This window comes from Mustelus asterias, chromosome 9, assembly GCF_964213995.1.
Source record: "Mustelus asterias chromosome 9, sMusAst1.hap1.1, whole genome shotgun sequence".
Classification (NCBI taxonomy): Eukaryota; Metazoa; Chordata; class Chondrichthyes; order Carcharhiniformes; family Triakidae; genus Mustelus; species Mustelus asterias.
This window is the reverse complement of record NC_135809.1, coordinates 65,579,335-65,651,423: the sequence shown is the minus strand read 5'-3', so window position 1 is coordinate 65,651,423 and position 72,089 is coordinate 65,579,335. Positions and strand designations below refer to the sequence as shown.

The window sequence follows — 72,089 nt, the reverse complement described above, 5'->3', positions numbered from 1 at the left end:
AATTCCCTCCCCTCCCCCACCCCACCCCACCCGCCCTAGGGCCCTGTATGGGGGTTTCAGATTCCTTACTCACTACACAGACGTGGGCCCAGGTGCCAGGCAAGCATGCGGAGCTCAGATAGGAGTCAGACTAGTTTGCAGCAGGGTATCATCATAATGGTGCTTATCGAGTCATCATCATGCTCCTCCCTGCCAAAAAACTCGCTAACACAGAGTACCCAGGCCCACCATTCTGGTGTGACAATGTTGCAGGAGGTAGAATTAATTTTGGGGGATGGGGGGGGCGGGTGAGAGGGGTGGAATGGAACCCACAGACACAAACCCCTAGTGAATGAACCGTTTGGTGATCAGGGCCTCCCTTGCCACCCTCACATGCATCATTTGGGTTGCCAGCCCTCCAGCGCCTGGGTGGTGTTCCTCGGCATGCACTTCCTCTTCTTCCTCCTCCTCCTCCTCTTCTTCCTCCTGTTCCTGCTGGTCAGTCTCCACATCCTCCTCCAATATGTCACCTCTCTGTAGAGCCAGATTGTGCAAGGCACAGCAGACAGCCACTATGCGGGGTTGTATTGGAGGGCCCCAGAACCGCATCTTGAGGAGCCCAATGCGCCTCTCTACTGTCGCGCAGGTGGCTACATGGGCTTCATTATAGCGGGTCTCCGCCTCAGTCACAGGCCTCCGTACAGGCGTCATCAGCCATGTACGAAGCGGGTAACCCACGTCACCCACGAACAATCCCCGCAGCCTGGGCTCCTCCTCAAATGCCTCCGGGATGTCCAAGCTCCTGACAATGAAACTGCCGTGCACACTGCCTGGGTGTCTTACGCAGACATGAATAAGGTTCATGTTGTAGTCACACACTAGCTGAACATTCAGGGAGTGGAACCGCTTTCTGCTGCTGAATCTCTGCGGATTCTGTAGGGGAGCCTTGAGGGCGATGTGTGTGCAGTCGATGGCCCCCTGTACATTAGGCATCCCCGCAATGGCTGTGAACCCTGCAGCCCAGGCTTCCTGATGGGCCTGGTCCAGGTTAAATTTGATGTACTGCCCAGCCCGGGCATACAGGACTTCTGTGACCTGCTTGACACAGGTGTGCACGGCTGACTGGGAAATGCCACAGACATCTCCACTAGGGGTCTGGAAGGAGCCAGTCACATAAAAGTTCAGAGCGGTTATCAATTATAGCGCCCCCTCCAATTCCCCCAGCCACACGCTCCCCACAATCACAGCTCCTTGCAAAGTTGAGAGGCTGCAGCAGTGCAATTTGCAAGGGCTTTGTGCACATCCTTCAGCTGGAAGTGAGCTGAGTGCGCTAGGATCCAGCAGCACCGCAAGACCCGAGGTCAGTGTTGAGACCCGGGTCTGTGCTGCAAGTCAGACATTGGAGACCCTGCTGAGCAACAGCCCCCCCACCCTCCCCACACACTCACAGAGCCGCCACCGATCCGAGAAAGAAAATGGCTGCAACAACAGGACACCCGTGAGCAGCAGAGAGCCATCGGACGCTATGAACTTACCTCGTCACTAACCCTCATTGATGGAGCGCCCGAATCGGACTTTTATGGAGCATGTCTGTTTCATGTCGATTCAGGATTGGCGAACGCGATGGTAAAGAGGGAAGTGTTGGTAAAGTTGGGCGTGCAGCCCATTAATTCAATTTCAATACATTCAAATGCATTTAAATGACCATCGAGCCTGTTTTGGGCATGGTCCCGATCACGGCCATTTTTGGGCCTTGGTAAAGGGGGAACTGGCGTGGAGACGGGTGCAGATCGCATTACTCGCCTCACGCCCGACTTTATCGAGTTTTTGTGCCCGAAAATGGGCACAATGCGATGATAAAATCGGGCCCAAAGAGTCATGGTAGAAGGCTGATCGAGTGAATAGAAGGCCAGTGTCCAGTGAGGTACCACAAAGTTCAGTGCTGGAACCCTTATTGCTATATACATAAATTATATAAATGCAAATGTGGGGGGAATGATAAGCAAGCTCGTAGATGACACCACGATTGGTGGGGTGGTTAATTGTGAAGAAGATTGTAGATTACAGGAAGGTATAGATGTGTTGGTCAGATAGGCAGAGCAGTGGCAGATGGTATTTAACCCTGATATGTGCGAGATGATGCATTTGGAAGAAGTACCAAGACAAGGGAGTATTTAATAAATGGCAGGACACTAGGAAGTTGGAAAATGGGATGAGCACGACTTTAGTGGTAGTTATTGTCGGTGCAGATTCTATGGGCCAAAGGGTCTTTTCTGCACTGTGTGACTCTATGACTCTATGTGGTGTGGTGGGGGGTCTTGCCCAGCATACAAGCTGGACATCAATGTTGTGACCACTTAGTTCAGCGCTGCCAACTTCACCATCAGCACAGGTCCATGTCCTCACCGGCCAACTGAATGGCTCTCTCCTCAAAGTCTGTGAGAACCTTGAGTTCTGGCATTCCTCCATGCATCTGAGATCACTCCCTCTTGTGAGCCAGATGGAGAGTGTATGTAGGACACATGCCAGGGCAGAAGATAAGGATGCCTGACATGTATGGATGTTGAGTGGGGCCAGTGAGATGATGAGGACATGAACCACAGGGGCAATGTAGATGAGTGCAGGAGATTTATTGATGGCGTCCCTTGAGGTAGCATTGAACGAGATCCCTGCTGATGTATGATGGGTCTGTGAGTATGTGAATTGTAAGTGATAAGAAAAGTGACTTACTCTGGCAGAACAGAGATCATTCATCCTTTCGTGGCACTGGATGTCTGAGCTCTTCTGTAAGGCGTTAGCACTGATCATACCTCCCATACTAGATTGGTGACCTTCCTTGTGGCTCTTCACCCAGAGTGTGGGTGGGTAGAGTCCAACAGGCACTCGAGGGAGGCAACAATGGAATGAGTGCCGAACGTTTCTTGGGTCTGGCAGCCATACCTTCCCAGTGGCTTTGGAAGTGAGCTAGCTGTGTGTAGATGCAACCTTGAAATTTGGGATGGATCATTAAAGCGCTGAGGTGATGGTGGAGTGGGCTAATCAGAGGTCACCCACCAGTGATACGGTATGAAACTTGTGTCTACAATTCTTTCCTCCAAGTGCCACACAATACAGCAAAAAAAGCCTCCATTACTGTCGGCAAGATGAACGCCACTTTCCCTGCAGACTTTGCCAATTTTGGATTCTTTTCCAAAAGGGATGAAAATACAGCTCAAATAAAATATGGAATTAATGCAAAGTATTGGTCCTAGATAGGTTTTGGGGTTGGACAGAGAGAAGACATATCCCCTTTCCTTCGTGCTCTGCCACTTTTCTTTCAGCTCACGTCCAACCCTTGTTGCCCCCTGTGGTGCCTTGCCCTTACCTTGTGGCTTGTTGTTTTCTTGTCTGCTGGGCCTGTTACTTTTTTTAATATATTATTATTCATAGAATCCCTACAGTGCAGAAGGAGGCCATTCGGCCCATTACGTCTACACCAACCACAATCCCACCCAGGCCCTATTCCCATAATTTACCCCGCTAATCCCTCTGACTCTGGGTCAATTTAGCATGGCCAATCAACCTAACCCGCGCACCTTTGGACCGTGGGAGGAAACCGGAGCGCCCGGAGGAAACCCATGCAGACACGGGGAGAATGTGCAAACTCCACACAGACAGTGAACCAAGGTCGGAAATGAACCCGAATCCCTGGCCCTGTGAGGCAACAGTGCTAACCACTGTGCCACTGTGCTGTCCATAGATGAGTGATTTCACATCTTTGGCTTACATGTCCGCCTTCTCACAATGCTGTCTATCATGATTCTCCTTTATTTGTTTGCTTTCTGTCCTCGGGGTTGATCTCCTGTGCCGCCTCCTTGTTCCATACCTTCTCCTTCTTGTTGTGGTTCCCTTGTATCCTTCTCCTGCTCTGTCGGCTCCCTCATTGGCATTTGTTTGGGAAAAGTCTGGGATGGGAGGGGGGTTGTTTTGGGGATGTTTGATTCACCTTTGGGTCTGTTTGCTTTCGCCGGTGTTTGTGTTCAGGGGACCTAGCAGTTAGTGACCCGTTAAAGGGAAAGACTCTTAGTACGGTAGAGGATCAGAAGGACCTTGGGGTCCGGGTCCAGAGGACTCTGAAATCGGCCCCGCAGGTGGAGGAGGTGGTTAAGAAGGCGTATGGTGTGCTGGCCTTTATCAATCGAGGGATTGAGTTTAGGAGTCCGGGGATAATGATGCAGCTATATAAGACCCTCGTCAGGCCCCACTTGGAGTACTGTGCTCAGTTCTGGTCGCCTCATTACAGGAAGGATGTGGAAAAGATTGAAAGGGTGCAGAGGAGATTTACAAGGATGTTGCCTGGATCGAGTGGCATGCCTAATGAGGATAGGCTGAGGGAGCTCGGTCTTTTCTCCTTGGAGAGACGTAGGATGAGAGGAGACCTAATAGAGGTATATAAGATGTTGAGAGGCATAGATCGGGTGGACTCTCAGAGGCTTTTCCCCAGGGTGGAAATGGCTGCTACGAGAGGACACAGGTTTAAGGTCCTGGGGGGTAGGTACAGGGGAAATGTTAGGGGGAAGTTTTTCACACAGAGGGTGGTGGGCGAGTGGAATCGGCTGCCGTCAGTGGTGGTGGAGGCAAACTCAATAGGGTCTTTTAAGAGACTCCTGGATGAGTACAGGGACTTAATAGGATGGAGGGTTATAGGTAGGCCTAAAAGGTAGGGATATGTTTGGCACAACTTGTGGGGCCAAAGGGCCTGTTTGTGCTGTAGTTTTTCTATGTTTCTATGTTTCTATGTTCTATGTTAGTATGTGGTTCCCTCTCGGCATGTGACTTATGTTTGTTATGGCTTCCCAGTTGTGTTATGTTTCTTTATTCCTTCCAGTGGTGTTTGCTTGGGTGTGTTATTGGTTTCTGTTTGTTATTTATCATTCATGTGTTCTGGGTAGTTGCCCTGTTATGTCCTTATCTATCTCTGCTCTTGTGTGGTTTGTGTGCTTCTGTGTCTTAGGTTTACCTTTAAGGTTTTCATTCACCCCTTCTCTGCTCGTTTTCTTTCTGCTGTGGTCCAATGAACATTTGTGTGTAGTCCCATAATAGTTAGGGCTTCAATGCCACGTTGCATGAAATGTCTGTTTATGGTCTTGTTTTTCTTTTCTGTCCTAATCCCACTGAGGTGTCCAGAGTCTTTCCCTTAGTGTGTTGCCCGTTTCCCCTCTGTATATTATCTTGCATGTTTTACATTGCATTGGTCGCATTTGATTTTTGACTTTAGTGCTATATTGGTGTTGGTGTGCTGGTTCTTTATTTCCTCTGGTGTTACCAGGCGTTACCAGGTTCGAACAAGACTTCTTCACCGCACAGGACCTTCAACCGATGCTATGCACGAGATACATCGATGACATTTTCTTCCTTTGGAGTCATGGTGAACAATCACTGAAACAACTCTATGATGACATCAACAAGTTCCATCCCACCATCATACTCACCATGGACTACTCTCCGGAATCGGTTGCATTCTTGGACACACGCATCTCCATTAAGGACGGTCACCTCAGCACCTCACTATACCGCAAGCCCACGGATAACCTCACGATGCTCCACTTCTCCAGCTTCCACCCTGATGCGCGACAATCAGGCACGAGGAACAAGGCTTCAGCTATTGAAGGCTTTTATTAGCAAACAATGGAACTAACTAACACGAGTACACCAGTTCAGACTGGAGGGGTCCCGCCTGAGCAGAGGGTCTTATACCTCTCCCCAGGAGGCGGGGCCCGACCGGGATGTGCCATAACAGGTAAACACCCTAACCCAACAACATTATACAACCCCCACAGTGGCAACACCCTAACCCAACAGTAACATAGGAATAACCCACAGTGGTAACCAACGATGGTTCACCACATTCACCCCTCCTTTAAAAACAAAGGCCGGCGGGGTGCGAAAACAGGTCACATATATACAAAATTCACAAGTCCAGACGGTCTGGAGGACCGCACCGTCGCTGTGATCTCCTCAACACCGGTTGCGACACCGGAGCAGGTGCTTGCGGTGGCGTTCTCTCCAAAACAGCGTCCGGCTGTCCCCTCGAGGACTCCCGGGCCGGTTGACCGTGGTGAGGCGATGGTGCAGGGGATCCTGGAACCTTCTGTGGTGGCGCCGATCTCCGAGTCTCAGGCAAGCTGTACATGGGAGTATAACTGTTATGCACTGGTCCCGGTGCTGACCGCGCCACGTCTGGGGAAGAAATAAGTGATAGGGGATTCGTGACAGTGGGTATGGGAGCGACAGGAGTTGCTACGTCCCCTGCGGGCGCCAGGTCTCGAATCGAGACTGTGTCCTCTCGCCCGTCAGGATATGCCACATAGGCATACTGAGGGTTGGCGTGGAGGAGTTGGACCGGTTCGACCAAGGGGTCGGACCTGCGGGCCCTCACATGTCGCCGCAGAAGGACGGGTCCTGGGTACGTCAACCAGGCTGGTAAGGAGATCCCCGAGGACGACTTCCGAGGGAATGAGAACATCCTCTCGTGGGGAGTAGCATTGGTTGCCGTACACAGGAGGGAGCGAATGGAATGAAGCGCATTTGGAAGGACCTCCTGCCAACGGGAGACTGGAAGGCCCCTGGATTTCAGCGCCAGTAGGACAGCCTTCCAGACTGTAGCATTCTCCCTCTCCACCTGTCCGTTACCCCTAGGGTTGTAGCTCGTGGTTCTACTAGAGGCAATCCCGTATGAGAGCAGGAATTGCCTCAAGTCGTTACTCATGAACGACGAGCCCCTGTCGCTATGTATGTAGCAGGGGTACCCGAACAGGGTAAAAAGATCACTGAATGCCTTAATCACTGTGGCAGTCGACGTGTCCGCACAGGGGACAACAAACGGGAACCGGGAGTATTCATCTATTATTTTGAGAAAATAGACATTCCGGTCCGTTGAGGGAAGGGGGCCCTTAAAATCCACACTCAGCCTCTCAAAGGGGCGAGTGGCCTTGACCAATTGTGCCCGGTCCGGTCGATAAAAGTGCGGTTTGCATTCCGCGCAAATCCGACAGCTTCTTGTCACTGACCTGACATCCTCCACCGAGTAGGGCAGGTTGCGGGCTTTTACGAAGTGGTAGAGTCGGGTGACTCCAGGATGGCACAGGTCATTGTGGAGGGCCTTCAAGCGGTCCTCCTGCATGATGGCGCATGTTCCGCGCGAGAGGGCATCCGAGGGCTCATTGAGCTTCCCTGGACGATACATAATATCGTAATTATAGGTGGAGAGCTCAATTCTCCACCGCAAGATCTTATCATTCTTGATCTTGCCCCTCTGCGTGTTACTGAACATAAACACCACGGATCGTTGATCCGTGATCAGGGAGAACTGCTTCCCCGCCAGGTAATGGCGCCAGTGTCTGATGGCCTCCACAATGGCCTGAGCCTCCTTCTCCACCGCTGAGTGCCGAATTTCGGGGCCTTGAAGGGTGCGGGAAAAAAACGCGACGGGCCTGCCTGCCTGGTTTAGTGTGGCGGCCAGGGCGAAATCAGATGCATCACTTTCCACCTGAAAAGGGATGGATTCATCCACCGCGTGCATCGTGGCTTTCGCAATGTCGCTTTTCAAAGCCTTGAAGGCCAATTGGGCCTCCGGCGTGAGTGGGAAGGTCGTAGACTTGATGAGCGGACGGGCTTTGTCCGCGTAGATGGGGACCCACTGCGCATAATACGAAAAGAAACCGAGGCATCTCCTCAGTGCTTTAGTGCTAGCGGGCAAGGGAAGTTCAGTAAGGGGGCGCATACGGTCTGGATCAGGGCCAATGACCCCGTTTTCCACCACGTATCCAAGGATAGCTAACCTGCGCGTACGGAATACGCACTTCTCCCTGTTATAGGTCAGATTCAGGCGAGATGCAGTGCGCAGAAAGTTCTGGAGATTCGTGTCATGGTCCTGCTGGTCATGGCCGCAGATGGTGACGTTATCCAGGTACGGGAAGGTAGCCCGCAACCCGTTCTGGTCCACCATTCGGTCCATAGCACGCTGGAAGACCGAGACCCCATTGGTGACACCAAATGGAACCCTAAGAAACTGGTATAGACGACCATCCGCCTCAAAAGCCGTGTATTGTCGGTCCTCTGGGCGGATGGGGAGTTGATGGTAGGCGGACTTAAGGTCTATGGTAGAGAACACCCGGTACTGCGCAATCTGATTGACCATATCAGATATGCGCGGGAGAGGATACGCATCCAGCTGCGTATAACGGTTAATGGTCTGACTGTAGTCGATGACCATCTGAGGTTTGTTCCCGCTTTTAACCACCACGACCTGCGCTCTCCACGGACTAGCACTGGCCTGTATGATCCCTTCTTTGAGGAGCCGCTGAACCTCAGATCTGATAAAGATCCGGTCTTCAGCGCTGTAACGCCTACTCTTAGTAGCGATGGGCTTGCAGCCTGGTACCAGATTCTTAAATAAAGAAGGTGTGGTGATTTTTAGTGTGGAGAGATTGCATGCTGCAATTTGGAGGCTGCGGCTGATTCCCTACTGCCAGTGAAGGGAGTGGCCCACCGTACTGTAGGATCACACTCTTCATGTGGACCATAAAGTTTAGTCCGAGGAGAATTGGCGCACAAAGGTGCGGTAACACAAGGAGCCTGTATCGCTCGTAAATTGTGCCCTGCACCTCTAGGGTTACCACACAACGTCCTTGGATCGGTACAGACCGGGACCGTGATGCCATGGAAATTGTCTGTTTGGCAGGTAGAACCCGGAGTCCACACCTTTTTGCAGTGTCAGGGTGAATAAAACTCTCGGTGCTCCCACTGTCAAACAGACAATACACAGTACGACCATTTACCTTGATGTTCATCATGGAATTGTCAAGCCTGTGATGCTTTGTCTGGTCCAGGGAGATCGACGCCACCGTTGGCCCTTGGGCGTCACTGCATGCAGCCGAGGTTGATACTGAGGACCTCTGCTGGTCGCTCCTAGTCGTCGTTGACCATGATGGCCGCCCCCATGAATCGCACGTGGGTGAGGGCGCCAAGCGTAGCGACTCCTGGTGGTCTTCCTCCTCCTCCATCAGCCATGATGGCGCCGTCCTGGATTCGCACGTGGTCGGACCTCGTGGGTACTGCGACGCCGAAGGAGATTGTCTCCGCTCTGGAGGGTCACAGGCTGCACTGCCGTTTTTGGGCTTCGACCTGCAAACTTTAGCATAGTGCCCCTTTTTACCACACTGGCTGCAGATCGCCGTTTTTGCAGGACACTGTTGACGTGGATGCTTGGCTCCGCCGCAAAAATAGCATCGCTGGCCGCCTGGAGCTGCCGCCGTCGTCGGATCGATATGGGAGCGCGAGCCCGTGGGGCGAGGAGGGATTTGAGCTTGCTCTTGCCACGTTGTCTCCACGTGGTCTTCGGGGTACAGAGCCAAGCTTTTCGACGCTGCCTCCAGCATCTCAGCCATCTCCATCGCTTGGGTCAAGTTGAGGTTCCCTTTCTCTAATAGCTTAAGCCGGATGTACGAGGCCCCTACCCCTGCTACAAACGCACCTCGGGCGAGGTCGTACATATATTGCTCTGCCGACACATCTTTGCAGTCGCAACCCCTGGCAAGCTGCAAGAGCTCATTGGCGTAGTCCTCCATGGTTTCGCCCGACTGCCGACGTCGTGTAGCGAGGAGGTAACGAGCGTGGATCTCGTTGGGTGGTCTCGTGTATCGTTTCTTCAAGAGCTCGATGGCCCTCGGGTAAGTGGTGGCCGCACGAATCGCAAGATAGATCGTGTCGCTTACCCTCGCGTGGAGGACCTGGAGTTTGTCGTCATCTGTAGTAACAGCTGCAGAGGCTGCCAGGTAGTCTTCGAAACACTTCCACCAGTGGTCGAAGGTGTTAGCGGCACCGACCGCACGTGGGTCCAGCGCCAGACGCTCTGGTTTTAATATTTGTTCCATACTCCCTTTACTGTTGAGAGTTTTATGTTTGCTAATAAAATTGATGCGCGACAATCAAGCACGAGGAACAAGGCTTCAGCTATTGAAGGCTTTTATTAGCAAACAATGGAACTAACTAACACGAGTACACCAATTCAGACTGGAGGGGTCCCGCCGGAGCAGAGGGTCTTATACCTCTCCCCAGGAGGCGGGGCCCGACCGGGATGTGCCATAACAACATCTACCACAGGTAAACACCCTAACCCAACAACATTATACAACCCCCACAGTGGCAACACCCTAACCCAACAGTAACATAGGAATAACCCACAGTGGTAACCAACGATGGTTCACCACACACCCTAAACACGTTAAAGAAGCCATCTCCTACGGACAAGCCCTCCGTATACACAGGATCTGCTCGGATGAGGAGGATCGCAACACACACCTCCAGACGCTGAAAGATGCCCTCATAAGAACAGGATTATGGCGCTCGACTCATCGATCGACAGTTCCAACGCGCCACAGCGAAAAACCGCACCGACCTCCTCAGAAGACAAACACGGGACACGGTGGACAGAGTACCCTTCGTCGTCCAGTACTTCCCCGGAGCGGAGAAGCTACGGCATCTCCTCCGGAGCCTTCAACATGTCATTGATGAAGACAAACATCTCACCAAGGCCATCCCCACACCCCTACTTCTTGCCTTCAAACAACTGCACAACCTCAAACAGACCATTGTCCACAGCAAACTACCCAGCCTTCAGGAGAACAGTGACCATGACACCACACAACCCTGCCACAGCAACCTCTGCAAGACGTGCCGGATCATCGACACAGATGCCATCATCTCATGTGAGAACACCATCTACCAGGTACATGGTACATACTCTTGCAACTCGGCCAACGTTGTCTACCTGATACGCTGCAGGAAAGGATGTCCCGAGGCATGGTACATTGGGGAAACCATGCAGATGCCAGGACAACAGATGAACACTGCTCGACAATCACCAGGCAAGACTGTTCTCTTCCTGTTGGGGAGCACTTCAGCGGTCACGGGCATTCAGCCTCTGATCTTCGGGTAAGCGTTCTCCAAGGTGGCCTTCACGACACACGACAGCGCAGAGTCGCTGAGCAGAAACTGATAGCCAAGTTCCGCACACATGAGGACGGCCTAAACCGGGATCTTGGGTTTATGTCACACTATCAGTAACCCCCACAGCTTGCCTCCTGGACTTGCAGAATCTCACTGGCTGTCCTGTCTGGAGACAATACACATCTCTTTAACCTGTGCTTAATGCTCCCTCCACTCACATTGTCTGTATTGTTAAGACCTGGTTGGCTGTAGAGATTCACATTCTAATCAGTATTCTGTAACTTGATTTTGTGTCTCTGTATGCCCTGTTTGAGATGTGGAGATGCCGGCGTTGGACTGGGGTAAACACAGTAAGAAGTTTAACAACACCAGGTTAAAGTCCAACAGGTTTATTTGGTAGCAAAAGCCACAAGCTTTCGGAGCCTTAAGCTCCTTCTTCAGGTGAGTGGGAATTCTGTTCACAAACAAGGCATATAAAGACACAAACTCAATTTACAGTCGCTGAGCAGAAACTGATAGCCAAGTTCCGCACACATGAGGACGGCCTCAACCGGGATATTGGGTTCATGTCACATTGTCAGTAACCCCCACAGCTTGCCTGGGCTTGCAGAGTCTCACTGGCTGTCCTGCCTGGAGACAATTCACACCTCTTTAACCTGTCTTAATGCTCCCTCCACTCACATTGTTTGTACCTTTAAGACTTGATTAGCTGTAAGTATTCGCATTCCAACCATTATTCTGTAAATTGACGACCCAAAGATCAAAGCCAAAGGCTCTGCAATCTCCTCTCTAGCCTCCCAGAGAATCCTAGGATAAATCCCATCTTGGTGTACCCTCTCCATTTAAGTGCTTGTTGCCTTTTCAAAGTCTGTTTGTTAGCTGCATATCATAGAATCATAGAATCATAGAAACCCTACAGTGCAGAAGGAGGCCATTCGGCCCATCGAGTCTGCACCGACCACAATCCCACCCAGGCCCTACCCCCACATATTTACCCGCTAATCCCTCTAACTACACATCTCAGGGACAATTTTTAACCTGACCAATCAACCTAACCCGCACATCTTTGGACTGTGGGAGGAAACCGGAGCACCCGGAGGAAACCCACGCAGACACGAGGAGAATGTGCAAACTCCACACAGACAGTGACCCGAGCCGGGAATCGAACCCTATGTGGTAGAAACAGGATAGTTGTGATTTTACTAAGCCCCTAAATATATGTCGTAGGTGATGGCTGTGTGTATGTAGGAGTGCATGTGTGTCTGTGGGCTTAAAGAATAGTGGCCAGTTTGCAGGTGTTTGCATTATCATGGTGATTTAAAACTGTCATGTCGAGGAAGTCTATTTGGTCCTTATGTATTGTTGTTTTGATTTTAATTGACGGATGGTGGTTGTTTAGTGTGTTGGTGAAGTCCTTCATTTCCGCCTCGGTGCATGTCCAAATTCCCCAGATATCGTCCAGGTATCTGTAGTAATGTAATGGTGTTTTTGGGGCATTTCTTAAATGCACTGTTCTCCCATTCTGCCATGCAGATTTTTGCATATGTTGATGCAAATTTTCTGTCTTGTCTGGAGACAATACACATCTCTTTACCCTGTGCTTAACGCTCTCTCCACTCACATTGTTTGTACCTTTAAGACTTAATTACCTGTAAAGACTCGCATTCCAACCATTATTTTGTAAATTGAGTTTGTGTCTTTATATGCCCTGTTTGTGAACAGAACTCCCACTTACCTGACGAAGGAGCAGCGCTCCGAAAGCTTGTGGCTTTTGTTACCAAATAAACCTGTTGGACTTTAACCTGGTGTTGTGAGACTTCTTACTGCAAATTTTCTACCCATGGCTGTCCCCTTGACCTGCAGGTAGTACTTGTCATTAAATTCAAAGTCATTCCTAGTCAGTCCCAGGTGCAGTAATTGAGGGTCTGCATCCCTGGGAGAACATTCTGAAAGCTTTTCTTACTGCTCCAATTCCCCTATCTGTTTCTATGTTTCTGTATAGGCTCTCAACGTCCATCGTGAAGAAGAGGCTGTTTGACTGGATTGTCAGAGAGTTTACTATTTGTACAAAGTGGTAGGTGTCTTTGATGTAGCTTGGGTGTTTCCTTGATATTGGGTTCAGGAAGTAGTCAATATATTCTGCTATATTGTAAGACTTAATGCCATGCGTCTCCATGCTGATTTTGTCCTGGGGGGGGTGGTTTCCATGTAGATCTTGGTGTGAATGGGGGCCTTTCCGAATCTCCCCCTTCAAAGTAGTCTACTAATTTTATTTTTCTGTAGAAGTCTTCAAGATCTCCCTCCATTTGGCTGGGTTTCATGTTTGCTGTGGGTACACAGTAAAGTCCCTTCTCTTAGGTCTTCTTTGTGTTTCTGTCAGTGGAAGATAGTGCTCAGGTTTATGACTGTATTGCCCCACTTAGGGGATGTGTTATCTCTGGTTGCATGCTCCTCTCCGCTCGGGCATCTGTGTGCTTTAGTTTAAAGCCTTCAACCATTTTGAGATCATGTGCTGTCCAATGTATGTTATCCTGTCCCAACCTAAAGAGTTTATTGCTGAGTGTTAGTATGTGGTCCTGCGCATTAATGAATTTATTTATCTCTAGTATAGTTGGTTGCTTCCTCCTCTTTAGGAAGGTCCCTGCTGTAATTCAAGGTTACCAGTAAAATACGGGCATTGGGGAATTTTTCTCGGGCCGTTCTTAGGAGTATTTGTAGCTGTTTTGTTGCTGTTGGGCACTTTTGGCTCCTGTTGTTAATCCCTATTGATATGATGAGTGTTTTCACCTGTGGTTGGGGATGTAGTTTTTCCAGGATTGCCTGGGCATGTGTGAATTTTGCCCCCGGGAAGTTGTCTATTTGTGTTGCTCCATTGGGGCAGTAGTCAATACTGCTCAGGTTTGACTATTATGGATTTTATTGGTGTGAGGGTCCAGACCCTGTTTTTTAGGTGTGTGTTTGGATGTTTTGTTATTACTGCGTTGTGCGTTCTGAGCATTCTTGTTTGGCTGTGTGTTGGTGTTCCCTCTATGTGCTGTCCCTGTGGGGTGGGGTGGAGAATCCTATGTATTTTCCCTCTATCCCTTTATTGTTTGTTACCCCTTTGTCCTTCGCCTGCTGGGGTGGGCTGGTGTGGTTTATTTCTGTCGTTCCCCCTCCCCGTCCCTTCCCTGGGCGTCTTCCTGGGAGAGTGTTGGGCTGCTGCTTTCCCCGGGGTTGTGTTATTCTGTTTTTCTATGTGTCTAGAAACCTCCGTGCCTGTTTTTAGATTTGGAGTTGGGGTGTTGTATTTTGCATTATACTCCTGTCCCTGCCCGTACCTGTAAAGACTCGCATTCCAACCATTCTTCACATTCCAAGCTGTAATTATCTTGCAATTGTGTCCTTGCCTATATATACCCATGTTTGTGAACCTATGTCCACTCACCTGATGAAGGAGCAGTACTCTGAAAGCTCGTGATTCCAAATAAACCTGTTGGACTTTAACCTGGTGTCGTGAGACTTCTTACTGTGCCCACCCCAGTCTAACACCAGAATTTCCACCTTATAAACACCAAGATTGGCAGGATGGGTTAATAGTGAAGAAGAAGAAGGTCATAGGTTACAGGAAGATATAGATAGGTTGGTCAGATGGTATATAGCACTGATAAGTGCAAAGTGATGCACTTTGGAAGAAGTATCAAGACAAGGGAGTATTTAATGAATGGCAGGACACTAGGAAGCTCAGAAGAACAGGTGGATCTTGGGGCACTTACTCACAGATCGCTGAAGGTGGCAGAGCAGGTGAATAGGGTAGATAAGAAGGCATATGGGCCACTTGCTTTTATCAGTTATGTATAGAATATAAGAACAAGGAAGTTGTGTTGCAGCTGTACATAACATTGGTTAGGTCACAACTGGAGTACTGTGTGCAGTATAGAATGTGATAGCATTAGAGGAGGTACAGAGGAGATTCACCAGGATGTTGCCTGGGATGGAAAATTTGAGCTATAAGGAGAGACTGGATAGTCTTGGATTGTTTTCTTTAGAGCAGAGAAGGGAGGGCATGGTTCAGGTTTTTTTTAAAATTTAAAGTTTATCAGTGTCACAAGTAAGTTTACATTAACACTGTAATGAAATTACTGTGAAAATACCCTAGTCACCACACTCCCTGTGCCTGTTCGGGTATACTGTGAGTGAATTTAGCATGGCCAATCCACCTAACCAGCACGTCTTTCTTACTGTGGGAGGAAGCCGGAGCACCTGGAGGAAACCCACGCACACACGGGGAGAATGTGCAGACTGCACAGACAGTAACCCAAGCCAGGAATTGAACCCGGGTCCCAGACGCTGTGAGGCAGCAGTGCTAACCACTGTGCCACCATGGTGTCCAAGATTAGGAGGGGTATGGACAGGGTGAATATGAAGCAGGAGTAAATGACGAGGAGTCATAGTTAGGATGATATGCAGGAGATTCAGAGTGGATTGGAGAAAAGAATCACTCAGAGAATGATGAAAATCTGGAATGTACTGCCTTGGAAGTGGTGGAGGCCGGTAACCTTATAACCTTTAAAAATATTTGGATGAGCTCTTGAAATATTCAAGAATATGGGACAAGTGCTGGAAAATGGGATTAGCGCGACTTTAGTGATAGTTATTGTCGGTGCAGACTGATGAACCAAAGGGACTTTTCCGCACTGTACGACTCTATGACATTAATAAATCAAAGAACAGATCCACCATCAGTGATGACCAACTTGCAGCAGTGTTCCGCATTGCAACAACTGAGAGGGCACCTCACTTCATCTCCCTTGTTGATACCCAAAAGAGACTTTCCTCTTCACATTGAGTAAGTGTATGTTTTTTATAAACAGATATGCAGCCACAAGACCATACCAAAATTCTTATGTGCCCTCTTCCCCACAAAAATTATTGCCTTCACTGCTCCAGACCCGCAACAATGTAGTTAACTTTTAACTGACCTATGCAATGGCCAAGCAAGCAAGCCACTCAGTTCAAAGAATTAGGGATGGGCAACAAATGATGGCCTTGCCAACAGTATCTACATCCCATGAAAGAATAAAGAAAAAAAAATCATATCATGGCTGAACTTTTTGATGGTCAACTTGCCAATCTAAAGTGGTAGGAGCAAGAACAACCCCTGATTAGTCAAGCTTCATGCACAATGGCACCCCCTTCAAGCCATAGCATCTGGCTTCAGGCTAGCGGCCTCCAGGAAACTAAGTTCTGGAAACAGACATATATAAGCATCACCTGCCTCGTGCACCACAGGTATGAAAAGAGAATGAAGAAGAGTTGAAAAGTAGAGGGTTGACTTCACTAAGCTCATATTGAACTTTGGCTACAGCCACTTGGAATTCTGATTGCCATTTTATAAAAAGAGCAGAGAGACACTGGAGAGGGTGTAGTAAATATTTCAGGAGATGGTACAGGAATATTTATCCCTGAACCAAATCACTAAAGAACAGATTGTCTAGTCATTATTATCTTGCTGCTTGTGGGAGCTTGCTGTGTGCAATTTGAACATTTCATCAGTGTCTACATTTTAAAAGTACTTCACTGTTTGTAAAGTACTTTGAGATGTCCTTTTTTATTTATTCTTGGGATGTGAGCATTGCTTGCAAGGCCAACATTGCTTCAGAGGGTGGTGTATGTACACCACTATGCTGTTAGGAAGGGAGTTCCAGGATTTTGACCCAGCGACAGTGAAGGAATGGCAAAATATTTCCAAATCAGCATTGTATGTGATTTGGGTATTAAGGGAAGATGGTCATTGCCTTGTGTAGTGTGAATGTTTTATTATCACATGTACTGAATCAAATTGACTGAAGAAGGGAAAGGGTTAAAAAAAATTTGTACTCAATGTATTTTGTACCTTAAATGTCATATAGTAAAGAAAATCCAAGAATAGGGTTCTTGTTGTACAAATATCCTCTTAAGCACCCTTAGCATTTTTCTTCATTTTTCTTCCCAATTATTGTGCACAGTGACATTAACTTCCATGTTTTAATGCAAGCTGATTCAATGCCCCAAATTTTAGTCAACCGTTTGTTGCCACATTCATTATTGCATCCTGTACAATGTTTTGCGTTCCTTTCCTTGCTTTTGTAAAGCAGCCCGTTTTTAAAACCCTCTTTCCAGTACTGAATGCTAGCAGTGGTTTATATTTCCACTGTGGGATTTTTCTTTGGTGCAATTTAGTTTTTTTAGATGACATGCTCCCGATCATGTACTATTTTAATATCAAATGGAGCTGTTTGACTGGCATCATGTAAACAATATACGTGAAGGAATCTGTTTATTCTCAAATGATCAACATTCTTGTAATAATTTGTTTAATCACATTGATTAATCCTTGATGGGCTGTGGTGGGATTGAAAAGAAGGCCAATGGAGAAAGGGGGTAGAGACAGGGATTGGACACTGCATTGTTTCTGGCATCTGCATCAATGATGAGAGGTGATAGTGGTGGTGCAACCTGATGCTATGGGCTTGTGTGTGGCAATGAGATTATCTAGTTGTGCATACGTGCTAGATAATTTGTCTTTGCTGGCACAACATATGGGTGGCAGCATGTGCTGCTATGCACTCCTTTGTGCTTTTCGTTTTCTTCAAGGAAAATGTGGCTATCTAACAGGAAGCAGAGAGTTGGGATAAATGGGTGCTTTTCTGGTTGGCAGTTGGTAACCAGTGGCGTGCCGCAGGGATCGGTGCTGGGGCCTCAATTGTTTACCATTTACATAGATGATCTGGAGGAGGGGACTGAATCTAGGGTATTCAAGTTTGCTGATGACACGAAGGTGAGTGGGAAAGCGAATTGCGTGGAGGACGCGGAAAGTCTGCAGAGAGATTTGGATAGGCTGAGCGAGTGGGCGAGGATCTGGCAGATGGAATATAACGTTAGCAAATGTGAGGTTATCCACTTTGGAAGAAATAATAGTAAATTGGAATATTATTTAAATGGAGAAAAATTACATCGTGCGACTGTGCAGAGGGACCTGGGGGTCCTTGTGCACGAATCGCAAAGACTCAGTCTGCAGGTGCAGCAGGTGATCAAGAAGACGAATGGAATGTTGGCCTTTATCGCGAGGGGGATAGAATATAAAAGCAGGGAGGTCTTGCTGCAACTGTACAAGGCACTGGTGAGGCCGCAACTGGAGTACTGTGTGCAGTTTTGGTCCCCTTATTTGCGAAAGGATATATTGGCCTTGGAGGGAGTGCAGAGAAGGTTCACCAGGTTGATACCGGAGATGAGGGGTGTAGCTTATGAGGAGAGATTAAACAGATTGGGTCTGTACTCGTTGGAGTTTAGAAGGATGAGGGGTGATCTTATAGAGACATATAGGATAATGAAGGGGCTGGATAGGGTAGAGGTGGAGAGATTCTTTCCACTTAGAAGGGAAACCAGAACTAGAGGGCACAGCCTCAAAATAAGGGGGGGCCGGTTCAGAACAGAGTTGAGGGGGAACTTCTTCTCTCAGAGGGTAGTGAATCTCTGGAATTCTCTGCCCATTGAAGTGGTGGAGGCTTCCTCGTTGAATATGTTTAAATCACGGGTAGATAGTTTTCTGATCGATAAGGGAATTAGGGGATATAGAGAGCAGGCGGGTAAGTGGAACTGATTCGCTTCAGATCAGCCATGATCTTGTTGAATGGCGGGGCAGGCTCGAAGGGCCAGATGGCCTACTCCTGCTCCTATTTCTTATGTTCTAAAAGTGCTGTATCAATTCTTCATTGTCATCCAGTTCAAGGCCTCCTTGCATTGTCATTTGTGTAGTGTGCAACAACCAAACACATATGGGACCATCCTGGCTGGCACTAAAAGAAACCACCTGACTGGAACTATGATGTTGTTGTTATTACAGAGACTTGGTTAAGGACAGGATTGGCAGCTTAACATTCCAGGATACAGATGTTTCAGGCAGGTTAGAGGGGGATATAAAAGGGGTGGGGGAGTTGCCCTACTGATTAAGGAGAATATCATCGCTATACTGTGGGAGGACACTTCGGAGGGCTCATACAGTGAGGGTAGAGCTCAGGAATAGGAAGAGTGTAGTAACAATGTTGGGGGTTTACTATAGACCACCCAATAGCCAACGGGTGATAGAGGAACAGATAGACAGATTTTGGGAAGATGTAAAAGTAACAGTGTTGTTGTGGAGAGAGATTTTAACTTCCCCTATATTGACTGGGACTCACTTAGTGCTGTTGTGCCTGACACACAGTCTGTTTTAACTCTTATATGGTGGACAAAGAATTGCGAGTAGACTTCTTGTTAGTACAATATTTATTTACACACAATTAATAATCACCCACCCATTCAACAATAAGTTATCTTACAGAAATACTAAAGTTCAAGTCCAATGCTAGACCTTGACTTAACTTTTGCGTGACTGGCAAGTACCCAGGCAGATATTGGCCTTTATCCACGTGTTGGTCTCTGTAGTCTTCTGCGTAGTCTTTGGTCTGGTCTGACACTCTGGCTCTGATCTTCCTTTCTTCTTGGGTGTGGTGGCTCTCCACGTGCTGGTCGTCACTGGCGATGGTCACCGTTGTTGTTGCTCGTTCGTGGGGTCAGAGAGAGAGAGAGATTCTTGGTTGCGCAGCACCCTTTATACCCCATTGGTTTTTGCGCCCTTTTGGCCATTGCCAATCAATCGATCAGGACTTGATCACCTTGATCAATAAAGTCCAATTGGGTGCTGCCACACCAATCTCTGGGTGTGTCCCCAACAGCCATATCTATAGGTGCTGGGGGCACAAAGTCACATCCCTCCCTCCCAAATAAGGGGTTAAGGTGCCCCTATGTCTGGTAAACAATCCAGTTTGGTCAGAAAGTTTCCTTTGTCACATTTTAGTTTTCCTTTCCTGGATAGTCACATGAGCAGCCTGGGAATGGAGGGATACAAACGATTGGTCTAGTTGGACCAAGGAGCGGCACAGGCTTGGAGGGCCGAAGGGCCTGTTTCCTGTGCTGTACTGTTCTTTGTTCTTTGTCCTGGAGATGGTCCATATCCTGTGTATTCTAGCTCCCTGAAGCTGCAGCCTGTTTTTCTTTGACCAATTTCTTTTGAGGCTGCAGCCTGTCTGTCCCAGCGCTTGTCCAATTATCCCAGCATACTCTTGCAAACCACCATCTTAGGTGGCCTGTTTGGCCACAGTGCTAGGGGCGTGGATGGGGCAGGGTTTGTAAGGAGCATCCAGCAGGGCTTCTTGAAACAGTATGTAGATAATCCAACTAGGGAAGGAGCCGTACCGGTATTGGGGAATGAGCCCGGCCAGGTGGTCAACGTTTCAGTAGGGGAGCAGTTCGGGAACAGTGACCACAATTCAGTAAGCTTTAAGGTACTGATGGATAAAGATAAGTGTAGTCCTCAAGTGAAGGTGCTAAATTAGGGGAAGGTTAATTACAACAATATTAGGCAAGAACTGAAGAACGTAGATTGGGGGCAGATGTTTGAGACAAATCAGCAGCTGGCATGTGGGAGGCTTTCAAGTGTAAGTTGATAGGGATTCAGGACCGGCACATTTCAGTAAGGATGAAGGATAAGTATGGCAAATTTTGGGAATCTTGGATAACAAGAGATATTGTGAGCATAGTCAAAAAGAAAAAGGAAGCATTTGTCAAGGCTAGGAGGCTGGGAACGCACGAAGCAAGTGTGGAATACAAGGAAAGTAGAAAGGTTAAGCAAGGAGTAAGAAGGGCTAAAAAGGGTCATGAAAAGTCATTGGCCAGCAGGATTAAAGAAAACCCCAAGGCTTTTTATATATATATATATATATAAAGAGCAAGAGGGTAGCCAGGGAGAAGGTTGGCCCACTCAAGGACAGGGGAGGGAATCAATGCGTGGAGCCAGAGGAAATGGACAAGGTATTAAATGAGTACTTTGTGTCAGATTCACCAAAGAGAAGGACTTGGTGGATGATGAATCTGGGGAATCTGTAGATAGTTTGAGTCATGTTGAGATCAAAAAAGAGGTATTGGGGTTCTTGAGAAACATTAAGGTAGACAAGTCCCCAGGGCCTGAGGGGATATACCTCAGAATACTGAGAGGGGCAAGGGAGGAAATTGCTGGAGCCTTGAGAGAAATCTTTGTATCCTCACTGGCTACAGGGGAGGTCCCAGAGGATTGGAGAATAGCCAATGTTGTTTCTTTGTTTAAGAAGGGTAGCAAGGATAATCCAGGTAATTACATGCCGGTGAGCCTTACATCAATGGTAGGGAAATTATTGGAGAGGATTCTTCAAGACAGGATTTATGCCCACTTGGAAATAAGTGAACGTATTAGTGAGAGGCAACATGGTTTTGTGAAGGGGAGGTTGTGTCTCACTAACTTGATCGAGTTTTTCGAGGAAGTGACAAGAATGATTGATGAAGGTAGGGCAATAGATGTTGTCTACATGGACTTCAGTAAGGCCATTGACAAGGTCCCTCATGGCAGACTGGTGCAGAAGGTGAAGTTGCATGGGATCAGAGGTGAGTTGGCAAGGTGGATACAGAACTGGCTCGGACACAGAAGATAGAGGGTAGCAGTGGAAGGGTGTGTTTCTGAAAGGAGGGCTGTGACGTGGCGTTCCTCAGGGGGCAGTGCTGGGACCTTTGCTGTTCGTAATATATATATATATATAAAATATGATTTGGAGGAAAATGTAATCGGTTTGATTAGTAAGTTTGCAGATGACACAAAGGTTGGTGGATTTGCTGATAGCGATGAGGACCAGCAGCAGGATATAGATTGATTGGAGACTTGGCAGATGGAGTTTAATCCGGACAAATGTGAGGTAATACATCTTGGAAGGTATAATACAGATAGGAAATATACAGTAAATGGCAGAACCCTTAAGAGTATTGATAGGCAAAGGGATCTGGGTGTACAGGTACACAGGTCACTGATAGTGGCAAGCAGGTGGAGAAGGTAGTCAAGAAAAGGTAGCCAAGAAAAGGTAGCACAGTGGTTAGCACTGCTGCTTCACAGCTCCAGGGACCTGGGTTCGATTCCCGGCTTGGGTCACTGTCTGTGTGGAGTTTGCACATTCTCCTCGTGTCTGCGTGGGTTTCCTCCGGGTGCTCCGGTTTCCTCCCACAGTCCAAAGATGTGCAGGTTAGGTTGATTGGCCATGCTAAATTGCCCCTTAGTGTCCTGAGATGTGTTGGTTAGAGGGATTAGTGGGTAAAATATGTAGGGATATGGGGGTAGGGCCTGGGTGGGATTGTGGTCGGTGCAGACTCGATGGGCCGAATGGCCTCTTTCTGTACTGTAGGGATTCTATGATTCTATGAAAGCATACGGTATGCTTGCTTTCATTGGTCAGGGCGTTGAGTTTAAAAATTGGCAAGTTATGTTGCAGTCATATTATAGAACCTTAATTAGGCCGCATTTGGAATATCGTGTTCAATTCTGGTCACCACACTACCAGAAGCATGTGGAGGCTTTGGAGAGGGTACAGAAAAGATTTGCCAGGATCACTGGAAGGACAAAGGTTGAGGTGCGACCTGATAGATGTCTACAAGATTATGAGGGGCATGGACAGAGTGGATAATCAGAAGTCTTTTTCCACGATGGAAGAGTGAATTACTAGGGGGCATAGGTTTCAGGTGCAAGGGGCAAGGTTTCAAGGAGATGTACGAGGCAGGTTTTTTACACAGAGGGTGGTGGGTGCCTGGAACTCGCTGCCGGGGGAGATAGTGGAAGTAAATACAAAAGTGACTTTGAAGGGGCGTCTGGACAAATACATGAATGGGATGGGAATGGAGGGATATGGTCCTCAGAAGGATAGGGGGTTTTCGTTCAGTTGGGTGGGATGGTCGGTGCAGGCTTGGAGGGCTGAAGGGCCTGTTCCTGTGCTGTAATTTTCTTTGGTCAAGGCAAAGAAAGCACATATTCAGGATGCCAATGATCTGCTCAGAATGTGCTAGGAAATGATTCTGCAGTACCTATCTGCCTTTGTCTCTTAGTACCAGGCACGGCAAGGAGCCACCTCTTCAGGCTTATCCTAACCATTGTCCACCAGCAGCCAACCACAGGGTCTGGAGAGGTGCTGCATCCTTGACTCTCTGAGAATGAACAAATTATGACAGTTGCCCAGGAACCAAGCACAGAACGAAGCAGATGCATGTATTGTCATGGACCAACTGGACATTCAGTAAATGAAAGTTATCATGGAGCCTGAGTCAATTGTAACGGCCAATTCCACACAATCACTGCTCAGCCTGCACACAAAATTTGTTCCTGAGGCTTTATACCAGGGGTTAATATTCCACACCTCTATACCTTTGTATTTCCCCAGCTCCCCCTAGTAAATCACTTGAATTCTCTTCTACTTGAGCCAACTATGCAAAGCTAAATTTGCAGAGTATTCACAAAGTGGGCATCAGTTTAAATCTCTGAAAATCAGGCATTTAACACAAAGTAGCATTGATAAAACATGACTTGTGAGAATAATTCTGGATCAGGTTTATTTTGTGCTAAGTTTCTCACATGCAAATGATGATTCAAACCTATCCAAGTTGCCACATGAGGCCACACATTGAGTACCTGCGGTTTACCTATGGTTTGTCCGGATCCTGTTCTCATTTAAATACATTTAACAACAGGTGGCACTGAATAACACAGGTGAGAGAAGCTGGCCAATTTTTAACCATTCACTCTAGGGACAATGAGGGAAGTTGTATGCAACCACTGTCTATTCTGAGATCAGCTAAACCGATGATCAAACTCACAAATTTCTTATCTGATTGGCCCGAAACAACGCTATTTGGTGCATATACCTCGCACACTGGCAGAACAACAGAACATAATGTGATTCGTGTCCCAACTATGAGAGATGAGTAAAACATAAGCATATTTTGCTCATACTGAGGGCACTTTATATCAGTGATGAAGAAGGCAAGGAGCCACTATTAATGGGATGCCCAGGTTGTATCATTATTTTTAAATCAAGTTTAAAAAACACATTAATCCTGGCCTCTGTAATGCACAGTATGCTGTTCCTGAAGTTAATAGTTAGACATGAAACAATAACAGGAATGATTTTTATACAAAGAGCTGTTAACCAAAGAGTTTGGAAATGTGTAGTTTGATAGAATGCAGCAAAATATTTGGAATCATTAGTGGAACTTTCAAATATTGAAATTAAACACAATATTGCAACGCTCTGCACCTTTCTAATGAAGCAGTGTATCTAAGTCACACTGCAGCTTCAGTTCTGATGTGCACTCCATTCATGTTTTTTGCGCCAATAGAGTTGTCAGCTTAATCCTCCCATCCATGGATGCTGTCAGGCACGTCCCACAATCCATTGCAGTGCACCAATCGACAGTGACCACAGGTGCTCGGTGACCTCCAAGTGACAGGCAAGGTTCCAACATTTGCTCTGTATTTGTCAGCTAGAAAACAGAAAGGTCACTGGAGTCAATGAGCATATTGGTTCTAGAGTCTCATTTATTCCTCAATTAACTTTAGCCCATCTCTATTCAGTTATGCGTGGTGTCAGATAGATTAACCATATAGCCAAAAACTTGTCATGCCCCGTATCTACTAAAGAAAATGGGTATCTTTAATCCTAAAAGGCAGTAACAGTGGTACATTCTAACAGAAATAAAGATTAGCACTATATGGGTTATATAATAGACAGATTGACAGTATCACAAAGATATTAACACGCCATTAGGACAGGATGCATAGTACAGGCACTTGTAGGCACTCTCATCTTATTCACTTTATAATCTTGTGACCTAGACATAGAGGTAGACCCTCAACGTTGTTCACCATTCAATGAGATCATGCCTGATCTGTTTTGTATCTCTAACCATCCACCTTGGTTACCCATACCTTTATAGCCCACGCGAGCAAAAGTCTATCAATCATAGATTTTAAATTAATTGAGATACTTGTGGGAGAGGATTCCACAATTACCATATTATGTAAGAAGAGGAGATCTGGCTTTGATATCAAGTTTCCTTGTTCTAAATCTCACCCCAAGGGGAAGTTTTTCTACTCATCAATTCCTTTCAAACTCTTTTGAAAGCTCAATTAAATTGTAAGAACACAAAGCAGGAGCTGGAATAAGCTAACCAGCTCTTTCAGCCAATTTTGAAGAGGTGACTGAAGGAATAGACAGGAGAATGTCGACGATTGTTACTTAAACAGACTTCTAGGGACATTTGATTAAATCCCTAGAATTATACGGCGCAGGAGAGGCCCTTCAGGCCATCAAGTCTGCACCGACACGTGAGAAATACTTGCCCTTCCACCTAATCCTACATACCAGCACTTGGCCCAAAGCCTTGAATGCTATGACGTGCCAAGTGCTCATCCAGGTTCTTCTTAAAGGATAGACCATCACCACCCTCTGGGTAAAAAGGTTTTTCCTCACAACCCCCACTTAACCTCCTATCCCTTACCTTGAACCTATATCGCCTTGTGACTAACCCTTCAACTAAGGGGAATAGCTGCTCCTTATCCACTCTGTCCATGTCCCTCATTCTGGTCTTCTGTGCTCAACAAAAACGACTCAAGCCTATCCAACCTTTCTTCATAACTTAATCGTTTCACCCTAGGCAACATCCTGGTGAATCTCCTCTGCACCCCCTCCAATGCAATCACATCCTTCCTATGATGTGGTGACCAGATCTACACAAGCACTCCAGCTGTGGCCTCACCAAAGTTCTATACAACTTGAGCATGACTTCCCTGCTTTTGTAAATCTATGCCTTGATTGATAAAGGCAAGTGTCTCATATGTTTTTTTCACCATCCTACTAACATGCCCTTCTGCCTTCAGACATCTATTGACAAGCACACCAAGGTCCCTTTGTTCCACAGAACTTCCTAGTGTCATGTTATTCATTGAATACTTCCTTGTCAAATTACTCCTTCAAAGTGCATCACCTCTCACTTTTCAGGGTTAAATTCCATCTGCCACTTCTCTGCCCATTTACCATCCTATGTCTTCTTGTAGTCCAAGACACAGCTTCACTGTTAACTACGCCGCTAATCTTTGTGTCATCCGCAAACTTATTAATCCCACCACTCAAAAAGGTAATCTATGTTGTTTATATAAATGATGAATAAAAGGGGACACTGGCTTCCAGTCACTAAGGCAGCCTTCTTGTCATCACCCTCTGTCTCCTACAACTGAGCAAATTTTGAATCCACTTTATCAAATTACACTGCATCCCATGTGCATTTGTCTTCTTCATAAGTCTCCCACATGGGACCTTGTCAAATGCTTTGCTGAAATCAATATAAACGACATCAACTGCACTGCCTCATCTACACAGCTGGTCATCTTCTCAAAAAAATTAATCAAATTTGTTAGGTATGACCCCCCTCTGACAAAGTCATGCTGACTGTCCCTAATTAAGATTTGCCTCTCCAAGTGGAGATAGATGATTTCCGTCAGAATTTTCTCCAATAGTTTCCCTATCACTGACGTGAGACTCACTGGTCTATAGTTCCTTGGCTTATCTCTACAACCCTTCTTAAAAGCTGAACCACATTACATGGTTCACCAGTTACATAGGGAAGGTGGGTTTGGAGGGATATGGGCCAAACGCGGGCAATTGGGACTCGTTAAGGGATTAAAAAAAGGAGCGGCATGGACAAGTTGGGCTGAAAGGCCTGTTTCCATGCTGTAAATCTCTGTGACTCTATTAGCTGTTCTCCAATCCTCTGGCACCTCCCCTGTGGCTAGAGAGGAATTCAAAATTTGGGTCAGAGCCCCTGCAATCTGTCCTTTGCTTCCCACAGTAACCTGGGACACATTCAAGTTGCGGCTCATCGGCCACAAGTTGAAATGCATGAAATCGAAAGAAAATTATAAATTTCTGCTTTGGGATTATGAGCAGCTAAGGGCCAAACTAAAAAGCAGAACCTCAAAGGTACGAACGGAATTTCTGGAGTAACTAAAGACTAGAGAGATGAATGCGTGGCTCAAAGACTGGTGTGGGGGAAATGGGTTTTAATTTATGGGACACTGACACAGTGCCAGGGAAAGTGGGAGCTGTACCGATGTTACAGGCTTCATCTGAACCATGCTAGGACCACTGCTCTGTAGAGTTGTATAACTAGGGTGGGGATGGTGGTGGTTGAAGGGTGGGGGGGGGGGGGGGGGGGGAGAGAGTGAGTGAGTGAGTGAGTGAGAGAGAGGAAGATTTGTAAGAGGAAGATGTAATAAACTAAGGTACAAGGTACTAGAGCAGGGACATTTGTGTAAAGATAGCCACTAATCACTGTACACAGGCTACATGACACTGTCACAATATGCTGGCTATTACAGATTATACAGATCACATTACACTACCACCATTTGTCCCACAGCACAGTATACACAGATCCCAGTGACAATGAAAGCACTTTCATCACTTGTTGGGTAGCACAGAGACACAACACTACTCAGAACAATACAAAGTCAGCTAAAGGCCTATGACCTTTGGGGTGGCACGGTAGTGCAGTGGTTAGCACTGCTGCTTCACAGCTCCAGGGACCTGGGTTCGATTCCCGGCTTGGGCCACTGCCTGTGTGGAGTTTGCACATTCTCCTCGTGTCTGCGTGGGTTTCCTCCGGGTGCTCCAGTTTCCTCCCACAGTCCAAAGATGTGCGGGTTAGGTTGATTGCCCGTGCTAAGATTGCCCCTTGGTGTCCTGGGATGCGCAGGTTGGAGGGATTGGCGGGTGAATATGTGGGGATGTGGCCTGGGTGGGATTGAGGTCGGTGCGGACTCAATGGGCCAAATGGCCTCTTTCTGCACTGTAGGGTTTCTAAGTTTATGACCATAGAATGCTCTATTTCGGCACACGAGACTCAGAGAACCAGCGAATGAGTTGCATACTATGAAAGTATTCTGAGATTGTGCAACACAAGCTTTTAATTAATTGCATCCAAAGATCTTACAGTTTCAGAATGCGGCTCAAGAACTCATTTAAATTAAAGTCAATGTTTTTCAAAATTTCTTTCATTTCCTGTTCCTCACTGACTAGTTACTGTCTATTCACCTGCTTTCTACTTCCATGGCTTCAGTTTGTGCTTCCCATTGCCCAGCCATGTCTCCACCTTGACTTCACATATTCCTCGGTCGGCTTCTCCCTTCCACACCCAGACCAGGCTTGCTCCACTGCTCAATCATGGGAAGTTGGAGTCATGTGCGGCTGAGACAACCTAATTTACACATTCCAATAAATCACAGTGTAATTCCATCTTGAGACAGTGAGCAGCCAAATTCAGTACACAGGGCAGAGAAATAGAAGATCATTCAACCCCTTGAGCCTGTTCCCCTATTCAATATGAGAGTCAAGATACAGATCAGTCATTCCATTGCTCCATATTCTTTAATATCCTTGCTTGACAAATATTCATCAACCACAGTTGTAAAAATTTGAACTGGCCACCAGCATCACAGTCTGTTAAGGAAATAAAGGTGTCCTTATTTTGGGCTCTCCCACAAAGGGAATCATTTATGTATCAAATTGTTTTGCCATTTTAGACTGCATGATCCTTGAAGTGAAGGGAAGGCAGAATGTGCCCTCATAATTTAACTGCTTTAGCCCCAGTATGTGTCAATCTGTGCTGTATCTTCTTCAAAAGCATCCATCTCAATGTGGTGCCCAGACTGAGCACTCTATTCCTGACGGGCTCTAACTAAAGCTCTGTACCGTTCACTGAACAAGAATAATTTGACTTCAGTGGGAATTATATTATTGAAATAATTCAAAATTAAAGGCTGGATTAGTGATCATAGCGAGGCAAGTCATTGGAATGCTACAATAAGGCTCAGAGGCTACGATATGGGAGGGGTAGAAAAGACAACCAGAAACCTTAGTCTTGATGGCTATATGGTTACCTTTACTTGGAGCATATCTGTCACTGGAGTGGATAATACTCAGCTATGATGCACTGTAGTTGGACAATCTGCCACATGCATTGTCCAGGTTTACATAACAGGAATGGTCACTTGGCTGAAGTGACACAGGTCGCTCAGTTACAAAGAAATTGTATCTCAGCATGAAATTAGCATTAGTCCTTCAGAAAAGGGAATTAACAGGATCGGGGGTGAATTAAGTAAACAGAGCTTCCATCACAAATGTAGATGGGATGGTGTCTTACCTTGTGAATGATTCCACCACCAGAGGAACAAGTGAGTACATAATGCCCCTCTGAGTCAAATGCAAACAGTCTTCCACGGGGCACTTGCACTTGTTTATATCCGCTGTACCCAGATAGTACAAATGGGCCAATTGCGTCTGACTGTACTCCACACTCAGAAACCTTTACTCCACTCTTATGAATGTTCCACTGAATGAACTGGATCAACAAGACAATCAAAAATGAAAGACCAAATTCATTAGGCAGATCCACTGAAACCTGCATCTCTTAACTGGGTAGATAAACCAATTTGTTGCAACAGACTTCAAACTTATTCTAACTGCCAGCGGAGGTGAAGTGTCACATTAGTTTACAAGCACACAGGCACACTGACCCACCTATACACAGGCAGATCTGAATATTCCGGGGTATAAGTGTTTTAGGCGAGACAGAGGAGGGGCTAAAAAAGGTGGGGGAGTAGCGATATTAGTTAAGGAGCTTATTACCGCGGTGCAGAGGGTAGACAACTTAGAGGGGTCATGTACTGAGTCGCTGTGGGTGGAACTCAGAAACAGGAAGGGTGCAGTCACTATGCTGGGGGTGTACTACAGACCACCCAACAGCCCACGGGAAGTGGAGGAAAGGATATGTCAGGAGATTCTGGATAGGTGCAGAAAAAATAGGGTTGTTGTAGTGGGGGACTTTAATTTCTCTGGCAGAGACTGGAAAGTGCTTAGAGCTGGGGGTCCGGACGGGGAGGAATTTGTAAAATGCGTACTGGAAGGTTCTTTGGAACAGTATGTAGATAGCCCGACTAGAGAGGGGGCTATACTGGACCTAGTTCTGGGAAATGAGCCCGGTCAGGTCGTCAAAGTTTCGGTAGGGGAACATGTGGCAAATAGTGACCACAACTCTGTTAACTTTAGGATAGTAATGGACAAGGATGAGTGCTGTCCTACGGGCAGGGTGCTAAATTGGGGGAAGGCTGACTATAGCCGGATTAGGCAGGAATTGGTGGATGTTGATTGGGAGAGGATGTTTGAGGGTAAGTCCGCGTCTGGCATGTGGGAGTCTTTTAAGGAACTATTGATAAGGCTGCAGGATAGGCATGTGCCTGTAAAATGGAAAGATAGGAAAGGTAGGATTCGAGAGCCGTGGATAGCCAGGGAAATTGAGGATCTGATTAAAATGAAAAGGGAGGCGTACGTTAAGTCCAGGCAACTGAAAACAGATGGAGCTCTGGAGGAATACAGAGAGAGTAGGAAAGAACTCAAACGGGGAGTTAGAAGGGCAAAAAGAGGTCACGAGATGTTCTTGGCAGGCAAGATTAAGGAGAATCCTAAGGCATTCTATTCATACGTTAGGAACAAAAGAGTTGTCAGGGAGAAAATCGGACCTCTCAGGGACAAAGGAGGGGAATTATGCTTAGAACCCAAGGGAATAGGGGAGATCCTAAATGAATACTTTGCATCGGTATTCACGAAGGAGAGGGGCGTGTTAACCGGGAGTGTCTTGGAGGGAGGTGTTGACCCGTTAGAGAAAATCTCCATTACAAGAGAGGAAGTGTTAGGTTTTTTAGGGAACATTAAAACTGACAAAGCCCCAGGGCCTGATGGCATCTATCCTCGACTGCTCAGGGAGACGAGAGATGAAATTGCTGGGCCTCTGACGGAAATCTTTGTCGCTTCTTTGGACACGGGTGAGGTCCCTGAGGATTGGAGGATAGCGAATGTGGTCCCGTTGTTTAAGAAGGGTAGCAGGGATAACCCAGGAAATTATAGGCCGGTGAGCTTGACGTCCGTGGTAGGGAAGTTGTTGGAGAGGATTCTTAGAGACAGGATGTATGTGCATTTAGAACGGAACAATCTCATTAGTGACAGACAGCATGGTTTTGTAAGAGGGAGGTCATGCCGTACAAATTTGGTGGAGTTTTTTGAGGAAGTGACAAAAACGGTTGATGAAGGAAGGGCCGTGGATGTCGTCTATATGGATTTCAGTAAGGCATTTGACAAAGTCCCACATGGCAGGTTGGTTAAGAAGGTTAAGGCTCATGGGATACAAGGAGAAGTGGCTAGATGGGTGGAGAACTGGCTTGGCCATAGGAGACAGAGGGTAGTGGTCGAAGGGTCTTTTTCCGGCTGGAGGTCTGTGACCAGTGGTGTTCCGCAGGGCTCTGTACTGGGACCTCTGCTATTTGTGATATATATAAATGATTTGGAAGAAGGTGTAACTGGTGTAATCAGCAAGTTTGCGGATGACACGAAGATGGCTGGAATTGCGGATAGCGAAGAGCATTGTCGGGCAATACAGCAGGATATAAATAGGTTGGAAAATTGGGCGGAGAGGTGGCAGATGGAGTTTAATCCGGATAAATGCAAAGTGATGCATTTTGGAAGAAATAATGTAGGGAGGAGTTATACAATAAATGGCAGAGTCATCAGGAGTATAGAAACACAGAGGGACCTAGGTGTGCAAGTCCACAAATCCTTGAAGGTGGCAACACAGGTGGAGAAGGTGGTGAAGAAGGCATATGGTATGCTTGCCTTTATAGGACGGGGTATAGAGTATAAAAGCTGGAGTCTGATGATGCAGCTGCATAGAACGCTGGTTAGGCCACATTGGAGTACTGCGTCCAGTTCTGGTCGCCGCACTACCAGAAGGACGTGGAGGCGTTAGAGAGAGTGCAGAGAAGGTTTACCAGGATGTTGCCTGGTATGGAGGGTCTTAGCTATGAGGAGAGATTGGGCAGACTGGGGTTGTTCTCCTTGGAAAGATGGAGAATGAGGGGAGATCTAATAGAGGTGTACAAGATTATGAAGGGTATAGATAGGGTGAACAGTGGGAAGCTTTTTCCCAGGTCGGAGGTGACGATCACGAGGGGTCACGGGCTCAAGCTGAGAGGGGCGAAGTATAACTCAGATATCAGAGGGACGTTTTTTACACAGAGGGTGGTGGGGGCCTGGAATGCGCTGCCAAGTAGGGTGGTGGAGGCAGGCACGCTGACATCGTTTAAGACTTACCTGGATAGTCACATGAGCAGCCTGGGAATGGAGGGATACAAACGATTGGTCTAGTTGGACCAAGGAGTGGCACAGGCTTGGAGGGCCGAAGGGCCTGTTTCCTGTGCTGTACTGTTCTTTGTTCTACACACTCAAGTGGGCAGTTACACTCGGGCATTGAGAGCTCGCAAACAGGCAGGCGGGCGGGCCCGCCTAAACAGGCAGATGGGCAGGCCTGCACCCACATCTCTCTGCTTATCAGCGGTCCCATTACCTTTCCATCTTCACCAATGCTGTAAACAGAGTTTTCATCATAGCTGAACTCCACTGAATAAACCTCCCCAGAATGTGCATGCCAGCTCATGGCACAATCATACCGCTGCATATCTGAAACACAACAATTAAAACACACACTGACTCATCAGAATTAGAGGAAGGACAGGAGAGAGAATCTCTCTTTGAATTTGGGGAGCAAACCTGAAGTGAGGTTTTAAAGTCTAATGCAAAGAAAATATTCATCTTACCAAAGAGTCGGATGATCCCGTCAGCAGCTCCAGTCACCAGCAGATTCCCATTATGATTGAAAGCTGTACAGTTAATGGCAATGGGCTCAGGATCCAGAGAAAACTGATGCTGCAGAAAAGCAAGTCAACTTACTGGAAACTTTAATTCAACAGTATGAGCTGGAAATACTGCAACTTCCACCCACTTGTGTTTGCTATCAGTCAACAAGCCTGCTGAGCTAGATTTATCTCCCAGCAAGCTCATATCCCAAGTTGATTCATCACTGCCCAGATCACGAGAATAAATTCAAACCCAACAATAGTCCATAACAAAATACATTTCCTATGGGGAAGGGGTGGGGGAAAGAATGGAGAATGGCAGTCAGGGGATGAAGTGCCCAAAATATTTTTAAAAAGTAAGGTCAGACTAAACTCAATATGCATCAGATACTGACCACAGTAACAGAAGACATTCAGGAACAAGGACCAAGGTACCTATAGGCCTCAGCCAGGAACTTATTCTGAATTATATCTTCAACATTGTGAAATAAAAGTTCAGTGTATGAAATCAAGCTATGGGGGAGTTTGGCCACAGATTTGTTTGGCTTCCTTTACTTAAGTATGCACAATTCCTCTCCCAATAATCCCAAGCAACCCTTGTCTGACCTTTCTGTAAACTTAAACCCTCCTGGCAGGTAAATTTGCTAGTCACTCGGGAAGGTTTAAACTAGTATCAGTAAGTCTCACAACACCAGGTTAAAGTCCAACAGGTTTATTTGGTAGCACAAGCTTTAGGAGCGCTGCCCCTTCATCAGGTGAAGGGACAGTGCTCCGAAAGCTCGTGCTACCAAATAAACCTGTTGGACTTTAACCTGGTGTTGTGAGACTTCTTACTGTGCCTATTCCAGCCCAATGCCGGCATCTCCACGTCATTTAAACTAGTATGGCGGGGTATGTGAGTATAACAGATAAGACAGATGAATTTAAGAGCTTGGATTAGTACTTGGAACTATTGCATTGGACACCAGAGTTTGGAATGACAACCGATATCTGAGCATTGTATACATTGTATGCTCAGGTAATCCATCGAATCTCTCAGTATGTGCTTATCATTCCAAACTCTGGTGTCCAACGCAATCAGCATATGTCTCTTCGCAGCAGGAGCCATGGTGATGAAGGAGTACCCAAACAGTTCACAGTGCCTTCAAGAATCAGGTGATTGCTTCTCCTTATTAATAGAACATAGAACAGTACAGCACAGAACAGGCCCTTCGGCCCACGATGTTGTGCGGAGCTTTGTCTGAAACCCAAATCAAGCTATTTCCTCCTTATCATCCCGAAGTACTCCATGTGCCTATCCAATAGATTCTTAAATGTTCCTAAAGTTTCTGACTCCACTATCCCTGCAGGCAGTCCATTCCATACCCCAACCACTCTGAGTAAAAAACCTACCCTCGGACACCCTTCCTATATCTCCCACCATGAACCCTATAGTTATGCCCCCTAGTTACCACTCCATTCACCCGAGGAAATAGTCTTTGAACGTTCACTCTATCTATCCCCCTCATCATCTTATAAACCTCTATCAAGTCTCTTCTCAACCTCCTCCGCTCCAAAGAGAAAAGCCCAAGTTCCCTCAATCTTTCCTCATAAGACCTACCGTCCAAACCAGGCAGCATCCTGGTAAATCTCCTTTGCACTCTTTCCAGTGTCTCCACATCCTTCTTATAGTGAGGTGACCAGAACTGCACACAATATTCCAAATGTGGTCTCACCAAGGTCCTGTACAGTTGCAGCATAACCCCACGGCTCTTAAACTCAAACCCCCTGTTAATGAACGCCAACACACTATAGGCCTTCTTCACGGCTCTATCCACTTGAGTGGCAACCTTCAGAGATCTATGGATATGAACCCCAAGGTCTCTCTGTTCCTCCACATTCTTCAGAACCCTACCTTTGACCCTGTAATCCACATTTAAATTTGTCCTATCAAAATGAATCACCTCGCATTTGTCAGGGTTAAACTCCATTTGCCATTCAGAGATCTATGGATATGAACCCCAAGATCTCTCTGTTCCTCCACATTATTCTACCATATATCTCTACATCATTTAAACTAGTATGGCAGGGGGGTGGGAACCAGATTTGGTTGAAAGAGGGACAGGATTGACAGCTAAACATTCCAGGGTTTAGATGCTTCTGGCAGAATAGAGGGAGATGTAAAAGGGATGGGGGAGTGGCATTACTGGTTAAGGAGAATATCACAGCTGTACTGAGGGAGGACACATCGGAAGGTTCAGGCAGCGAGGCAATATGGGTAGAACTCAGAAATAGGAAGGGTGCAATCACAATGTTGGGAGTTTATTAAAGGCCTCCCAACAGCCAGCGGGAGATAGAGGAACAGATATGCAGACAGATTTTGGAAATATGCAAAAACAATAGGGTTGTTATGTTAACGTTTTATTTATTAGTCACAAGTAAGACTTACATTAACACTGCAATGAAGTTACTGTGAAATTCCCCTAGTCGCCACAGTCTGGCGCCTGTTCGGGTCAATGCACCTAACTAACACGTCTTTCAGAATTTGGGAGGAAACCAGAGCACCCGGAGGAAACCCACACAGACACGGGGAAGAACATGCAAACTCCACACAGACAGTGACCCAAGCCAGGAATCGAACCCGGGTTTCTGGCGGTGAAGCAGCAGTGCTAACCACTGTGCTGCTGTGCGGATGATTTTAACTTTCCCTATATTTACTGGAACTCGCTTACTGCTAGGGGCAGAATTTGTAAGGAGCATCCAGGAGGGTTTCTTGAAACATTAGGTATATAGCCCAACTTGGGGAGGAGCCATATTAGACCTGGTGTTGGGGAATGAGCCCAGCCAAGTGAGCAAAGTTTCAGTAGGAGAGCATTTCAGGAACAGTGATGATAATTCTGTAAGTTTTAAGGTGTTTGTGGATAAGGGACAAGAGTGGTCCTTGAGTAAAGGGGTTAAATTGGGGGAAGACTAATTACAACAACATTAGGCAGGATCTGGAGTATGTAGATTGGGGGAGGCTGTTTGAGGGTAAATCAATATCTGACATGTGGGAATCTTTCAAATATCAGTTGATTGGAATTCAGCAGTGGCATGTACCTGTGAGAATGAAGGATAAGTGTGGCAAGTATCAGGAACCCTGAATAACGAGGGATATTATGAGCCTTGTCAAAAAGAAAAAGGAAGCATGTTTAGGGTCTAAAAGGCTTAGGACAGATGAAGCTCTTGAAGAATATAAAGAACGCAAGAAGGAACTTAAGGAAGGAATTAGAAGGGCTAAAACAGGTCATGAAAAGTCCTTGGCAAACAGGATTAAAGAAAATCCTAAGGCATTTTATACGTATGTAAAGAGCAAGAGGGTAGCCAGGGAAAGGGTTAGTCCACTCAAGGATAGTGGAAGGAATCTATGCTTGGAACCAGAGGAAATGGGCGAAATACTAACTGAATACTTTGCTTCAGTATTCATCAGAGAGGGACTTGATGGATGAGGAGCCTAGGGTAGGGGTGTAGATATCCTGGGTTGATATCAAAAAAGAGGTGGTGTTGGGCGTCTTATAAAGCATTAAAGGAGATAAATCCCCACGGCCTGATGGGATCTTCCCCAGAATACTGAGGGAGGCAAGGGCGGAAATTGCTGAGGCCTTGACAGGAATCTTTATATCCTCAATGGCTACAGGTGAAGTTCCAGAGGACTGGAGGATAGTGTGGTAATATAGACAGGGCCTAGTTTTAAGGCTGATAAAATTGGATATCCTAAATTAAAGAATTGGGCATATTAAAATCAAACACAATCAAACCTCGGGCAGGCCAATTATACAAATACACAAACATGTCTGGGCCTGACCCATCAACCACCCATCAAAGGTCGTTGCACTCTACTGATACTTAGCAGGAGACCATTGCACCCCATTGAAATGCACCAGCCTATTGTTAGAAGCCCAGATCGGGCCAGACTTTCTGTCACCGAGAGTTCCTGCAGTTACCTTATCTGACAACAGGTTACATGTAAGCAACAGCATGGAGATGGACACCTGGGGGCGGACCCTGGTGTCCTGTCAGGCAGACATCAAGAAACCCACTGGGTATTGGAACCCCCTCCTGGGACCTCATTGGCCGGAAGCCAGAGAAGTTTCTGGAAAGGAAAGCAGGCAGGTGGATAAAGGGACACATTTTCAGACACACCAGGAGCGAAGACTCCGGAAGACTGACCAGAGAAGGAAGGAAGAAGCTGCCGTCGAGATTCGCCTTCGTGACGACGGACCAGAGGGACTCAGAGAATCAAGCCTGCAGTTTAACCAAACCATCTTTGCGGATAGTATACTTGAATCTGGGGTATCCTCTTATTTTATGTGGGTAATTTAAGGGTTAATAATGTTATTATTAATAAACTTGTTGAACCTTTACTTGTGTTTGTCCATCTTGCAAATAAGGGCACCGGGGTAAAACCTTAGAGTAAGCAAACTGGTCGAAAGTATCTGAGAATTAACAGGTACAACAATAGCCAATGTTGTTCCATTATTTACGGGCAGCAGGAATAATCCAGGAAATTATAGGCTTGTGCGTCTTACGTCAGTGGTAGGGAAATTATTGGAAAAGATTTTTAGGGACAGGATTCACTTACATTTGGAAACAAATGGACTTATTAGTGATAGCATGGTTTTGTGAAGGGGAGGTCATGCCTCACTCACTTGATCGAGTTTTTCAAGGAAGTGACGAAGATGATAGATGAGGGAAAGGCAGTGGATGTTGTATACATGAACTTCAGTAAAGCCTTTGATAAGGTACCCCATGGTAGACTGGTACGAAAGATGAAGTCACATGGGATCAGAGGCGAGCTGGCAAGATGGATACAGAACTGTCTTAGAAGACAGAGGGTAGCAGTAGAGGGGTGCTCTTCTGAATGGAAGGCTGTGACTAGTGGTGTTCCACAGGGAACAGTTCTGGGACCTTTGTTGTTTGTAGCATATATAAATGATTTGGAGAAAAATGTAGCTGGTCTGATTAGTAAGTCCGCAGATGACACAAAAGTTGGTGGAGTTGTAGAGGATTGTCACAGGATACAACAAAATATTGACCAATTGGAGACTTGGGCAGGGGAAATGGCAGATAGAGTTTAATCCGGACAAGGATGAGGTAATGCATTTTGGAAGGTCCAATGCATGTAGGAATTATACAGTAAATGATAGAACCCTTAGGAGCATTGACAGGCAGAGAGATCTGGGCGTACAAAGAATACAGCACAGGAACAGGCCCTTCGGCCCTCCAAGCCTGCACCGATCATGTGTTCCTAACTAGACCATTCGTTTGTATCCCTCTATTCCCAGTCTGTTCATGTGGCTATCTAGATAAGTCTTAAATGATCCTAGTGTGTCTGCCTCAACCACCTTGTTTGGTAGTGCATTCCAGGCCCCCACCACCCTCTGGGTAAAATACGTCCCCCGCATATCCGTATTGAACCTTGCCCCCCTTACCTTGAACTTGTGACCCCTTGTGTTTGTTATTTCTGACCTGGGAAAAAGCTTCCAACTGTTCACACTATCTATGCCCTTCATAATTTTATAAACTTCTATTAGGTCGCCCCTCAACCTCTGTCTTTCCAGGGAGAACAACCCTAGTTTACTCAATCTCAGCTCATAGCTAATACCCTCCATACCAGGCAACATCCTGGTAAACCTTTTCTGTACTCTCTCCAAAGCCTCAACGTCCTTCTGGTAGTGTGGCGACCAGAACTGGACGCAGTATTACAGATGTAGCCTAACCAACGTTCAATATAACTGCAACATCATATGCCAACTTTTATACTCTATGCCCCATCCAATAAAGGCAAGCATGCCATATGCCTTCTTCACCACCTTTTCCACCTGTGCTGCCACCTTTAAGGATCTGTGGACTTGCACACCCAGATCCCTCTGTGTGTCAATACTCCTGATGGTTCTGCCATTTATTGTACAGCTCCCCCCTGCATTAGATCTACCAAAATGCATCACTTCGCATTTATCTGGATTAAATTCCATCTGTCATTTCTCCGCCCAATTTTCCAGCCTATCTATATCCTGCTGTATTCTCTGACAATGTTCATCACTATCCGCAACTCCAGCAATTTTTGTGTCGTCCGCAAACTTACTAATCAGACCAGCTACATCACCTTCCAAATCATTTATATATATCACAAACAGCAGAAGTCCCAGTACAGAGCCCTGCAGAACACCACTAGTCACAGACCTCCAATCAGAAAAAGACCCTTCCACTGCCACCCTCTGTCTTCTATGGCCAAGCCAGTTCTGTACCCATCTGGCTCACTCACCTTTGATCCCGTGAGATTTAACCTTTTGCACCAGCCTGCCATGAGGGACCTTGTCAAATGCTTTACTAAAATCCATGTAGACGACATCCACTCCCTTCCCTCATCGATCATTTTTGTCACCTCCTCAAAAAACTCAACCAAATTTGTGAGGCACGACCTCCCTCGTTCAAAACCATGTTGTCTATCGCTAATGAGACTATTCAGTTCTAAGTGTGTATAGATCCTATCTCTAAGAATCTTCTCCAACAATTTCCCTACCACGGACATCAAGCTCACTGGCCTATAATTACCCGGTTTATCCTTGCTACCCTTCTTAAATAACGGGACCACATTTGCTACCCTCCAATCCTCTGGGACCTCACCTGTGTCCAGTGAAGAGACAAAGATTTCTGTTAGAGGCCCAGCAATTTCATCTCTTGTCTCTCTCAGTAATCTAGGACAGATGTCATCTGGCCCTGGGGATTTGTCTACCTTAATGCTTCCTAAAACACCTAACACTTCCTCCCTTCTAATTGCGATTTGTTCTAACGGGTCTACACATCCCTCTGAGACACTACCAATCAACGTGTCCCTCTCCTTTGTGAATACTGATGTAAAGTATTCATTTAGGATCTCACCTACTTCCTCGGGTTCTAAGCATAATTCCCCTCCTTTGTTCTCGAGAGGTCCGACTCTTTCTCTGACAACCCTCTTGTTCCTAACATAGGTATAAAATGCCTTGGGATTCTCCTTAATCCTGTCTGCCAAGGACATTTCGTGACCCCTTTTTGCCCTTCTAACTTCCTGTTTGAGTTATTTTCTACTTTCTTTGTATTCCTCCAGTGCTTCATCTGTTTTTAGCTGCCTGGACCTGATGTATGCCTCTTTTTTCTTTTTGATTAGACCCACAATTTCTCTGGTTATCCACGGCTCTCGAATCCTACCTTTCCTGTCCTTCCTTTTTACAGGCACATGCCTGTCCTGCACTCCTATCAACTGCTCCTTAAAAGACTACCACATGCCAGATGTGGTTTTACCCTCGAACAGCCTCTCCCAATCAACAGCCACCAAATCCTGCCTATCCAGCTGTAGTTAGCCTTCCCCCAATTCAGCACCTTACCCATAGGACAACACTCATCCTTTTCCATGACTATCCGAAAGTTTATAGAATTGTGGTCACTGTTCGCTACATGTTCCCCCACTGAAACTTTGATGACCTGACCGGGCTCATTCACTAGTACTAGATCCAGTATAGCCCCCACTCTAGTTGGACTATCAACATATTGTTCCAAAGAACCGTCCTGGACACATTTTACAAATTCCTCCCCGTCCGGACCCCCAGCCCTAAGGGATTTCCAGTCTATATGAGGGAAATTAAAGTCTCCCACTACAACAACCCTATTTTTTCTACACCTGTCCAGAATCTCCTTACATATCCGTTCCTCAACTTCCCGTGGGCTGTTGGGAGGCCTGTAGTATACCCCCAGCATAGTGACTGCGCCCTTCCTGTTTCTGAACTCTACCCACAGTGTCTCGTTACATGATCCTTCCAAATTGTCCACCCCCTGTACCACTGTAATATGCTCCCTAACCAGTATTGCTACACCCCCATCTCTTCTAGCCCCTCCTCTGTCTCACCTAAAACACTTATACCCCGGAATATTCAGCTGCCTGTCCTGTCCTTTTAACCAAGTCTCTGTCATTGTAACCACATCCAAGTTTCGCGCATGCATTAAGGCTCTAAGTTCATCTGTCTTGCCCGTTATGCCCCTTGCATTGAAGCAGATGCACTCCAGACTTCCAAGCCCACTGAGTTCATCCTCCCCCAGATTGCTCTTCCTCTTAGGTAGCCTTGTCCTGGCCCCATGCTCGTCCCCAGTCTCTATGCTTGCTGACCTATTGTTCTGATCCCCACCCCCCTGCCACATTAGTTTAAACCCACCCAAACCACACTAACAAACCTCCCAGCCAGGATGTTGGTGCCCCTCCAGTTCAGGTGTAACCCGTCCTTCTTGTACAGGTCCCATCCTCTCTGGAAGACTTCCCAGTGATCCACGAATCTGAAACCCTCCCTCCTGCACCAGTTCTTTAGCCACGTGTTCAGCTGCACAATTTCCCTGTTCCTAGCCTCACTAGCACGTGGCACGGGGAGTAATCCAGAGATTGCTACCCTAGAGGTCCTGCTTTTTAGCTTTCTACCTAACTCCCTAAATTGCTCTTGCAGGACCTCCCTGCTCTTTCTGCCTACGTCATTTGTACCAATGTGGACAATGACGTCTGTCTGATTATCCTCTCTTTTTAGGATGCTTTCTACCCACTCAGAGACATCCAGGACCCTGGTACCAGGGAGGCAGACTACCATCCTGGAATCTCATTCGCGCCCACAGAACCGCCTGTCTGTGCCTCTAACTATCGAGCCCCCACTACTATTGCTCTCCTATTCTCCCCCTTTCCCTTCTGAGCCACAGAGCCCGACTCCATGCCAGAGACCTGGTCACCGTGGCTTAACCCTGGAAGGTCACCCCCCCCCGCACAGTATCTAAAACGGTATACTTATTTTGGAGGGGAACAACCACAGGGGATCCCTGCACTGACTGCTTCCTCCCCTCCCCTCTCCTGACTGTCACCCAGCTAGCTTAGTTTTTAGGTGTCACTACTTCCCGATAACTGCTGTCTATCACCCCCTCTGCCTCCCGAATGATCCGAAGTTCATCCAGTTCCAGCTCCAATTCCCTAAGGCGGCCTGTGAGGAGCTGGATGCACCTCCCACAGGTGAAGTCAGCAGGGTCACTAATGATGACCCTTACCTCCCACATCCTGCAAGAGGAGCATTGAACTGCCCTAACTGCCATCCTTTCCACCCAAACTCCCAACTGTCGCCGCTCTGTGTTCCCGCTCTTTAAGCTGTCGCCGCTCTGTGTTCCCGCTCTTTAAGCTGTTGCTGCTGTGTTCCCGCTCTTTAAGCTGTTGCCGCTCTGTGTTCCCACTCTTTAAACTGTCACCGCTCTGTGTTCCTGCTCTTTAAACTGTCACCGCTCTGTGTTCCCACTCTTTAAGCTGTCGCTGCTCTGTGTTCCTGCTCTTTAAACTGTCACCGCTCTGTGTTCCCGCTCTTTAAACTGTCACCGCTCTGTGTTCCCGCTCTTTAAACTGTCACCGCTCTGTGTTCCCGCTCTTTAAACTGTCACCGCTCTGTGTTCCTGCTCTTTAAACTGTCACCGCTCTGTGTTCCTGCTTTTTAAACTGTCACCGCTGTGTTCCCACTCTTTAAACTGTCACCGCTCTGTGTTCCTGCTCTTTAAACTGTCACCGCTCTGTGTTCCCACTCTTTAAGCTGTCGCTGCTCTGTGTTCGTGCTCTTTAAACTGTCGCCGCTCTGTTTATGCTCTGTACATGTTCACTGATCACCGAAAGTGGCAATGTAGTTGATAAAGTAGTCAAGAAGGCATACTTCCCTTCATCAGTTGGGGCATTTAGTATAAAAATTGGCAGGTCATGCTGCAGCTGTATACAACCTTAGTTAGGCCTCATTTAGAATAGTGTGTACAATTCTGGTTGCCACACTATCAGAAGAATTTGGAGAGGGTACAGAAGAAGTTTACCAGGGTGTGGCCTGGTCTGGAGGGTATTAGCTATGAGAAGAGGTTGGATAAACTCGGTTTGTGCTCACTGGAATGACAGAGAACAAAGAACAAAGAAAATTATAGCACAGGAACAGGCCCTTCGGCCCTCCAAGCCTGCACCGACCATGCTGCCCGACTTAACTAAAACCCCCTACCCTTCCGGGGACCATATCCCTCTATTCCCATCTCATTCATGTACTTGTCAAGACGCCTCTTAAACGTCACTACTGTATCCGCTTCCACTACCTCCCCCTGCAATGAGTTCCAGGCACCCACCACTCTCTGTGTAAAAAATCTGCCTTGTACATCTCCTTTAAACCTTGCCCCTCGCACCTTAAACCTATGCCCCCTAGTAATTGACTCTTTCAACCTAGGAAAAAGCTTCTGACTATCCACTCTGTCCATGCCTCTCATAATCTTGTAGACTTCTATCAGGTCTCCCCTCAACCTCTGTCGCTCCAGTGAGAACAAACCAAGTTTCTCCAATCTCTCCTCATAGCTAATGCCCTCCATACCAGGCAACATCCTGGTAAATCTTTTCTATACTCTCTCCAAAGCCTCCACATCCTTCTGGTAGTGTGGCGACCAGAATTCCAAGTGCGGCCTAACTAAGGTTCTATAAAGCTGCAACGTGACTTGCCAATTTTTAAACTCAATATCCCGGCCGATGAAGGCAAGCATGCCGTATGCCTTCTTGACTACCTTCTCCACCTGCATTGCCACTTTCAGTGACCTGTGTACCTGTACACCCAGATCCCTTTGCCTATCAATACTCTTAAGGGTTTTGCCATTTACTGTATATTTCATATCTGTATTAAACCTTCCAAAATGCATTAGTTCACATTTGTCCGGATTAAACTCCATCTGCCATCTCTCCGCCCAAGTCTCCAACTGATCTATATCCTGCTGTATCCTCTGATGGTCCTCATCGCTATCCGCAAATCCACCAACCTTTGTGTCATCTGCAAACTTACTAATCAATCCAGTTACATTTTCCTCCAGATCATTTATATATATTACAAACAGCAAAGGTCCCAGCACTGATCCCTGAGGAACACCACTTGTCACAGGAGGTTGAGGGGGTGACCTGATAGAGGTTTACAAGATTATAGAACAGTACAGCACAGAACAGGCCCTTCGGCCCACGATGTTGTGCCGACCTTCATCTGAAACCAAGATCAAGCTATCCCACTCCCTGCCATCCTGGTGTGCTCCATGTGCCTATCCAATAACCGCTTAAATGTTCCTAAAGTGTCTGACTCCACTATCACTGCAGGCAGTCCATTCCACACCCCAACCACTCTCTGCGTGAAGAACCTACCTCTGATATCTTTCCTATATCTCCCACCATGAACCCTATAGTTATGCCCCCTCGTAATAGCTCCATCCACCCGAGGAAATAGTCTTTGAACGTTCACTCGATCTATCCCCTTCATCATTTTATAAACCTCTATTAAGTCTCCCCTCAGCCTCCTCCGCTCCAGAGAGAACAGCCCCAGCTCCCTCAACCTTTCCTCATAAGACCGACACTCCAAACCAGGCAGCATCCTGGTAAATCTCCTCTGCACTCTTTCCAGCGCTTCCACATCCTTCTTATAGTGAGGTGACCAGAACTGCACGCAATATTCCAAATGCGGTCTCACCAAGGTCCTGTACAGTTGCAGCATAACCCCACGGCTCTTAAACTCCAACCCCCTGTTAATAAAAGCTAACACACTATATGCCTTCTTCACAGCTCTATCCACTTGAGTGGCAACCTTTAGAGATCTGTGGATATGGACCCCAAGATCTCTCTGTTCCTCCACAGTCTTCAGAACCCTACCTTTGACCCTGTAATCCACATTTAAATTAGTCCTACCAAAATGAATCACCTCACATTTATCAGGGTTAAACTCCATTTGCCATTTTTCAGCCCAGCTTTGCATCCTATCTATGTCTCTTTGCAGCCTACAACACCCCTCCACCTCATCCACTACTCCACCAATCTTGGTGTCATCAGCAAATTTACTGATCCACCCTTCAGCCCCCTCCTCTAAGTCATTAATAAAAATCACAAAGAGCAGAGGACCAAGCACCGATCCCTGCGGCACTCCGCTAGCAACCTGCCTCCAGTCCGAAAATTTTCCATCCACCACCACCCTCTGTCTTCGATCAGACAGCCAGTTACCTATCCAATCGGCCAACTTTCCCTCTATCCCACACCTCCTTACTTTCATCATAAGCCGACCATGGGGGACCTTATCAAACGCCTTACTAAAATCCATGTATATGACATCAACCGCCCTACCTTCATCAACACACCTAGTTACCTCCTCAAAAAATTCTATCAAATTTGTGAGGCACGATTTGCCCTTCACAAATCCGTGCTGACTATCCCGGATTAATCCGCATCTTTCTAAATGGTCGTAAATCCCATCCCTAAGGACCTTTTCCATCAATTTACCAACCACCGAAGTCAGACTAACCGGTCTATAATTACCAGGGTCATTTCTATTCCCTTTCTTAAACAGAGGAACAACATTTGCCACTCTCCAGTCCTCTGGCACCATCCCCGTGGACAGCGAGGACCCAAAGATCAAAGCCAAAGGCTCTGCAATCTCATCCCTCGCCTCCCAAAGAATCCTAGGATACATTTCATCAGGCCCAGGGGACTTATCGACCTTCAGTTTATTCAAAACTGCCAGGACATCCTCCCTCCGAACATCTATTTCCTCCAGCCTATTAGCCTGTAACACCTTCTCTTCCTGAAAAACATGGCCCCTCTCCTTGGTGAACACTGAAGAAAAGTATTCATTCATCACCTCGCCTATCTCTACTGATTCCATACACAAGTTCCCACCACTGTCCTTGACCGGCCCTAATTATGAGTGGCATGGATGGAGTGGATAGTCAGATGCTCTTTCCTAGGGTAGAAAAGTCAAGTATTAGGGGACACAGGTGCATGGAGAAAGGTTTAGAGGAGATGTTGGGACCTCTGCTGTTTGTGATTTATATAAATGATCTGGAAGAAGGAGTAACTGGGGTGATCAGTAAGTTTGCGGACGACACAAAACTGGCAGGACTTGCAGATAGTGAGGAACATTGTCAGAGGCTACAGAAGGATATAGATAGGCTGGAAATTTGGGCAAGGAAATGGCAGATGGAGTTCAATCCTGATAAATGCGAAGTGATGCAGTTTGGTGGGAATAATGTAGGGAGGAGCTACACGATAAATGGAAGAATCATAAAGGGTGTAGAGACGCAGAGGGACCTGGGTGTGCAAGTCCACAGATCCTTGAAGGTGACGTCACAGGTGGAGAAGGTGGTGAAGAAGGCATATGGCATGCTTGCCTTTATAGGACGGGGCATAGAGTATAAGAGTTGGGGTCTGATGTTGCAGATGTATAGAACATTGGTTCGGCCGCATTTGGAATACTGCGTCCAGTTCTGGTCGCCACACTACCAGAAGGACGTGGAGGCTTTGGAGAGAGTACAGAGGAGGTTTACCAGGATGTTGCCTGGTATGGAGGGGCTTGGTTATGAGGAGAGATTGGGGAAACTGGGGTTGTTCTCCTTGGAAAGACGGAGGATGAGGGGAGACTTAATAGAGGTGTATAAAATTATGAAAGGCATAGATAGGGTGAACGGTGGGAAGCTTTTCCCCGGGTTGGTGGTGACGTTCACGAGGGGTCATAGGTTCAAGGTGAAGGGGGGGAGGTTTAACACAGATATCAGAAGGACATATTTCACACAGAGGGTCGTGGGGGCCTGGAATGTGTTGCCGGGCAAGGTGGTGGAGGCGGACACACTGGGAACGTTTAAGACTTATCTGGACAGCTATATGAATGGAGTGGGAATGGAGGGATACAAAAGAGTGGTCTAGTTTGGACCAGGGAGCGGCGCGGGCTAATTGTTCCTTGTTTCTCGTTTCAAGGCTTCATTCTATGATCATCTTGCTGGTGCCAGTACAGAGCGAGACTGCGGATAGTTGGGAACCTGTCTCGGGGGCAGGGAATTCATATGGTGTTCGTGGAAGTGGAAATGACTAGGGTTGGGAAGCATTTTCCGATCAGGGCCAGTGTGATCTCCTGGACTCGTTTCGATCGCCTCAGGGGGTCGGAGAGGAATTTCCCAGATTTTTTTTTCCCCATATTGGCCCTGGGGTTTTCACTCTGGGTTTTCGCCTCTCCCTGGAGATCACATGGTCTGGAATGGGGGGGGTGGGGGTGAGTTAATAGGTTGTGATGAACAAAGCATCGTAGCTGTGAGGGACAGCTCGGTGGATAGGATATTGGTATGTAGATAGGCTGGAAAATTGGGCGGGGATCCTGGATTCAGGATTCAATCCTGGACCGGGGAGCGGCGCGGGCTTGGAGGGCCGAAGGGCCTATTCCTGTGCTGTATTGTTCTTTGTTCTATGTGCAAGGCAAGTTTTGTTTTTTTACAGAGGGTGGTGAATGTCTGGAACGCGCTGCCCGGGGATTTGGTGGGAGCAGGTGCGATAGCGGCATTTAAGGAGCATCTAGACGAATACATGAATAGGACGGGAATGGAAAGATACGGACTTGTAAGTGCATACGGTTTTAGTTTAGGCAGACATCATGATCGGCGCAACTTGGAGGGACAAAGGGCCTGTTCCTGTGCTGTACTTTTCTTTGTCCTTTTATTGTCAAGATGTGAATGTTGTCTCACCCCGAGAAGGTGCTGCTTGGCTTTCTTGAGCTAGCTTTTGTGGCAGTTTGATGTAACTGAGAGACTTGCACTGTTAGAAGGCAGTCAGGAATTGCATATAGGAGAACAGCAAGTTATCTTGCCTCAAGGATATGAAAGATCCAGCTAGAATCGCATGACAATCTGAGTGATTCGTGGCTACCTTTAATAACATCAAATTCTGAAACTGCTCTTGGCTTGGATTTGAACATAAATTCCCTGCTAAAGTCAAGGCCTCTAGGTTACTAACCCAATAACATAACTGTTAGACTGCCTGCTGCAGACCTGTGCATTTGGAGTTTGATACTGTTCTCATCAAAACCTTTACAGAGAAAGATTTTCAGGTAAAGCTTGGATTGTTTAAAATAAAATTTTGATGAAATGTGGATGATTCTGGCAAGGCTGTATTTATGGTTTCTCTCCTTCCGCTGTAATTTAAAGTCAATCACAGAGTGTCGATCTAGTCGGATGCAAGCAACGCTAGATGCTCATGAACTAGTTGGGCTTTTACAATAATCTAACAGCAACTTTTCACATATCAGTCCATAATTTATCCAATCAATTAAATACAAAATTTAAACTTACAAAATTTAGGTTGCTAGGCTCGTACCATAACCTACTGCATTCCCATTTATCCAGAGTGGATCCTAGCATATTACCTGCTGCTTCATGGTTTTTGTGTCCCACAGGAGGAGATTGCCCGGAACCAGGTTCGTTCCTTTATCTCCAGTTTCCAGCAGTGTCACTGGTTTGATGCTCGGAGCAGCTGAGGAGCAAACAAACGATGTACCGCTTGGACTACAAGCTAGAGACAAGATTCTGGTTAAAATAAAGACAGGTAACATGTTAGGAAGCTTCCCAGAGTATCCTATACCGACTCTATATATTTTAGAAAACTTCCCCAAGTATCTGGGATACCAGGCTTGAAGATAAATTAACAGAGATGCAATGACAGACATTCAAGGCAATATTTCAGAATAAGTATATTCCTGTAATAAATATAAATTTTAAGGGGAGGATTCACCATCCATGGTTAAATAAAGTAGCCAGGAAAAGCATCAAACATAAGGAGAAAGCGTACAACTCTGTAATGATGAGTGACAGATCAGAATGTAAAGAATGGCAGAGAATAACTAAAAGTTAATCAGGAGAAAGAAATTAAGAGTTTGAGAGGAAGCTAGCTAGAAATTTAAAGACAGCAAGAGATTCTACAGGTATTTAAAAAGAATAAGTAAAGTGACTGTTGGTCTACTAGAGAGTGAGAATGGAGAGCTAATAGTAAATGAGGAGGAAATGGCTGATTAAATTAACTAAAGAGGATACAAAAAAACATTCCAGTAATAGCTATGAATCAAGAGGTGGAAGGGAGAGGAACTTGGTGCAATTACAATCACCAAGGGAGTGATACTGAGCAAACTGATGTAGCTGCAAGCTGCCAAGTCTCTAGAATCTTAAAAGAGGCGGCGAATGAGGCATAGGTGTTAATTTTTTCCAAAATTTGCTGGATTTTCGAAAGGTTCTGTCAGCATGGAAAGCAGCAAATATAGCCTCACTGATCAAGAAGGGAGGTAGAACACAGGGACCGATAGAACAATTACCTCAACGTCTGTTGGGGGGAAGGTGTTACAATCTATCATTAAGCAGGTTATAGCTAGGCATTTAGAAAAACTTAAGGTAATTGGGAAGACTTGGCATGATATTGTGAAGGGAAATCATGCTTAACCAATTTATTGGATTTCTATAAAGTAATGTTCTGTGGATAAAAGGGAACCTGTAGACGTGCTGTACTTCGATTTCCAGAAAGTATTTGATATGGTGCCACATGAAAAGTTATTGCAGAAGATAAGAAGCTCTAGAAGCCAGTGTCCTAGGTGACCACATGTACTGCTAGCTGTAGAAACTTGAGCTCCAGGCTATTTCCCTACTAACCCTCTGACACCAAGGTGCAATTTAGCATGGCCAATCAACTTAACCCGTACATCTTTGGAGCGTGGGAGGAAACCGGAACACACGGAGGAAACCCATGCAGACACAGGGAGAATGTGCAAACTCTACACAGACAGTGACCCAAGCCGGGAATCAAACCTGAGACCCTGGCGTTGTGAGGCAGTGCTAACCACTGTGCCACCCCAAAATTACAAGAGAACTTGAACAAAAAAGTAAGGATGTTATGTTTTAGGTAGTCATGATGTGGAGATGCCGGCGTTAGACTGGGGTAAACACAGTAAGGAGTCTAACAACACCAGGTTAAAGTCCAGCAGGTTTATTTGGTAGCAAACGCCACTAGCTTTCGGAGCGCTGCTCCTTCGTCAGGTGAGTGGGAGATCTGCTCATAAACAGCAAACAGGGAATATAAAGACACAAACTCAATTTACAGAATAATGAATAATGATTGGAATGCGACAATGTGAGTGGAGGGAGCATTAGCACAGGTTAAAGAGATGTGTATTGTCTCCAGACAGGACAGCCAGTGAGACTTTGCAAGTCCAGGCAAGTTGTGGGAGTTACAGATAGTGTGACATGAACCCAAGATCCTGGTTGAGGCCGTCCTCATGTGTGCGGAACCTGGCTATCAGTCTCTGCTCAGAGACTCTGCGCTGTCGTGTGTTGTGAAGGCCGCCTTGGAGAACGCTTACCCAAAGATCAGAGGCCGAATGCCCGTGACCGCTGAAGCGCTCCCCCACAGGAAGAGAACAGTCTTGCCTGGTGATTGTTGAGCGGTGTTCATTCATCCCTTGTCGTAGCGTCTGCATGGACAACGACGCTACGACAACGGATGAATGAACACCGCTCGACAATCACCAGGCAAGACTGTTCTCTTCCTGTTGGGGAACACTTCAGCGGTCACGGGCATTCGGCCTCTGATATTCGGGTAAGCATTTTCCAAGGCAGCCTTCACAACACACGACAGCGCAGAGTCGCTGAGCAGAGACTGATAGCCAGGTTCCACACACACGAGGACGGCCTCAACCGGGATCTTGGGTTCACGTGACACTATCTGTAACTCCCACAACTTGCCTGGACTTGCAAAGTCTCACTGGCTGTCTTGTCTGGAGACAATACACATCTCTTTAACCTGTGCTAATGCTCCCTCCACTCACATTGTCTGTACCTTTAAGACTTGATTAGCTGTAAAGACTCGCATTCCAACCATTATTCTGTAAATTGAGTTTGTGTCTTTATATGCCCTGTTTGCTGTTTATGAGCAGATCTTCCACTCACCTGACAAAGGAGCAGCGCTCCGAAAGCTAGTGACGTTTGCTACCAAATAAAGCTGTTGGACTTTAACCTGGTGTTGTTAGACTCCTTACTATGTTTTAGGTATACAGGGCATTGGTGGGACCACATCTTGAATAGTGCGCGCAGTTTTGGTCTCCTTTCTTAAGAAAGAACGTAAACAGATTTGATACCAGGAATGAGCGTATTGTCTTATAAGGGTAGGTTGGACAGGCTGGGCTTGTTTCTATGGAGTTTAGAGGGAGGGGAGGCTTGATTGAGGTATATAAGATTCTGAATGGTCTTGACAAGGTGGACACAGAAAGGATATTTCCTCTTGTGGGAAAGTCTGGAACTAGGGGGCCCTGTTTTAAAATTAGGAGCTTCCCTTATAGGACAGAGATGAGAAGAACTTTTTTCTCTCAAGAAGTTGAGTGACTTGCAACTCTCTACCTCAGAAGATGATAGAGGCAGAGTCATTGAATAATCTTAAGGCAAAGATAGATAGATTGCTGTTAGGCAAGGGAATCAAAGATTTTCAGGGGAATTAGAAACACAAACAGATTAACCATGATCTTAATGAATAGTGGAGCTGGTTCGAGGGGCGGCTGGGGACACCATGGAGCATCCATGAGGCAGAGAGAATGGTGGAGAGCACATGTAGAGAGGTGGTCACAGCACAAACTAAGACTCCACAGGCAGGAAGGGAATGGGTGATCATTGGGCTAGGCAAGAGGACTAGGCAGGCAGTGTAGGAATCTGCTATAGCTATTCCCCTGCAAAACGGATATATGATAGAACTCTTCATCAAGATGATATCAAGGTGACCTGATAGAGGTGTATAAGATGTTGAGGGGTATTGATAGAGTGGATTCTCAGAGGCTTTTACCCAGGGCTGAAATGGTTGCCACAAGAAGTCACAGGTTTAGGGTGCTGGGGAGTAGGTACAGAGGAGATGTTAAGGGTAAGTTTTTCACTCAGAGGGTGGTGGGTGTGTGGAATCGGCTGCCGGTAGTGGTGGTGGTGGCGGATTCGATAGGGTCTTTGAAGAGACTTTTGGATAAGTTCATGGAAGTTAGTAAGATAGAGGGTTATAGGTAAGCCTAGTAGGTAGGGACATGTTCGGCGCAACTTGTGGGTCGAAGGGCCTGTTTGTGCTGTAGCTTTTCTATGTTCTAAGATTGAGAATGTCATAGCTGATTCTGAGACTCGCGTCTTGAATCAAAATAAAGGAAATTACAATGGGATGAGACATGAGTTGGCTATGATGGATTGGGAAACGTTACTTAAATGGATGACAGTGGATAGACAATGGTAAACACTCAATGATTGCATGGTGGACTGTAAAGATTGTTCATTCCTGTCTGGCGCAAAAATAAAATGGGAAAGGTGGCTGGGAAAGGTTTACAAGGGAAATTAGAGATATTATTAGATCAGAGGAAGAGGTATCCAAATTGGCCAGAAAAAAAGCAATAGACCAGAGAAGCAGTTTAGAAATCAAAAAAGGTTAGGTGGATTAGCCATGGGAAATGTGTGGAGTTATGGGGAGAGGGAGAGGGCCTGGGTAAGATACTCTGTCAGAGAATCGGTGCAGATTTAATGGGCCAAATGTTCTATGATTCAAGAGATTAATTAAGGGTAAAACTGAGTACGAGAATAAGCATGGGGGAACATACAAACTAACTGTAAAAGCTTCTATAGGAATGTGAAGTGAAAAAGAGTGAAGACGACAAATGTAGGTCCCTTACTGTCAGAAACAGGGAAATTTGTAACGAGGAACAAAAAAATGGCTGACCAACTGAATACATACTTTGGTTTTGTCTGTTTTCACAAAGGAGGGCACAAATAACAGGCCAGAAATGTTGGAGAACACAAGGTTTAGTGAGAGGGAGGAACTGTAGGAAATCAGTATTAGCAGAAAAATAGTGTTGGGGAAATTGATGAGATTGAAGGCTGATAAATTTCCAGGGCCTGAGAACTTAAGGAAGTGGCTCTAGAAATACTGGATGCATTGGTGGTCATCTTTCAAGATTCTATAGACTCTGGAACATTTCTTACAGATTAGATTGGCGGATGGCTAATGTAATCCCACTCTTTAAAAAGGCAGGTAGAGAGAAAACAGGGAATCATAGACCAGTCAGCCTGACACCAGTAGTGCAGAAAATGCTAGAGTCCATTATAAAAGATTTAATGGTGGAGTGGGTAAAGTTTGTAGTGGGCAAGTTGTTAGAAGGTACTCTGAGAGACAGGATCTACAGGCATTTAGAGAGGCAAGGACTGATTAAGGCAGTCAGCATGACTTTGAGTGTGGAAAATTATGACTCAAGAATTTGATTGAGTTTTTTTTAAGGGGTAACCAAGAAGGTAGATGAGGGCAGTGCAGTGGACGTTATCTACATGGACTTTATCAAGACTTTTGACAAGGTACCACATGATAGGTTGTTGCATTAGGTTAAATCTCACGGGATCCAGGATGAGGTGGCCAATTGGATACAAAATTGGCTTGGCGAAAGAAGACAGATGGTGGTTGTAGAGGGTTGTATTTCAAATTGGAGGGCTGTGACCAGTGGTGTGCCTCATGGATCAGTGCTGGGTCCACTGTTATTTGCTATTTATATTAATGATTTGGATGAGAATTTAGGAGGCATGGTTAGTAAGGTTGCAGATGACACCAAGATTGGTGTCCCAGTGGACAGCAAAGGTGGTTATTTAGGATTGCACCAGGATCTTGATCAATTAGGCCAGTGGGCCGATGAATGGCAGATGGAGTTTAATTTAGATAAATGTGAGATGATGCATTTTGGTAGATCGGGGCAGGACCTACTCAGTTAATGGTAGGGTGTTGGGGAGAGTTATAGAACAAAGAGAGCAAGGGGTACAGGTTCATAGCTCCTTGAAAGTGGAACCACAGGTGGACAGGGTGGTGAAGAAGGCATTCGGCATGCTTGGTTTCATTGGTCAGAACATTGAACACAGGAGTTGGATGTCTTGTTGAAGTTGTACAAGACATTAGTAAGGCCACACTTGGAATACTGTGTACAGTTCTGCTCACCCTATTATAGAAAGGATATTATTAAACTAGAAAGTGTGCAGAAAAGATTTACTAGGATGCTACCGGGACTTGATTGTTTGAGTTATAAGGAGAGGCTGAATAGACTGGGACTTTTTTCCCTGGGAATAGGAGGCTTAGGGGTGATCGTATAGCGGTCTATAAAATAATGACGGGCATAGATAAGGTAGTCAACATCTTTCCCCAAAGGTAGGGCAGTCTAAAACTAGAGGGCATAGGTTTCAGGTGAGAGGAGAGAAGGGTCCAGAGGGGCAACTTTTCATTCAGAGGATGGTGAGTGTCTGGAACAAATTGCCAGAGGCAGTCGTAGAGGCAGGTATAATTTTGTCTTTTAAAAAGCATTTAGACAGTTACATGGATAAGATGCAATAAGAAGTCTCACAACACCAGGTTAAAGACCAACAAGTTTATTTGGAATCATGAGTTTACCATAGATTATAAATAAACCCACTGGACTTTAATCTGGTGTTGTGATACTTCTTACTGTGCCCACCCCAGTCCAACGCCAGCATCTCCACATCATGAGTAAGATGGATATAGAGGGACATGGGCCAAAAGCAGGTAATTGGGACTAGCCTGTTGGTAAAAACTGGGTGGCATGGACAGGTTGTGCCAAAGGGCCTGTTTCCATGCTGTAAACCTCTATGACTCAGCACTTGGAATACAGTGGCAGAATTAGACAGAGTCAGCATGAATTTATGTCTCAACTATTCATACATGGAAACATGTATAGAAAATAGTAGAAGTAGGACATAGAAAATAGAAGCAGGAGTACGCCATGTCATGGCTGATCATCAAATTCAATATTCTGATCCCACCTTCCCTGCTTTCCCTTGATCCCTTTAGCTCTAAGAGCTATATACTATTCTTCCTTAAAATCACACAACATTTTGGCCTCAACTACTTTGTGGTCGTGAATTCCACAGAATCACCACTCTCTTGGTGAAGAAACTTCTCGGTCCTAAAAGGTTTACCCAATATCCTCAAACTATGATCCCTAGTTCTGGGCTTCCCTACCACTGTGAACATTTTTTTCTGAATTGACCCTGTCTAATCCCTTTACAATTTTATAAATTTATATGAGATCCCCAATTCTAAACTCCAATTAATATAGTCCTAACTGATTCAGTCTCTCTCCATATGACTGTGCCGCCATACCAGGAATCAGTCTGGTAAACCTTCGCTGCACTCCCTCCATAGCAAGAACATCCTTCCTCAGATAGAGACCCCAGAACTGCACATAATACTCCAGGTGTGGCCTCACCAACACCCTATACAACTGCAGTAAAACATCCCTATTCAAATATTCAATATTCAAATCCTCTCGCTATGAAGGCCATCATACTATTTGGCTTCTTTACTGCCTGCTGTACCTGCACACTTACTTTCAGAAACTGATGCATGAGGACACCAAGGTTGCATTGAGTAGCCACCTCTTTCAATTTACACCCATTCAAATAATAATGTACCTTCCTATTTTTGCCAGCGAAGTGGATAATCTCACACTTATCCACATTATACTGCATCGGCCATGCATATGCCCACTCATTTAGCCTGTACAAGTCATGATGAAGCATCTCTGCATTCTCCTCACAGTTCACTTTTCCACCCAACTTTGTATCATCTGCAAATTTGGAGATATACATTTAGTTCCCTCATCCAAATCATTAATATATAACGTGAACAGTTGGGATCCTAGCTCAGATCCCTGCGGTGCCCCACAAGCCAATGCCTGACAATCGGGAAAAGACCCATTTATTCCAACTCTTTGTTTCCTGTCTGCTAATCAGCTTTCTATTCATCTCAAAACATTACCTGCAATCCCTTGCGCTTTAACTTTACATAGTAATCTGCTATGTGAGACCTCGTCGGAAGCCTTCTGAAAGTCTAAATAAACCATATCTACTGGTCAACTCTACTAGTTATATCCTCAAAGAATTCCAGTAGACTTGTCAAGCATGATTTCCCTTTTTGTAAATCCATGTTGACTTTGTCTGATTATACCACTGCTTTTAAAATGCTGTGTTTTGAAATCCTTGATAATGGATTCTAGCAACTTCCCTACTACCGATGTTAGACTCTCTACCTCCCTTTTTGAATAGCGAGCTTACATTAGCTACCTTCCAATCTGTAGGAACCATTCCAGAGTCCAAGGAATTTTGAAAATGACCACCAATGGATCTACAATACTAGAGCTACTTCCTTAAGTACTCTGGGATGAAGATTATCAGGTCCTAGAGATTTATCCACCTCCAATCCATTTTCATTATCCTATGAGTGACTTGGATGAAGCGGACGAGTGTACTGTCATAAATTTTCCTGACAGTACAAAAATAAGTGGGAAAACTAATTCTGAGGAAGACACAGTCTGGAAAGGGATCTAAATAGGTAGGCAGTCAAAAGCTTGGTGGAGGCAATACAATGTGGGACAAAATGAATTTGTCCACTTTGTTAAGTACATGGAAAACAAGGGATATCGAGATTGGAAGAGGTACTGACTTCCAAAACCAGCTATGATCTTACTGAATGAAGGAACAGGCTTCTGTTGCATCATGGCCTCATCCTGATCAAAGCAACAACCTGCATTTATAAATCATTGTTAATAAAGTAAAACATTCCAGAAGCAACAAACAAAATTTGACATTGAGCTAAGTAATGAAATATTAGGGCAGTTGATCAAAATCCTGGTCAGAGAGGTAGGTTTTAATGAGTTTCTTAGAGCAAGAAGGATAGATGGAGAAGTAGAGAGGTTCAGAGATAGAATTCCAGAGCTTAGGGTCTTGACAGCTGAAAGGCACAACTGTCAATGAAGGAGCGATGAAAATCAAGATTCCCAGGAGGCCAGCAGCCATCTTGAAGCATTCTATGACTGAAGGGGGTTAGAAATAGGGAGAGCTGAGCAAATGAAGGGATTTGAAGACAGAAGAGTAGGGCAGTGCCTCTTGTCATGAATAAACAGTGCAGACCGGTTGAGCAGGAAAGTATATTTCTTTGCTGTAATTTTTGAGAAAGTTTTAGATGCTAAAAATCAACTGAACTTCAGTATTTTATCAAACCTGTTTTAAAACAACAATCCCACGTGTCCTCTCTAGCAGTTCACCCCCACTTCATACATATTGAATCCAGAACTTACCGGGGATAAGATTCATCGATTGTTAGCTCATACAAACTCTTCTTGGCTTCAGTATCATAAAGTCGAACTGTTCCAACCCCACTGCCAAGCAAAAGCTGCAAAAGAAATATAGACATTCTGAAAACACTGCTTTAGCACAACTCGCAGTTTCAATATTTAGCACCCTGAGGAAGACAACCAAAGTCTATTACAGAAACTAATAGACACCTTTAAAATAGTGGTCCTCAGGAAGAATGGACAAATTGCAGCAAATATAAACAAAAAATAATTAAAATTCGATAAAATAGAAAGGGAATCTGGCTTTCGAGGTTACCAGTCATAGAATGCCAACAATGCAGGAGGGGCTCATCGAGTCTGTACCAACTCTCCAACAGAGCATTCTAACCAGGCCCTACCCCCATACCCCACGCATTTACCCACCCCCAACCCACACACCCTGGGACACCAAGGGGCAATTTAGCATAACCAATCAACCTAACCTACACAACTTTGGATTGTGGAAAGAAACTGGAGCACTTGGAGGAAACCCACACTGAAACAGAGAGAATGTGCAAACTCCACACAAGGCCAGAATTGAACTCGGCTCCCTGGCACTGTGAGGCAGCAGTGCTAATGACTGTGCCGCTGCTCTTTGGTGTTCATGGTATGTTAATTATATTAAGATTCACAGATTAAGGTAATTGTTAATTAAGTATTAGAGACTGCTGAGTTAGTGGATGGAAACAAACGTGAAATTCTGACTCTCCTTTGACAGAGCATCTTACCCGGTAGCCAGCATAATTAAGGACCCGACGCACCCCAGACATACTTTCTTCCACCTTCTTCCATCGAGAGAAAAATACAAAAGTCGGGTCACGTACCAACCAACTCAAGAACAGCTTCTTCCCTGCTGCCATCAGACTTTTGAATGGACCTACCTTGCACTAAATTGATCTTTCTCTACACCCTAGCTATGACTGTACACTACATTCTGCACTCCCTCCTTTCTTTCTCTATGAATGGTATGCTTTGTCTATATAGCACGCAAGCAACAATACTTTTCACTGTATCCTAATATATGTGAATAATAAATCACATCAAAATCCCGCGCCATTCCCTTAGCCCCACGTATTTACCATGGCTAATCCCTCTAACCCACACATCTTGGAACATTATGGGGCAATTTAGCAATGCCAATCCACCCAAATTGCACATCTTTAGACCGTGGAAGGAAACTGGAGCATCAGAAGGAAACCTACGATGTCATGGAGAGAATCTGCAAACTCTAAACATGATAGTCACCAAGACTGGAATCGAACCCAGGCCCTGGCACTGTGAGGCAGCAGTACTAAGAAGCCAAAGAAGCATATTACCCAAATGGTGAGAATGCAGATATGGGATTCAGTGGGATCGAGGTGTCCTAGTATAGGAATCATAAAATGCAGGTAGAGCAAGTAATTAGGAAAGCTAATAGAATTAAAGATGTTTATTGCAAGGGGAATTGAAAACAAAAACAGGGAGGTTGTGCTCAACTTGTACAAGGCATTGGTGAGACCACATCTGGAGTATGGTGTACTGTATTAGTTTCCTTATTTAAAGGATGTAAATATGTTCGAAACAGTTCAGAGAAGATTTACTAGACTAATTACTGGAAAGGGAAGGATACCGTAGAAGGAAAGGTTGGACAGGCTGGGCTTGTATCTGCTGGAATTTAGAAGAGTAAGGAGCCGATTTGATTGATACATATAACATCCTGAGGGGGATTGACAAGGTGGATGTGGAGAGGATGTTTCCTCTTGTGGGAGAATCTTGAACTAGGGGTCGCTGTTTAAATATAAGGCGTCACCCATTTGAGACAGATGAGAACAACTTTTTTCCTCATTATAATTCCCTTCGTCAAAAAGCAGTGGAAGCAGAATTTTTGAATATTTTACCATTTTTGAGGCAGAGGTAGATAGATTCTTGATAAATAAGGTGGTGAAATGTTATCGGGGTTTGGGGGAGCGTGTTTACAGTCAGAATAAAGCCAAATGGTGAAGCAGACTCAAGGGTCCAAGTGGTCTACTCCTGCTCCTAATTCTTATGTTTAATGGGTTATACGAAATAACGAAAATTCTTTGCTCCTTGTTTGTTTCATATTGATTTAAATGTTATAAAATTTTTGTTGAAAGAAAGGAGAACTTTGTCAATGTGAGTCAATTATACTGTTAAGATGCACAGGTAAAGAAGGACAGTGATAATTAAGTACCTAGGGCATTTATAAAGAAAGGTTGCTGGGTTACTGGGTAGGAAGCAGACATATATAATGATGCATTCTGTGAATAAACGTATTATCAAGAACAGAATTAGTGTCTACTTCCATATTTCACCAACTAGCTTGGGATTGAAATAACAAACGACTCTGCTTATTCATTAAGTATAATAATAAAAATGGGTCTAAGAGACAGATACTTGTACCAAGCGTGCAGTGAAAAACCTTTTGGAGTACACAAGGCCAGTTTAGTGGGGAAGAAGTTCAGTCTTGAGGTGGAATTGGTCTGAAACATACTTGAGCAATTAATCCTGTAACTCCCTCCCTAATAGCACTGTGGGTGTACCTATTCTACATGGACTATAATGGTTCAAGAAGGTAACTCACAACCAATTTTGGGGGCAATTAGGGATGGGCAATAAAAGTTGGCCTAGCTAGTAAAGCCCACGTTCATGGAATAAAAAAGTTTCATTCATTAAAAAGCTGAAGGCATGGGTGTCGATGATTGGTAAAGGGAGGGTGCTTTGTGCAAGAGGCCAGTATTGGAAGAACAAGAGTTCAGAGAGGGGTTGGAGAGGATTCTGGGCTTCAAAGGTTTAGAAGATAGTAGGAACAGACAAAGCCATGAAGAAATTTAAGCACAAAGATGAAGATTTTAAATTTCGAGGTATTACAGAAACAGGTTAACAAATACAAAATGAATGGGATTTGGTGCAAATTAGGATGTGGGAGCAGAGTTACAAATGAGTTTAAGTTTAGCAAGGGTGAAGAATGGGAGCCTAGCCAGTAAAACAATGGCATAGTCAAGTCTGGAGGTGACAAAGGCATGGATGAGCTTGTTGAGCAGCTGAGCAACTGATGCAAGGGTGCAGGTGTGTGATATTATCGAGCTAGATGTTCATGGCCTAAAGAGTAAGATACAGTATTGGAAGGTTCAACTCAGCAGAAAGGATGTTGAGGTTATGAGCAGTCCAGACAGTAGAAAATGAGATCACGAAGCTATCAAATCATAAGAACCCAGCTGATTTAATCGGGAAGCAAGTCTCCCATCCTTTCTCAGTTTATGTGCAGGGTTAAGGGGAGAAGGAACTAGATGAAATGTATATTCCAAGATGAATGATAGGCCAAGTGGACCCTTCGACACTGTACCATTTCTGATTCTGTCTAACCTGAAAGGGCCAGAAAAGAAATCGCTCCAAAAGTACCAAGAAAGCCCTGAGTAAAAGCCAAAATAGGGCAAGAATAAGTTCCTTAGTGATGAAGCAAGTTCACCCCTGATACCAGCATCTCCTCCAATGTGAATGATATTTTCAAACGCATTGTAGCTGAGCCCTCCTAGATGAATCATTAGAACAATCGCAAAGCCTTGCTGCCAGGAGATCTAAATTGCTCGGCACCTCCAGATACCCAAGTAACTGACCAAGCAGGCTGTTCCAGAAGAGACAAAGATGCTGACCAATTTCACCAGCTCCAGCAACAAGTTCTAATTATATAGCACCTTTAACACATTCAAATGTCCCATGGTGCTTCACAGAAGCCGTATAAAATAAAGTACACTGACGACAGCATGAATGAGGCTTCAGTAGCAGATGAATTCAGGCAAGGGAACAATTAAACAATGTAACAGGGCGGCACAGTGGTTAGCACTGCTGCCTCACAGTGCCAGGGACCAAGGTTCAATTCTGGCCTTGAGTGACTGACTGTGGCATTTGCACATTCTCCCTGTGCCTGCGTGGGCTTCCTCCTGGTACTCCAGTTTCCTCCCACAGACTAAAGATGTGCAGGTTAGGTGGATCTGCCATGCTACATCGCCCTTTAGTGTTGCAGGATGTGAGGGTTGGGGGATTAGCAGATTATAGGGGAAGGGGCTGGGTAAGGTACCTCGTCAGAAAGTCGGTGCAGACTTGATGGACCGAATGGCCTTCTGTAAAAGTTGGTTAATTTCCTAGTCACAAGTAGGCTTACATTAACACTGCAATGAAGTTACTGTGAAAATCCCCTAGTCGCCACACTCCGGCACCTGCTCGGGTACACAGAGGGAATTTAGCACAGCCAATCTACCTAACCTGCACATCTTTGGACTGTGGGAGGAAACCAGAGCACCTGGAGGAAACCCACGCAGACACGGGGAGAATGTACAGACTCCACACAGATAGTAATCCATGGCGGGAATCAAACCCAGGTCCCTGGCACTGTGAGGCATCAGTGCTAACTACTGTGCCACCATGCCGCCCTGTAGGGATTCCATGATACAGACAATGAAATGGTCTTAATGATGGTGAGAGGCTGGAGCCTCAGGGTAAAGTTCCACAATGACTTGAAAAATTACATAATGCAGTGCTATGGGTACAGAAATTGAGATAATGGAGGGTTAGTACAGTAATCAGTACACAGCCACACTGAACACATCATAGGTTACTACAGAAACCAGTACACAGCCACACTGAACACGCTGTAGGGTTAGTACAGTAACCAGTACACAGCCACACTGAACACGCTGTAGGGTTAGTACAGTAACCAGTACACAGCCACACTGAACACGCTGTAGGGTTAGTACAGTAACCAGTACACAGCCACACTGAACACGCTGTAGGGTTAGTACAGTAATCAGTACACAGCCACACTGAACACACTGTAGGGTTAGTACAGTAATCAGTACACAGCCACACTGAACACACTGTAGGGTTAGTACAGTAATCAGTACACAGCCACACTGAACACACTGTAGGGTTAGTACAGTAACCAGTACACAGCCACACTGAACACACTGTAGGGTTAGTACAGTAATCAGTACACAGCCACACTGAACACACTGTAGGGTTAGTACAGTAACCAGTACACAGCCACACTGAACACACTGTAGGGTTAGTACAGTAACCAGTACACAGCCACACTGAACACACTGTAGGGTTAGTACAGTAATCAGTACACAGCCACACTGAACACACTGTAGGGTTAGTACAGTAACCAGTACACAGCCACACTGAACACACTGTAGGGTTAGTACAGTAACCAGTACACAGCCACACTGAACACACTGTAGGGTTAGTACAGTAACCAGTACACAGCCACACTGAACACGCTGTAGGGTTAGTACAGTAATCAGTACACAGCCACACTGAACACATCATAGGTTACTACAGAAACCAGTACACAGCCACACTGAACACGCTGTAGGGTTAGTACAGTAACCAGTACACAGCCACACTGAACACGCTGTAGGGTTAGTACAGTAACCAGTACACAGCCACACTGAACACGCTGTAGGGTTAGTACAGTAATCAGTACACAGCCACACTGAACACACTGTAGGGTTAGTACAGTAACCAGTACACAGCCACACTGAACACGCTGTAGGGTTAGTACAGTAACCAGTACACAGCCACACTGAACACGCTGTAGGGTTAGTACAGTAATCAGTACACAGCCACACTGAACACACTGTAGGGTTAGTACAGTAATCAGTACACAGCCACACTGAACACACTGTAGGGTTAGTACAGTAACCAGTACACAGCCACACTGAACACGCTGTAGGGTTAGTACAGTAACCAGTACACAGCCACACTGAACACACTGTAGGGTTAGTACAGTAACCAGTACACAGCCACACTGAACACACTGTAGGGTTAGTACAGTAATCAGTACACAGCCACACTGAACACACTGTAGGGTTAGTACAGTAACCAGTACACAGCCACACTGAACACACTGTAGCGTTAGTACAGTAACCAGTACACAGCCACACTGAACACACTGTAGGGTTAGTACAGTAACCAGTACACAGCCACACTGAACACACTGTAGGGTTAGTACAGTAACCAGTACACAGCCACACTGAACACACTGTAGGGTTAGTACAGTAACCAGTACACAGCCACACTGAACACACTGTAGGGTTAGTACAGTAATCAGTACACAGCCACACTGAACACACTGTAGGGTTAGTACAGTAACCAGTACACAGCCACACTGAACACACTGTAGGGTTAGTACAGTAACCAGTACACAGCCACACTGAACACACTGTAGGGTTAGTACAGTAATCAGTACACAGCCACACTGAACACACTGTAGGGTTAGTACAGTAACCAGTACACAGCCACACTGAACACACTGTAGGGTTAGTACAGTAATCAGTACACAGCCACACTGAACACACTGTAGGGTTAGTACAGTAACCAGTACACAGCCACACTGAACACACTGTAGGGTTAGTACAGTAATCAGTACACAGCCACACTGAACACACTGTAGGGTTAGTACAGTAATCAGTACACAGCCACACTGAACACACTGTAGGGTTAGTACAGTAACCAGTACACAGCCACACTGAACACACTGTAGGGTTAGTACAGTAATCAGTACACAGCCACACTGAACACACTGTAGGGTTAGTACAGTAACCAGTACACAGCCACACTGAACACACTGTAGGGTTAGTACAGTAACCAGTACACAGCCACACTGAACACGCTGTAGGGTTAGTACAGTAACCAGTACACAGCCACACTGAACACACTGTAGGGTTAGTACAGTAACCAGTACACAGCCACACTGAACACACTGTAGGGTTAGTACAGTAACCAGTACACAGCCACACTGAACACACTGTAGGGTTAGTACAGTAATCAGTACACAGCCACACTGAACACACTGTAGGGTTAGTACAGTAACCAGTACACAGCCACACTGAACACGCTGTAGGGTTAGTACAGTAATCAGTACACAGCCACACTGAACACACTGTAGGGTTAGTACAGTAACCAGTACACAGCCACACTGAACACACTGTAGGGTTAGTACAGTAATCAGTACACAGCCACACTGAACACACTGTAGGGTTAGTACAGTAACCAGTACACAGCCACACTGAACACACTGTAGGGTTAGTACAGTAATCAGTACACAGCCACACTGAACACACTGTAGGGTTAGTACAGTAACCAGTACACAGCCACACTGAACACGCTGTAGGGTTAGTACAGTAACCAGTACACAGCCACACTGAACACATCATAGGTTACTACAGAAACCAGTACACAGCCACACTGAACACGCTGTAGGGTTAGTACAGTAACCAGTACACAGCCGCACTGAACACACTGTAGGGTTAGTACAGTAATCAGTACACAGCTACACTGAACACACTGCAAATACAGTAACTTGTACACAGCTATACTGCATAAAATATAAGAATAGTGATAATGATTGTTCTGACCATAATGGAGGCAACAGCAGGGAGACAAACAGTTTTAACATTTCAGTCACAATGGATAAATTGCACTCACTTTAGTTTAACTGCTCTTTCTGTTCTAATAATTCCCCCTCAGTTTGAGAGAGCAAGTGTAGCTGTCTATTCATAACACTGGAACAACTCAGCATTATCCTGAAGGATTATGTAAAATAGGCGACTTCTCTACAAATATCACATTTAAATGACATCAAAGAAATGAAAGATTTACATTTGTGGAGTTACAGGTCATCCCAAAGTGTCAACATTTTGTCACTTTTGTAATGTAGGAAGCACAGCAGTAAATTTACAAACAGCAAGTTCTTACAAACAGCAAGTTCCCACAAACAGCAATGCTGGGTAATCTATTCCTCTGATGTTGATTGAGGAATGAATATTGACCAAGGCACGGAGGACAACTCCCCTATAGGGCGGCACGGTAGCACAGTGGTTAGCACTGCTGCTTCACAGCTCCAGAGACATGGGTTCGATTCCCGGCTTGGGTCACTGTCTATGTGGAGTGTGCACATTCTCCTCGTGTCTGCATGGGTTTCCTCCGGGTGCTCTGGTTTCCTCCCACAGTCCAAAGATGTGCCGGTTAGGTTGATTGGCCATGCTAAAATTGCCCCTTAGTGTCCTGAGATGCGTAGGTTAGAGGGATTAGTGGGTAAATGTGTAGGGATATGGGGGTAGGGCCTGGGTGGGATTGTGGTCGGTGCAGACTCGATGGGCCAGATGGCTTCTTTCTGTACTGTAGGGTTTCTATGATTCATCTACAAAATGCTGCCATGGGATCTTTCACCCAAGAGGGTAGAAGGGGCTTCAATTTAACACCTCATTTAAAAGATAGCACCTCCAACATTTTGGAGTGCTTGGATCTTGGAGTGCTCCAAGATTGCAGCACTCTTTCAGTACGGCACTGGAGTGTCAGCCTAGTTTCTTGTGCTCAAGTGGAACTTGAAGCCATGCTTTCTGATTCAAAGAGTGCTATGAACTAACTACGAGTGACATTAGATTAGCCAGATCTCAAAAGGTGTCACTGTAGGGATTTTGCTTTTAACACTTTCTGAAACAGACAAATCTCTTCAGTTTGGCTGCATTTGTAGGTTTTCCATTGCGTGGTTTACATTTCTGCAGTTTTTCCCATGCCGTAAGGATTTCTCAAAGAATATTAAACAGAATCTTCAGATTCCATTCACCAATAAAAAAATTTTAATTTAAAGTCACGGAGTTAAAACATGAGCATCATGCTACCAGGACTTGATGGCTCGAGTTATGAGAGAGAGGTTGGATAGACTGGGACTTTTTCCCTGGAGCGCAGGAGGTTTCGGGGTGATCTTACAGAGGTCTATAAAATAATGAGGGGCATAGATCAGCTAGATAGTCGACTTCTTTTCCCAAAGGTAGGGGAGTCTAAAACTAGAGGGTATAGATTTAAGGTGAAAGGGGAGAGATACAAAAGGGTCTAGAGGCACAATTTTTTCACATAGAGGGTGGTGTCTGGAACGAGCTGCCATAGGCAGTAGTAGAGGTGGGTACAATTTTGTCTTTTAAAAGCATTTAGACAGTTACATGGGTAAGATGGGTATAGAGGGATATGGGCCAAATGCAGGCTATTGGGACTAGCTTAGTGGTAAAAACTGGGCGGTATGGACAAGTTGGGTTAAAAGGGCCTATTTCCATGCTGTAAGCCTCTATGACTCTATAACCCATTAAGTGTTTAAACCAGCAGCAATAGACTCAATACTCTGCCACTACTCATCACATTATCAGAAGGATGTGGAAGCTTTGGAGAGAGTATTAAAGAAGGCTCACCAGGATGTTGCCTGGTCTCAAGGGTGTTGGCTATAAGGAGAGGTTGAATAAATTAGGATTATTTTCACTTAAAGATGGAGGCTATGGGGAGACCTGATAGAGGTCTACAAAATTATGAGAGGCATAGACACGATGGATAGTGAGAGGCTTTTTCCAAGGGTGGAAGTGTCAATTACAAGGGGGTACAGGTTCAAGGTGAGGGGGAGAAAGTTTAAGGGAAATGTGCGGGAGAGGTTTTTCACACAGAGTGTACTGGATACCTGGAATGCATTGTCACAGAATGTGGTGGTAGCAGGCACATTGGCAACATTTGAGAGACATCTGTATGAATACACGAATAGGGAGGAAATAGAGGGATAAGGACAGATTGTATTTTTAGTTTAGTTAGGGCATCATGATTGGCACAGGTTTGGAAGGGCCTGTTCCTGTGCTGTACTTCTCTTTGTTCTTTGCTCTACAGCCCCACAAGGAAGTAGCAGTTTAGTGATTGTAATTATATTTCCCAGCACAGCACTTCACCCCGAGCTGTTGGCTTCTCATCAGAATGCCATCCTGCTACTCTTGACACACTGTAGTACTCTGTTGTCACATTTCCCTATCAATTCGTCCTGCACGCCACATTACTTCACCAATGTCTCTTCCCATTAACTTTGGATAAAAATTCTGAAACAGCGCTTGTGAGAAATATCCAGATTGAGTAGATTGTTCCTCACCAATCGATCTGGTTTGGTGGCCCACTCCAAGGAAAGCAGCTGTGATTTGGACATTATGGTAGCCTTAGTTTGCATGGTGGGGTTAAATGCCCACACTTTAACCACTCCATCAACATCCAGACTGGCGACTCTCCTACCAGAGCAATCCACCCTAAATCAATAACAAGAGACACACTTTCAAAACTGGTGCATTATCCTCAGAGACCACAATTAGCTTAATCTCACTGTAACTTACTGAATCGCCAACTACCTCATTACCTAGAGCTGGTGTCCAAAGGCACCAACACCAGTGCCTCTCAACACTGTTTAAGTACAAGAAAACTAAATCTAAAAGCCAAGAGAAATGTAGTTAGTTGTGTGACTGGTTTAGATATCACTCTATTCAACCATAGGCAAAAGGAGTCGTAAAATATCTATGAATCTGTGATCAGTAGTTTTCCTTTGTATTAAGCCAAGATTTCACCACTACAAGCTGTTGCGAAAAGCCTGTAGAAATTGTTAAACAATGTGGGAAGCCACAGTTTTATTTTACTTTTAACTTACCTTTTTTAGATCTAACATTTGCCTAACATTTTCTATGGTATATTTTTATTAACATTTTCACACGGGATAAATCTTGAAGTTCACTTGTGCTGGGACATATCACATTACAAGGATATAAATTGCTGAGATGTGTTACGCACATTCCGAGCTAATCTTGGCAAAGACCCAAAGACAACCCCTACCTCATGCACAACACAAGGTCAGAGGTTAGAACCAATTAGTGTCGGCCACCTTGTGTGACACGTTTAACGAATTAATGAATGTAAATGGGCACTCGCTGGGCAATGTAATAATACTGTGCAAGAACAATAGACAGACTAGGCAAGTTGGCAGTGAGACTGGAGATCCCGAGTAGATCGAAGATTGGCAACATCTTGACTGTAAGACCCTGGGCACGCGTGCGCGCGCAGAGAGAGAGAGAGGCGCGCGCGCAGAGAGAGAGAGAGGCGCGCGCGCAGAGAGAGAGAGGCGCGCGCGCAGAGAGAGAGAGAGGCGCACGCGCAGAGAGAGAGAGAGAGGCGCGCGCGCAGAGAGAGAGAGAGGCGCGCGCGCAGAGAGAGAGAGCGCGCGCGCAGAGAGAGAGAGAGAGGCGCGCGCGCAGAGAGAGAGAGGCGCGCGCGCAGAGAGAGAGAGAGGCGCGCGCGAGAGAGAGAGAGGCGCGCGCAGAGAGAGAGAGAGGCGCGCGCGCAGAGAGAGAGAGAGGCGCGCGCGCAGAGAGAGAGAGAGGCGCGCGCAGAGAGAGAGAGAGGCGCGCGCGCAGAGAGAGAGAGAGGCGCGCGCGCAGAGAGAGAGAGAGGCGCGCGCGCAGAGAGAGAGAGAGGCGCGCGCGCAGAGAGAGAGAGAGGCGCGCGCGCAGAGAAGAGAGAGGCGCGCGCGCAGAGAGAGAGAGAGGCGCGCGCGCAGAGAGAGAGAGAGGCGCGCGCGCAGAGAGAGAGAGAGGCGCGCGCGCAGAGAGAGAGAGAGGCGCGCGCGCAGAGAGAGAGAGGCGCGCGCGCAGAGAGAGAGAGAGCGCGCGCGCAGAGAGAGAGAGAGCGCGCGCGCAGAGAGAGAGAGAGGCGCGCGCGCAGAGAGAGAGAGAGGCGCGCGCGCAGAGAGAGAGAGAGGCGCGCGCGCAGAGAGAGAGGCGCGCGCGCAGAGAGAGAGAGGGCGCGCGCAGAGAGAGAGAGAGGCGCGCGCGCAGAGAGAGAGAGAGGCGCGCGCGCAGAGAGAGAGAGCGCGCGCGCAGAGAGAGAGAGGCGCGCGCGCAGAGAGAGAGAGAGGCGCGCGCGCAGAGAGAGAGAGGCGCGCGCGCAGAGAGAGAGAGAGGCGCGCGCGCAGAGAGAGAGAGAGCGCGCGCGCGCAGAGAGAGAGAGAGGCGCGCGCAGAGAGAGAGAGAGGCGCGCGCGCAGAGAGAGAGAGAGGCGCGCGCGCAGAGAGAGAGAGAGGCGCGCGCGCAGAGAGAGAGAGAGGCGCGCGCGCAGAGAGAGAGAGAGGCGCGCGCGCAGAGAGAGAGAGAGGCGCGCGCGCAGAGAGAGAGAGAGGCGCGCGCGCAGAGAGAGAGGCGCGCGCGCAGAGAGAGAGAGAGGCGCGCGCGCAGAGAGAGAGAGAGGCGCGCGCGCAGAGAGAGAGAGAGGCGCGCGCGCAGAGAGAGAGAGAGGCGCGCGCGCAGAGAGAGAGAGAGGCGCGCGCGCAGAGAGAGAGAGAGGCGCGCGCGCAGAGAGAGAGAGAGGCGCGCGCGCAGAGAGAGAGAGGCGCGCGCGCAGAGAGAGAGAGAGGCGCGCGCGCAGAGAGAGAGAGAGGCGCGCGCGCAGAGAGAGAGAGAGGCGCGCGCGCAGAGAGAGAGAGAGGCGCGCGCGCAGAGAGAGAGAGAGCGCGCGCGCAGAGAGAGAGAGAGCGCGCGCGCAGAGAGAGAGAGAGAGAGGCGCGCGCGCAGAGAGAGAGGCGCGCGCGCAGAGAGAGAGAGAGGCGCGCGCGCAGAGAGAGAGAGAGGCGCGCGCGCAGAGAGAGAGAGAGAGGCGCGCGCGCAGAGAGAGAGAGAGGCGCGCGCGCAGAGAGAGAGGCGCGCGCGCAGAGAGAGAGAGAGGCGCGCGCGCGAGAGAGAGAGGCGCGCGCGCAGAGAGAGAGAGAGGCGCGCGCGCAGAGAGAGAGAGAGGCGCGCGCGCAGAGAGAGAGAGAGGCGCGCGCGCAGAGAGAGAGGGCGCGCGCGCAGAGAGAGAGAGGCGCGCGCGCAGAGAGAGAGAGAGGCGCGCGCGCAGAGAGAGAGAGAGGCGCGCGCGCAGAGAGAGAGAGAGGCGCGCGCGCAGAGAGAGAGAGAGGCGCGCGCGCAGAGAGAGAGAGAGGCGCGCGCGCAGAGAGAGAGAGAGGCGCGCGCGCAGAGAGAGAGAGAGGCGCGCGCGCAGAGAGAGAGAGGGCGCGCGCGCAGAGAGAGAGAGAGGCGCGCGCGCAGAGAGAGAGAGAGGCGCGCGCGCAGAGAGAGAGAGAGGCGCGCGCGCAGAGAGAGAGAGAGGCGCGCGCGCAGAGAGAGAGAGAGGCGCGCGCGCAGAGAGAGAGAGAGGCGCGCGCGCAGAGAGAGAGAGAGGCGCGCGCGCAGAGAGAGAGAGAGGCGCGCGCGCAGAGAGAGAGGCGCGCGCGCAGAGAGAGAGAGAGGCGCGCGCGCAGAGAGAGAGAGAGGCGCGCGCGCAGAGAGAGAGAGGCGCGCGCGCAGAGAGAGAGAGGCGCGCGCGCAGAGAGAGAGAGAGGCGCGCGCGCAGAGAGAGAGGCGCGCGCGCAGAGAGAGAGAGAGGCGCGCGCGCAGAGAGAGAGAGAGGCGCGCGCGCAGAGAGAGAGAGAGGCGCGCGCGCGAGAGAGAGAGAGGCGCGCGCGCAGAGAGAGAGAGAGGCGCGCGCGCAGAGAGAGAGAGAGGCGCGCGCGCAGAGAGAGAGAGAGGCGCGCGCGCAGAGAGAGAGAGAGGCGCGCGCGCAGAGAGAGAGAGAGGCGCGCGCGCAGAGAGAGAGAGAGGCGCGCGCGCAGAGAGAGAGAGAGGCGCGCGCGCAGAGAGAGAGAGAGGCGCGCGCGCGCAGAGAGAGAGAGAGGCGCGCGCGCGAGAGAGAGAGAGGCGCGCGCGCAGAGAGAGAGAGAGGCGCGCGCGCAGAGAGAGAGAGAGGCGCGCGCGCAGAGAGAGAGAGAGGCGCGCGCGCAGAGAGAGAGAGAGGCGCGCGCGCAGAGAGAGAGAGAGGCGCGCGCGCAGAGAGAGAGAGAGGCGCGCGCGCAGAGAGAGAGAGAGGCGCGCGCGCAGAGAGAGAGAGAGGCGCGCGCGCAGAGAGAGAGAGAGGCGCGCGCGCAGAGAGAGAGAGAGAGGCGCGCGCGCAGAGAGAGAGAGAGGCGCGCGCGCCGCAGAGAGAGAGAGAGCGCGCGCGCAGAGAGAGAGAGAGGCGCGCGCGCAGAGAGAGAGAGGCGCGCGCGCAGAGAGAGAGAGAGGCGCGCGCGCAGAGAGAGAGAGAGGCGCGCGCGCAGAGAGAGAGAGAGGCGCGCGCGCAGAGAGAGAGAGAGGCGCGCGCGCAGAGAGAGAGAGAGGCGCGCGCGCAGAGAGAGAGAGGCGCGCGCGCAGAGAGAGAGAGAGGCGCGCGCGCAGAGAGAGAGAGAGGCGCGCGCGCAGAGAGAGAGAGAGGCGCGCGCGCAGAGAGAGAGAGAGGCGCGCGCGCAGAGAGAGAGAGAGGCGCGCGCGCAGAGAGAGAGAGAGGCGCGCGCGCAGAGAGAGAGAGAGGCGCGCGCGCAGAGAGAGAGAGAGGCGCGCGCGCAGAGAGAGAGAGAGGCGCGCGCGCAGAGAGAGAGAGGCGCGCGCGCAGAGAGAGAGAGAGGCGCGCGCGCAGAGAGAGAGAGAGGCGCGCGCGCAGAGAGAGAGAGAGGCGCGCGCGCAGAGAGAGAGAGAGGCGCGCGCGCAGAGAGAGAGAGAGGCGCGCGCGCAGAGAGAGAGAGAGGCGCGCGCGCAGAGAGAGAGAGAGGCGCGCGCGCAGAGAGAGAGAGAGGCGCGCGCGCAGAGAGAGAGAGAGGCGCGCGCGCAGAGAGAGAGAGAGGCGCGCGCGCAGAGAGAGAGAGAGGCGCGCGCGCAGAGAGAGAGAGAGGCGCGCGCGCAGAGAGAGAGAGAGGCGCGCGCGCAGAGAGAGAGAGAGGCGCGCGCGCAGAGAGAGAGAGAGGCGCGCGCGCAGAGAGAGAGAGAGCGCGCGCGCAGAGAGAGAGAGAGGCGCGCGCGCAGAGAGAGAGAGAGGCGCGCGCGCAGAGAGAGAGAGAGGCGCGCGCGCAGAGGAGAGAGAGAGGCGCGCGCGCAGAGAGAGAGAGAGGCGCGCGCGCAGAGAGAGAGAGAGGCGCGCGCGCAGAGAGAGAGAGAGGCGCGCGCGCAGAGAGAGAGAGAGGCGCGCGCGCAGAGAGAGAGAGAGGCGCGCGCGCAGAGAGAGAGAGAGGCGCGCGCGCAGAGAGAGAGAGAGGCGCGCGCGCAGAGAGAGAGAGAGGCGCGCGCGCAGAGAGAGAGAGGCGCGCGCGCAGAGAGAGAGAGGCGCGCGCGCAGAGAGAGAGAGAGGCGCGCGCGCAGAGAGAGAGAGAGGCGCGCGCGCAGAGAGAGAGAGAGAGGCGCGCGCGCAGGAGAGAGAGAGGGCGCGCGCGCAGAGAGAGAGAGAGGCGCGCGCGCAGAGAGAGAGAGAGGCGCGCGCGCAGAGAGAGAGAGAGGCGCGCGCGCAGAGAGAGAGAGAGGCGCGCGCGCAGAGAGAGAGAGAGGCGCGCGCGCAGAGAGAGAGAGAGGCGCGCGCGCAGAGAGAGAGAGGCGCGCGCGCAGAGAGAGAGAGAGGCGCGCGCGCAGAGAGAGAGAGAGGCGCGCGCGCAGAGAGAGAGGCGCGCGCGCAGAGAGAGAGAGAGGCGCGCGCGCAGAGAGAGAGAGAGGCGCGCGCGCAGAGAGAGAGAGAGGCGCGCGCGCAGAGAGAGAGAGGCGCGCGCGCAGAGAGAG

The 72,089-nt window shown here is 47.3% G+C and overlaps 1 protein-coding gene across 1 annotated transcript; it reads right to left on the bottom strand.

Annotated features, from left to right (window-relative positions):
- Positions 1–23,400: 23,400 nt before the first annotated feature.
- On the bottom strand, positions 23,401–66,741 carry LOC144498726 (WD repeat-containing protein 91-like). Its single transcript, XM_078220298.1, has 7 exons — positions 66,596–66,741; positions 56,605–56,699; positions 47,845–48,004; positions 32,573–32,681; positions 32,323–32,435; positions 29,071–29,268; positions 23,401–24,354 (listed from the first exon to the last, which is right to left on the bottom strand). The coding sequence occupies exons 1-7, from the start codon at positions 66,668–66,670 to the stop codon at positions 24,190–24,192; spliced, it is 915 nt and encodes a 304-aa protein (XP_078076424.1). The 5' UTR covers positions 66,671–66,741; the 3' UTR covers positions 23,401–24,189.
- Positions 66,742–72,089: the final 5,348 nt, after the last annotated feature.

What these genes read in the sequence shown, in the direction of transcription:
- LOC144498726 (XM_078220298.1), bottom strand. Translation starts at nt 66,670, where the DNA reads ATGCAAACTAAGGCTACCATAATGTCCAAATCACAGCTGCTTTCCTTG. An exon ending in ATCGATGAATCTTATCCCCG is followed by an intron (nt 48,005 to 56,604) that starts GTAAGTTCTGGA and finishes TATTTTAACCAG; the next exon opens with AATCTTGTCTCTAGCTTGTA. An exon ending in GCATTGGTGAAGATGGAAAG is followed by an intron (nt 29,269 to 32,322) that starts GTAATGGGACCG and finishes TTGTTGATCCAG; the next exon opens with TTCATTCAGTGGAACATTCA.